Source organism: Triticum aestivum, chromosome 3D (assembly GCF_018294505.1).
Source record: "Triticum aestivum cultivar Chinese Spring chromosome 3D, IWGSC CS RefSeq v2.1, whole genome shotgun sequence".
Lineage (NCBI taxonomy): Eukaryota > Viridiplantae > Streptophyta > Magnoliopsida > Poales > Poaceae > Triticum > Triticum aestivum.
This window is the reverse complement of record NC_057802.1, coordinates 407,004,178-407,075,718: the sequence shown is the minus strand read 5'-3', so window position 1 is coordinate 407,075,718 and position 71,541 is coordinate 407,004,178. Positions and strand designations below refer to the sequence as shown.

The 71,541-nt window shown below is 47.4% G+C and overlaps 3 protein-coding genes across 3 annotated transcripts; 2 read left to right on the top strand and 1 right to left on the bottom strand.

The window, feature by feature from the left end:
• The first annotated feature begins 25,727 nt into the window (after positions 1-25,727).
• LOC123079218 (interactor of constitutive active ROPs 1) lies at positions 25,728-27,508 on the top strand. The gene is made up of 3 exons (XM_044501931.1): positions 25,728-25,987; positions 26,080-26,236; positions 26,319-27,508. Exons 1-3 carry the CDS (start codon positions 25,974-25,976, stop codon positions 27,306-27,308), a joined length of 1,161 nt encoding a protein of 386 aa, XP_044357866.1. The 5' UTR covers positions 25,728-25,973; the 3' UTR covers positions 27,309-27,508.
• A 17,539-nt stretch (positions 27,509-45,047) lies between these two features.
• Positions 45,048-50,058, top strand: LOC123079217 (calcyclin-binding protein). Its single transcript, XM_044501930.1, has 5 exons — positions 45,048-45,293; positions 45,398-45,526; positions 46,550-46,789; positions 49,484-49,543; positions 49,633-50,058. The coding sequence occupies exons 1-5, from the start codon at positions 45,177-45,179 to the stop codon at positions 49,735-49,737; spliced, it is 651 nt and encodes a 216-aa protein (XP_044357865.1). The 5' UTR covers positions 45,048-45,176; the 3' UTR covers positions 49,738-50,058.
• Positions 50,059-50,891: 833 nt separating this feature from the next.
• Positions 50,892-57,831, bottom strand: LOC123079215 (katanin p60 ATPase-containing subunit A-like 2). The gene is made up of 12 exons (XM_044501929.1): positions 57,587-57,831; positions 57,338-57,469; positions 57,194-57,249; positions 56,312-56,377; positions 56,129-56,236; positions 55,387-55,453; positions 52,992-53,076; positions 52,652-52,812; positions 52,411-52,512; positions 51,617-51,839; positions 51,323-51,481; positions 50,892-51,217 (listed from the first exon to the last, which is right to left on the bottom strand). The coding sequence occupies exons 1-11, from the start codon at positions 57,782-57,784 to the stop codon at positions 51,348-51,350; spliced, it is 1,332 nt and encodes a 443-aa protein (XP_044357864.1). The 5' UTR covers positions 57,785-57,831; the 3' UTR covers positions 50,892-51,217; positions 51,323-51,347.
• Positions 57,832-71,541: the final 13,710 nt, after the last annotated feature.

Genomic DNA, 71,541 nt, shown 5'->3' with positions numbered 1-71,541 from the left:
CAATGCAGTAGCCCCCGAGACACTGGTCGGGTGGCAACACCAGGTCAGGGGATCAATGTGCCCCTTTAATATTTGTAAATAATGAGCGCAAAGCCCAGTAGTCCCCGAGCCTTAATGTGGGCACGGGTGGCCGAATTAAGGATCGATATCCAGAGTAAAATCACAGATTATGTGTAATGATTCTACATATCCAAGTACTTTACATCATTATTTTGACTCCATTGCGACCGTGTTATCAGTTGAAAGTGGCCCATCGTCGGCTTCTACCCCTTTGTAGATACTACGCAGGGTGTTTCTGCAATAACAACACAACCCTTAGCCGACGTCTCGGTACGCGAAGGCGGTTGTGTTAGCGGAAACGAGGCAATCAGATATGCGGGCTTTATAACTTTCGCTTAGTCATAGGAGCTTTATACTGGGGAAGCTAGCTATGAGCCCCCGGTTAGTGTTCGGCGACAGCCGAGGTCAAGCCGTAAACAGTTCAGCTAATGTTATGAACGGCCCGTCATTTAACATAGTCATCGGATCGCTGACCAGTTTACACTTATTGTGACAGTCAGTTTTTGGCTTTCTCCACTGAGGTGCTTAACCATACGAGCTGGAAGCACAATCGCAGTGGTTCTCCCTTTGCACACCTAGCCGAACAAAGTGGAACGTAGGAGGCAAGCACAGGAGCCGGGCAACCCAACTATTGACCGAAGACACAATTCGAAACCAATGCATATATAGTAGTGTCCGAGAATGTTTTTACCGAATCTCTAAAGGTGTCCGGCATTGCACTGCGAGACTTATGCTGGAAACGCACAAATAGTTTAAAAGTGCCATAGGCTTGGAAAACCAAAAAAAACTTCAGTAAAAACTGGACGTCCGAACTACAACAAGTGTTCGGTGCCAAATCGAAAATTGGTCTTAGAAAAAAAATGTGCTTCTGTCGTGCTTTAACATGACACATCCTATCTAAAGACTCCAAGCGGGTCAGCCTACGGCTTCAACCTCCTATCCCGAAGGCGGAGTACTTCTCATTAGGCCAGTTTAGTAAACTGATCTCTAGCGGTTTTGTGAGAGAAATTAGGCTCCCCGGCTAGTGACCACACACTCGTGTCGAAAAAGGGGGTGGTAAATAATAAAAAAACTTTGCAACGACTAAGAAGAAGAACACTTATTATAAAACGGCTCATATAAATTTAAGAGCCCCCAAGTGACTTGGGTAAAAGAATTTTATGTATAATGATTGTATGTACCGAAGTACTAATATCATATCTTTGTTCACCCAAACTTTGAACCCGTCTTAACCGACCGTCGGCTTCTCCCTCTTCGGTCAAGGACCGAAAAGTGTTATGTACTCCACCTGTCGAAAATATCGACGGTGTTTCCGATAACCAGGCAATCAGGCCATAAGGCTGTAACAGACAAAGCGCGCTCAGGGAACTTATGCTATATTACTGACAAAGTGTAAGAAGCATCTTCGAAGAAAATAGTACCCCCACCGATACCTTTCTTCGGTTGCTCATTGCTACTATGAGACTTGTGCAATAGATTTTTTGTACTCATGAGTTCCGTTGTGTGCCGACCATAATTGAAAACAATAAGAGCGCTAGCTTTCGGCTTCACCCAGTCTGAGGTCCGGCTCGGATGACCCGATCGTGACAATCGCAGAGGTGCTCCCTTTACTCCCTAGCCGAACAATCGGGAACGTAGGGGTAAACACAGGAGCGAGGCAACCCAGCTTGCAAATCGCTTAAGTCAACATGGTGCATATTGTGGCGTAATACACGAACAAGGAACGAAGCCGTACAAGTGTAATCATTTGCAAGAGGAAATGCTTCATAAAGGAAGCCCCCAAGTAAACGGGGTATTTGAATTTGTGTGTCACAAACAAAGTTTTGACAAGGAGATTTTTTACAAGAAACTTTTTTCCAAAAAAGTATAATGCTTGGTCGAACCGAACACAAGTTAAAAATTTAAAACTTTGAGCATGAAGGCAACTTAGCTGGTTAATGTGTTCGGTATTGATGACGCGGTCCGAGCTTGATGCGGGACAAGGTTCCATCCCCTAAGCCGGTCTCGAGGTGGCGGAGCAAAGAGCTCGGCACTCCGAAGTGGTGACATAGCACGGTCAATGCAGGCCGGCAGAGTGATGCCGAAGTCCCCGGCATGGGGTAATGAAGTGTTGATGAAGCCCCCCGTCCAGCCGAGGTGACGTGGTATGTCAGTACGCCGAGTTGACGATACTGCCCAACCCGGATCATTTTCATGTGCACAAAAAATAGTGCAAACCGGAGATAATAGTAATAATAATAAAAATCGTTGCATAATAAATAATTTATGCAAAGTGAGTAATAAAAGAAATATGGCCTGGCGCCGAAGTCAATGTCGATGCAGGGCGTCGGCGTGATGCGGTAAAGGCGTGGCAAAGCCTAAATTCACAGGTCGGTCCGAGTTCCGGATGCGGCGTTCGCCGGACTATGTACGGAAACTGACCGAACCACCATGCGACCATCGTTAATGCGGCCACCATTTGATAGACCTAGTTTATTTGTTGTAGCAATCCGAAGAAAGGTGATTCCTAAAAGTGGGACTCGATCCGCACACCCATTGCCTGATGGGCGATAAAGCGACGGCATGGCGATGCTGGCAAAGGTTGGCTCGCTGAGGCAAAGCCCTCGGTCCAGCTAACGTGATGGAGCTGGTCGGCTAGTGACGCCGAAGTCTCCGGAGTAGGTTGATGAAGAGATGGCAAAGCCCCCGGTCCAGCCAAGATGTCAAAGCCTCGATGTCAGCCGATGAGTCGAAGTAGGTCGGCGTGATGGACACCGGCTTGAAGGAGCAATAGTGGGGCCCTGCCGATGAAGGCCGTGACGTGGTTAATGCCGGCTTGATGAAGTGATCGTGCGGCGATGCCGGTGTGCCCGCTCCGTGTAATCCGTGGGGCGGCGATGTTGGTGATGATTTACCTTCGCGATGCCGAACTCTTGTTCGTCTTGCCGAGATGATGATCCGAAGAAGTTGAGCTTGGCTCAGCAAAGCGACGACGTGTCTAGCGCAGGTCGGCAGCCTTGGAGCAATATTGCCGGACTGGTTTGACACCAGCATGATGGTGAAGATCATGTTCAAAAGATTTTAAAGTTAGTGGGATGTGTTCGGGAACAAAACACAATACCCCATACAAAACTTCCTTCAAAAAGGATGTCCGAAATCCCGTTCATAAAAAAGACGAACTCGGGTCGGATTCGTTTTCGCGCAGAAAACAGATCCGAAAAGTGATGCACTAATCGGAAGGTTCCCGAAGTTTGGACGGTCGGATCGAGCTGAAATTTTGAGGGGTGGTAGATATAGGAATTCCGCAGCCGATCAACGGTTGGATCTTCCAAAGGACGTCCGAGCTAGAAGCTGGACACCACGCCCTAAACTCGTCCAGATTCCCGTCCAGATTTGACAGGGCTCCGGTATATCGCGGATTGCCAGAGATTCCTCCATCGGAACTCGACGAAATTTTCCAGGGTTGTTGTAGACTCAATTCCGCACAATTCCACCGAAGCAATCGTTAAAACGACACTTGAGGAGGCGGTGGCGGCGGATACAAGTTCGTTGTCCAGAAAAACAGCACGGTCGCCCGAGGGCAATGTTGACGTTGAGCCCCCGGGCTCCCTGGATGATTCCTCCATGATCTTGATAGAGATCGGAGTTGATGTTGATGAAGGCCCTCATCCGAACATGACGATCGGAGGTAGGGCGCAGTCCTCGGTCCAGCCAAGGTGACCAGCCGAGCCGGTGACGAAGAAGCCGACGTCGCAGTTGATCTGCAGTCGAGCCATTGATCCTTTTGCCTATCACACAGTGGAACTCTCAATGAAAGCACCAATGTCGGTGTCAAACCCGGCGGATCTCGGGTAGGTGGTCCCGAACTATGCGTCTAGGATCGATGGTAACAGGAGGCGGGGGACACAATGTTTACCCAGGTTCGGGCCCTCTCGATGGAGGTAATACCCTACTTCCTGCTTGATTGATCTTGATGATATGAGTATTACAAGAGTTGATCTACCACGAGATCGTAGAGGCTAAACCCTAAAAGCTAGCCTATGATTATGATTGTTGTATATATCTATCGACTAACCTGGCCTCGGTTTATATAATGCACCAAAGGCCTAGGATAACAAGAGTCCTAGCCGAATACGCCGGTGGGGAGGAGTCCTTGTCTTGATCGCCAAGTCTTGTGGAATCTTCCTTGTATGCGGCAGCTGTCCGAACTGGCCCATGAGTACACGGCCATGGGGGTCCTCGACCCAATCTAACAGATCAGGAGATGACGTGGTGAGTACCCCCTAGTCCAGGACACCGTCACCTGTCGATGCAGATAGAACCACGATTGTACTTGCCCAAGAACCAGCCCCACCACACATAACCCAGACTCACGCAGATTGTACCCCTACCCAGTTGGACAGAGAACCGTCTACACCCCTTCTAACCCCAACCCCAGCAGATAGTAACCCAGTTCCAGTTGGCACAACACCGTCTCCACCACAGAGCACCCAGACACGAGCAGTTAGTAAGGCAACTACAGTGCCCAAAGCACGAGGACCACCGCTCCGAACCCCAAGTCAACACTTAAAGCAGAAGAAGAATTGTTCTCAGGTCAGGTTCCGTAGCTATGGTTCATACTACTTTGCTCTTGCATCACTGTATTTACTCATACCAACTAATTTCAAATTTGAAGGATGCAATTGAAACTCCAATGGCGCAATAGGTATGTTTTAAACCTGTTTCTTTAACGTGTTTGATGTTGTAACTTGCTCTATGTTGATTTCAGTTTCAATTGAATAAATAGTTATGTTCTCATGCCATGCACATTACAAGTGTTGTTATTGTTGTGTAGTTTCCCACACTTATATTCTGTCTATGCTGCTTTGTCTTAAATAGATATGATTCGAACTGTATCTATCTTGATTTGGCAACATAAACTAGAATGATATAGACCATACAGTGACCATACTACATAGATATATGTTTGTTTCATGTTGTTATCCTGTCCACCTTACTACTGTACTGGTTTACCAAAATGAGTTTCATATACTAAATTGTAAACCTGTGATGTGTTTGTTTGTTTCTCTTTTAGAACGCGGATAAAATATTGTAGAAGAGTACCCCGTTATGCAATGGTAAAGGAAGTAATGCAGATAAGGTTCAAGATAGTGAGACATCCCTGTTGGTCTCCAAGAAAGCTGATAAAAACTATATTGAAGACACTGAGACAACCCCAAAGTCCTGTCTTGATGTAGTGTTCGAGTTACTGGCTACTACTGCTGGCACCAGCTCTTCGAACCTGCTGTCTGAATCAGTTCGGCTTCTTGAGTCTCAACTTCAAGTTGAAAGACATCGATAAGATGTTATGCGACAGGAAGCCGAAGGACTGAGGAAGTCCCTGCAGAATTCAGATGCATACTTTCTGGTGCAACAGCAAGTGCTGGAGGATTTAAGCGCCAAACAAGAGAAAGTTAATAAGCTTGCTAAGCATCTTGCCAGCATTATGGGTACCCAGGATATTGTTTCTTGAGCTCTTCTGAAGTGGTTTCAGTTCTGGACTTGTTTTGTTGCGGCGTTTATTTGCACTGGTCGCCAACTTTGACAACCAGTGTATATGATATGCTGCTTTGTTCCCTATATTTGCACTGGTGGCGAACTTTGATGCCCAGTGGATGTAATATGTGTAATAGCCATGATAGCCTAGCGTAAGTTGCTTGCTTATTTATTTCCTTGTTGTCTTGTTTATTTGTTTGCTTGTAGTCAGTGCAGTTCTTTTTCCGCGGTTTGCTAGTGGCCGCAATAACCTATTTTTTAAAACTAGGCCACAATAACCATGGGCTACATATTTACTGTAGTTACCACGGGCCTCCTACGGGCCGTAGAAACAATGGGCCTTCTAAGGGCCGTAGAAACAATGGGCCTTCTATGGGCCGTAGCATCAATGGGCCTTCTACGTGCCGTATGATCGATAGGCCAAACATGGGCCAATAACAGACCGCATTATGAGCCGTAAACGGGCTAGATTTGGAATCGTCCGTTCATTGGCCGACAATAACGGGACGTCATTAATCGGCCGTATTTGATGACGCTATGAAAATGACCCAACGGATTAACGGGTCGATTGTAACCGCGGGCTGAATTTGGCTCACAAGCAGAAAAGGCCAGTAACGGGCCGTAAGTAATCGAATGCTAGAAATGAGCCCAAGAATAAATGGGCCCTGAGAAGGCCGGAAGATAACACGGGTTGGAAACGACCCAATGGAATAATGGGTCGTTAATGGGTATAAAGGGGTACACTGTTCATTGTGGGCCAGATTCACCACGTGCCGTTAATGGGCCAAGAGTTACAAATGGCCTCGTATGGGCCGAAAGACATCATGGGCCATACATGGGCCGGAAGTTACAACGGGCTGGAATCATATTGGACGGCCTAGATGAAGCTACTGGGCTTAATTCCGATAGGCCATAACGGGTCGTGAGTTAGCGGGCCGTAAATGGGCTATATACGAACAGGCCGTTAACAGACTTTCCGTGGGCCGGCCTGTTACCTTTTGACCAAGTCAAACGGGCCGGCCTTTTCACCGGAATGGGCCTCTGTTGGGTCGTACCATGTGTCGACGTATCATAGGCGCCTCCTCTCCAATGAATGGATGACATCTATCCCAACGGTGAGCCAACACGTGTTTCCTCCGGCCAATGAGAATTTTACACGTGGAAAATCCTCATTGGTCCAGGCTGTTAGCGGGTTACCAGATCCAAAATCGGACCCGATAGCTTAAGGGCGACACGTTCTGGTGGATGCCACGTGTCGGTCACCCTTGGCGAAAGCACTTCCATGACGCGCGATTTATCGTCATGGAAGTGGACACTTTCATGATGATAATTTTGGTAATGTCATGGAACACTTCTAAGACAGCACGGGTATGACTATCTTGATTATGTCATAAAATTGTCATGGATGTACATGCATGACAGAAAACGTGACCTACCGTGACAAACACGTATCATCACGGAAGTGTATTTTTTTGTAGTGATCGTGACGGCGATCTGCACCAACAATCTTGCTACCGTCAACACCAACTTTCTCCCCTCTATGCAGTGGTGTAACACCTCTTCCCCCGGCTGTAATGTCTACTTAAACATGGTGCTCAACTCCATATATTATTTCCCAATGATCTATGGTTATCCTATGATGTTTGAGTAGATCCGTTTTGTCCTATGGGTTAATCATGATCTTGGTTGGTATGATTGTATATTTTATTTATGGTGTTGTCCTACGGTGCCCTCCATCTTGCGCAAACGTGAGGGGCCCCCGTTGTAGGGTGTTTCAATATGTTCATGGTTTACTTATTGTCAGTGTTGCGGGGGATGACAGCAGCCCAAACGCGGATAAGTGGGTTATGGCGTATGGGAGTAAAGAGGACTTGATACTTAATGCTATGGTTGGATTTCATGACCTTAATGATCTTTAGTAGTTGCAGATGCTTGCTAGGGGTCCAATCATAAGTGCATATGATCCAAGTAGAGAAAGTATGTTAGCTCATGCCTCTCCCTCATATAAAATTGCAAGAATGATTACCGGTACTTGTTATCGATTGCCTAGGGACAAATAACTTTCTTGTTGACAAAAACTCTCTACTAAAACTAACTTAGTTGTGTCTTTATCAAAACAGCCCCTAGATTTTATTTACGTGCTCTTTATTATCTTGCAAACCTATCCTATCACACCTACAAAGTACTTCTAGTCTCATACTTGTTCTAGGTAAAGCGAACATCAAGCTTGCGTAGAGTTGTACCGGTGGTTGATAAAACTTGAGGGAATATTTGTTCTACCTTTAGCTCCTCGTTGGGTTCGACACTCTTACTTATCGAAAGAGGCTACAATTGCTCCCCTATACTTGTGGGTTATCAAGCTCTACAAGAAAAGCACTACTGGAGTCCTTCAAAGATGTATCTCCGGAGAGGAGGGGCGGCAACTCTTGGCCGAAATACATGTTGGCCTCGGCGGCCATCACGCCGCAGCTCGGGCCCTCGTAAGCAAGGCCTTCCGTACAGGTTTTTCTGGCCCACGGCTCGAGCAGATGCATAGGCCCTTGTGCAGTGTTGTGTCGGGTGCCAGCTCTTTGCCAATCAAAGACATATGCCTCCCACATCCCTAAGAACAATCCCCATTACCTGGCCTTTTGCGGTCTGGGGGCTAGACATGGTCAGACCCCTTAAGGGCCTGTTCGGTTGACAGGGAAAATGGAGGGGTTTGGCAGGGATTGGAAGGGATTACACCCTCTACAAGTCAAAACCTCCTCAAATCCACCCCAATCCCCCTGTGAGGAGGTGTAACCGAACAAAGCCTAAAGGGGGAAGTCATAAGAAGAAATATTTACTGGTTATGGTTGATAAATTCACTAAGTGGATAGAGGCCAAACCAGTAAAAATGGCTGAAGCCGGACCGGTGATAGATTTTATCTCCGGTGTCATACACCGTTACGGTGTCCCACATAGCATTATTACTGACAATGGCTCTAATTTCACAGCCGATGAGTTGAAAAATTGGTGTTCTAATCTAGGTATTAAACTCGATTATGCCTCCATGTATCACCCCCAAACAAACGGTCAAGTTGAACGGGCCAATGGCCTGATAATGAGTGGCATCAAACCCAGACTAGTGTGATCCTTAAAAGAGTCGGATAAACACTGGGAGGAGCTCGACTCCGTACTCTGGGGCTGCGGACCACACCCAATCGCACGACCAGATACACACCGTTCTTCATGGTGTACGGCGCAGAGGCTGTCCTGCCCTGCGATATTATTCATGACTCACCTCGAGTGTGCATGTATGAGGAGAGAGAGGCCGAGCTCGATCGGCAAGATGACTTAGATGGCCTGGAGGAGGAGCGCGATGTCGCGAGAGCCCGTTCCGCATTCTACCAACAACAAGCTCAAAGATACCAAAGCAGAGAAGTGCGGGCAAAGACTTATAATGTCGGTGAACTCATTCTACGCCTACCAGAGAAGAAAAAGGACAAGCTCAAGCCCAAATGGGAGGGTCCCTTCATTATCGCCTTTGCAATGCATCGGACAACCGCTTAGAGCCGAACCCATGAAACGCCGCCAGACTCCGAAGATTCTACGCCTAAGTCCGGTCACATTGTTCGTACCTTTTATCCTTTTTCCTTTTCTTTCTTTCTTTTGTTTCTTTTACGACTTCTAGCATGTGATCGGGTAAGCCGCACACTTGAGAGGTATACATCCTTAAATGTACACACCCCACCATAACTGGGGGCTTCTTTCAATAAAAGCTTATTATTATTTCGAGCATAAAGCTCACCATATATATGTTGTTTGCTCATATACGTCATGTCTTCACCATCATATGCACCTCTATGACTTAAGTTTTTGCCAAGCTGGGTTGCCTGGCTCCTGTGCTTATGCCCTACGTTCCCGCTTGTTCGGCTAGGGCATAAAGGGAGCAACTCTGCGATTGTTACAACCGGGTTATCTGGACGTGTACCTCAGACGGGTGAAGTCAAAAGCTAGCGTTCTTAAGAGAATAATAGGTCGGCGGACATATGACGAATTACCTTCATGGCTATATATATATGAAGTCTCATAATATAAAACCTCTGGTGATTTTTAGCATCACAGTATTGGCATGCATAAACAGCGCATGCTTACCCGGGGAGAGGAACCCTTAACGGAACTATTCTCTATGGAAGATTTTCTTACGTTAAAAAGTGATATAACATAACTCCCCGAACACAGTTTGTCTATTCAAGGACTATGACCGGATTGCCTGGTTTCCGCACATACTTGGTGTTTACCACATGTATAGTATTCAGAAACACTCCAACCCTTGGGTTTCGGAGGTCGAAGCGGAAGGTCTGCCATGACAATATTTTAAAATTCGGCCAGAGATAAATTCTATAATAAAGTGTATTGTTACATAAAATCACACGTCTACTCTTTATCTATGCCATCTATCAGGTTGTCTAACTTACAGTCCTGTTGCAAAAATTTGGCGGCGGTCTTCACTTGGGCGTATACCAACCTAACCGAAATTTCTTGTCCGTCTTGTCCCGAGGTCTGACCCGGGCCATATGATTCGGATCAAGTACAGTATACCATGTTTTCACCATTGCCCAGGCTTCTCGTGCACCTTCTCGACATGCAGATGCCTTCCATAGCTCAAACGAAGACGAGCTCCCTTGAATAAATCCGCGAGCTCTCCCATCATTCCTGGAGGGGACTCGGACGGCCATAAATCTTTAGCCATGTTCCTCATTGCTTTCCGAGCTCGCTCGTGCACTTTGGATAGCTCCTGCAGTAAGTCGCCTTGAAATCCGGACACTTCTCCCTCAGGCCGCCCAGTTAACACACCTACGGGAACAGTCTCATAAAAAATTCCATGTACGGGACCATATGAAAGTTAGGTTCAAGGACATTCTAAATATGCCGCCTTTCAGCTTTCTGTTCTCCTTCAAGGCATCCGACAGCTGGGCTCTTACGTCCTTTAGCTCTTCGGCTTGCTTGATGTTTGCATGCTGTAGCTTGTTCTTCTCATTAATGGTCCATGTTAATACACGTTGACCAGCGGCTTCTTGCCCTTCGGCATGTTGTTTGTCCGCCTGAGCAGCCTTCAGCATCTCCTGCAACTGCTCTGCCGATCCTGCAGCCGTAAATAAAGCAATGTATATTTAAAAAATCATTGTTGGCGCAAAATCATCTTTTCCAGACATTGTTGTACTTACCATCAGGTGCCTTCCTGGATTTCTTCACATTTTCCAGTTTGGCGGTAGCAGCAGTTAGCTTGGTTCGGCATTCTTCCAGCTCCTTGGACAGTGTGTCATTTTTCGCCGCGAGTACCTGGTGATATAACGACACTTGAATCAGTTGGGTCAACTACTTCAAGTCTCGGGGGCTACTGGCACATGCTTATTGAATCTACCCAAAGTTTTTTACCCGCATATCCTTTGAAAGCTGGTGAGTGGCTCCGGCAAGTCCATCCCAGGCAGCTCGGATATATGCGTCCACAGAGCTGAGGGCGTTGAACGCTTCTTCGGTGAAACTTGGGTCGCGCATGGCTTCTTTCCACCGTCGATGATTCATTGTGCTCTCCACTTCGGAATTGGTGACGGATACATCATCCAAATCCTCTTGAAGATGAAAATCTGGCGTTGCGCCCATATCAACCCTAGTCCTTAGGGCAGGGTCCGGAATCGGATTAGTCGACGCATGGCCGGCGAGGTCCCCGGATATAGTCCGGCGTATACTCTTCCTAAAATATGACACAGCAGGAAACGTCACAATCCAGCCTATCCACAAGATGCATGTTAAAAACTGTACCTCTTTGGTGAAGGTGGGGGCCTGGTGGTATCTCCGTTTGCTTTTCTTTTCAAAGACTCGCCCTGCGCAGGCGTCGCCTTCTTGGAGGACGCCTCTGATATAGCTCGGCGAGACGAGCGTCGCCCCTTCGGAGCATGAGATAGTGCGGTGGGTGAGGCGAGATGGGAAAACTATTTTGGAGGAGATGTCTCCTGGGTACTTACATGGGAGGAGGGGAGGAGGCCGGGGTAATCGGATATAATGGCCACTTCCATGCCGTCATAGCTCGCCTGATAAAAGATTCCCTCCTTGAGTTCTATAAATATATTCGGATCTTCTTCATATCCAGGATCCAGATCTCAAATATGGTCCTCTGGCTGCGGAGCGGGGCTATAAACCCCCTCAACGACCTTTCTCCACTCCTGTTAAAAATAGCCGGATTAAATTCGGTTAGCATAACTCTAGAAAGAGATTGAGTAAAGTCAATAATCGAAGAAAAAACTCACCCAGGTAATGGGGTTGTACATGGAAAAGCCTTCCCGACATGTCAGACGAGCGAAGTCTTCCTTCTCCCCTTTGTAAAGGTCAGCTAAGATGGTGGCCAGGGCGGTAAAATTGTCTGGACCCTTGCGCAGACAACCGGACGCATCGTCCTCCCCATTATAATTCCACATGGGAAGACCTCTAGATTGGAGCGGCTGAATGCTGGCGTCCCCGAAGTCTCGAAACCTCGGCACTGTCTTCTTCTTCGAGGCTTCGGGGACGCCAGCTAGCGCGCTTCTTTAAAGGAGCACTGGAGAATTCGGGAATGCCACGCCAGATTGGGTCCGGAAGAACGACGTCTTCTATATAAAACCACTCTGAGGGCCACTCTTCGGATGCCTTCTTTCGAGTGCCGGACAGGTATCCAGTCCCGGCTATGCGCCATACTTCGGCGCCGCCCACCTCGAATATAGATCCCTTCTGGGAGCGGGGGACGAGGCAGAAAAATTTCCGCCATAGCTCAAAATGAGCCTCGCAGCCTGGAAACAGCTTGCAAAGAGCAATGAAGCCCGCGATATGCAGGATGGAGCCTGGCTTCAGATTGTGCAGCTGGAGGCCGTAATACTCCAGTAGACCTCTGAGGAAAGGGTGGATAGGAAATCCTACGCCTCTCAAAAGGAAGGAAACGAAGAACACCCACTCCTCTTTAGAAGGATTGGGGAAATTCTTCGCGAGGGCTTCGCCGACGATGGAAGTTAATCCGGCCCGAACGGAGATTAGATCTGTGGGAGGAAGGTATCCCTGCATATGAAGCTTGTTCAGATGGGCGTGGGATACCGAACAGCTTTCCCAGTCGCCTTTTTGAGGGTCGTTGGGGCGCGAGGAAGAGCTAGGAGCGTTGGCCATGTTTGGGCGATTTCCTATGGCGAGTTCTAAGGATTTCCGAGTGGTGTGGAATGGTATCTGAGATCTAATATCTTTAAATAGGCGTCGTTCCCTCATGGTCAAGGGGTTATTTGTAAAAAGCACCTAGACTGTTCACATTCGTTTGACACGTGGAAGCCGAGGCGACGGCAGCGAAGAATCAATTGAAAATGGTATTTAATGTGCAGCCGGACTATCGTCAATCCGAAGTACAACGGAGAACCCGCCTTGCAAAGCCGAAGACATAAAGTCGGATACTACATCGTCATTGAAAGCAAGTTCGGGGGCTACTAGGGGAGTCCTAGATTAAGGGGTCCTCGGATGGTCGGGCTATGTGACATGGGCCGGACTAATGGGCTGTGAAGATACAAGATAGAAGGCCTTTCCCCGTGTCTGGATGGGACTCTCCTTGGAGTGGATAGCAAGCTTAGCGGCTAGTCGTGTAGTTTCCTTTCTCTGTAGACCGACTTTGTAGAACCCTGGCCCCTTCCGGTGTCTATATAAACTGGAGGGGTTAGTCCGTAGAGATCATCACAATCATACAGGCTAGACATCTAGGGTTTAGCCATTACGATCTCGAGGTAGATCGACTCTTGTAACCCATATACTCATCATAGTCAATCAAGCAGGAAGTAGGGTATTACCCCCATTAAGAGGGCCCGAACCTGGGTAAACATCATGTCCCCCGTCTCCTGTTGCCCTCGACCCTCAGACGCACAGTTTGGGACCCCCTACCCGAGATCTGCCAGTTTTGACACCGATAGCCTCCTAGTGCGTCGTTGGAGCCATGCCAGCACCTGGGGTAGTAGCAGCGGGTGCCACGTCGGCGACCGCATTGCCCCCCATATCCTTTCCGCCAGCACCGCCGCCGCACAACCACCTTCACTCTGCTCTCGCGCAACTCCTCTTCGTGGCGTCCTCGTGCATCGTTGGAGCCACGCCAACAGTCGGGATAGTAGCACGGGTGCCCTGTTGCTGACTGCATTGCTCCCCATCTCCTTCACGCCGCTTCTCTCCTTCAGCACCACCGCGGCACACCCCCCTGCACAACCGCCTTTACTCTGTGCTCGTGTAGCTCCTCGTGCGTCGTCGGGGCCGCCCGAGCACAAGCGCTTGAGAGCGCCGCCCTCGCGCTCCAGGAGCAACTCCTCCGTCATGGTCTTTGCGTACACCGCGGGCGGCCGCCCGCACGAGCTCCTCCGTCGCGGTCTCCTAGTATGCCACCGGGGCAACCACCCGCATGAGCTCCTCCGCCGCGGTCTTGGAGTACGCCGCCGGGGCAGCCACCCGCACGAGCTTATGGTGTAGGGGAGAAAAAGTGAGCGACGGAGGGGAGGGGGCGTGGTGGATAAGCTGAGAGACACGTTCGCTGGCGCGTCCGTTGCAACAAACGCTCACAAAAACATGATGCGGCACTGTTTTTGCATCAAGATCAGTGCAGCTCATCCGAATAGGCGTTTGCGTCAGGATCCTGGAAATCTGACGTCAGATTTTTAGGCCCCTCCCAATGCTCCACCTTGTACAGGTGGTAAGGCTGCCATGTAGGCAAAAAATCTGATGTGGCAAGGTAATTAAGATGAAAGAGATGAGTGTGGTGACCCAGGAAGAAACAAATGCCTAGCGCGAGAACCTAGGCAAAACACTTAAATGGAAGAATCCCACCAATGCATGAAGAATTTTAGTTGCAAAATCATTAAATGAAGTATGCTTAGCACCAACAAGTTAAGCACATATACATTGAGGGTTTTAGTTGCTAAAAAAATTAGTGTGCTTAGCATCTCATGTAAGCACTAATGCATTGGAAGTAGCCTTACTGATTTCGTAATCATAGGAGGTGTTCTTACGTTACCAAGCACGACCGACATGTATGGGCCACCTTCGCTTAACGAGTCTGATCAGGTAAAGCACGCACGGAAGAAGAAGACCACTAGACATCGGTAAGCATAATTTCGTCCCTTTGTGAAGTGCAATCAACGCAACATCCAAAAAATTAACCCGCAACGATGTCACGTGTGGGTGCGTGCGTTGCGAGGTGTTTTTCATGGGCGTACGCTAGTGTCCGTCACTCTAGCTAGCTAGCAGTGCGCGCAGCCTTCCACAACCCGCAACCACCAGCTTTCGACGTTTGCGCCGCTCATTGGGCCATCCGCGGTGAAAGTCCATTCCATTGCGTACTTCCTCGCTGACGGTTTTACAAAGTAAACTAAACTAGATTAATTTCCTCGGGAAGAAAGAGAAGTCTAGACCACAAGTGACAAGAAAGGAACCAAACCACGCACATGTGCACTAGGGCCCAAGCAAGCATTTGTTGGGCACGTTCGTTAATCTCCTCCTCCCTCTTCTCCTTTGTCCTCTCCTGCCGCTACCCTACCTCCCACGGCCTACAGGCAGCATCTTGCTCATCTCAGAAAGCTTCCAAAGTTGCAACTTCCGAGGCGAGGGAGGGAGCCCTACGCTTCGTGACCCGTTGCATCACACATACGGCTCAGGTGTACACTATGCTCTTGGACGTTGCACCTGTCCCGGTCGACCGTTCGTTCGTGTGCAGTGCGTATCCACTATTTTCCTCTGTGATCTCATCTCATTACTCGTGTCGCCCGTATGTATAGTACCATGTTGGATGGAGCAGGTGTATGTGTCACAATCACCCCTTGGACGCATGCAGGCGAGCAGGTGATCATGTCTCGGAAACTGCAGGATATGGGTCGATATTGACTTCACCCCACTAGATTATGCTCCTGTCAATCTGGTCTTGTTAATACTACCTCCAGAATGTGATCATACAGTATCTTTGCAAGATTCGAAAAACATGTCTGGCCGTGCAGGTGAATGTGTCACGATCGATTGCTTTGCTATATGCGTGGTACTACTTCTCGGCCCGTCATGTGGGGGCAAAAATAATCTTTTCATCTCAAACCATGCTTTGCACCAGAACACTCGTGACTTTGTGAGGCAAAGCCGATGCTAACTGGACAGCAGTACCACTCGGTGCGGGTGCTTAGGTGAGCGATACACATCCCACGCTAACTAGTTCTAGTTGGGCTACAGGTGATTATTAGGCACAACGTCTTTGTTGCACGAACTGACAATGACCATGGCATGGGTTCTCTGCTGCAAGAGCTACTCCACCCGTGCACCTGATCTCCGACGATCTTGTGTGTGCTTTACATTTTTTGACTTGCGGATCCAGCTTCCCTCGCAGCCTGCTTAAAAACGAGCACTCCTATGTGCCGTACGTATACTTGATTGCTAATGGGGTCAGGGCGATTGTACATTGATTTCCCACCCATCTGCCGTGCTTAAGCGCCTTCCCTTCCAAAAATCCAACACTTGCCTCCATAAGTTGCTGTCCTGCGAGGCTGCGATCCTTGTCCTGCTACCGTATTTGGATTCTCTATACTTGGTACTGCCACCTCCTCTTTATCCTGCCGGTTTGCCAAGCTTCAAATGTGTAGCGGTACACCTCAATGCAAGGTCGGTACTACTGTTCTAGCAGATAGCAAGAGCATTTCAAGAGTAAAATGGATCAAAAGGCTAGTAGTACTACTACCTCGCAGATAAACATTGGTATGGGAAACATTCTTCAGAACCACATACTCTAATCTGAATCTGGTTGCTTCAAAAGGCGAGGAGTACGAACTGCTCGCTGCAAAAGCGAGTAAAGTAGGCGTGGCTGGACCCTGAAGCATGTGCAGCTTAATGTTACACAGTTGGTGTAAACTAAGTCAAATGCCAATGGAATGCCGCCTGATTGCCTCAAAACTCTCTTTTTTTTGCCTCAAAAGCGGCGTGAGCATCACCCTGTCTGATATTACTCGCTCGCTCGCTCGTCCGTCCGTCCGTCCGTCCCGAATTCGTCACGTCAAAATCCCGACGCGCTGGTACGAGAGCTCTATTGCTCACCAGATGCGTGTCCGTGATGCGCGGTGCTGTTTCTCCGTCGGCAAGTTCCTCCCAAGCAGCCAAACAGTCACGGAGGAAGCCATCTCCGTGCCACCGTACTACAAGCAAGGAGCAGCAAGCAGTGAGTGATCACCGACGGTCACAGATCGTGGGACGAGCGGTGGCTCATCAGTCCCGCCCGAGACACGTTCGCAGGCCTCCTTTTTGTGCAAGTGGCCACACGGTGTGGGGGCGATGGCACGGCAGCGGCTCACCCTCCCCAAGTTGGTCCTCTCGCCCTCGGCTCGGCGCCATGGCACGTCTCTGAACACACGCACGCACATCCTGCCACATGAACCCAGAACCCAGCACAACAGAGTAAATTGCACAGAAGTACCACAATTAGGGCATTGAAAGCAGATTGGTATCAAGATTGGTAATTTTTACGTGTCAGTACCAAGATTGGTAATTTTTACGTGTCAGTACCAAGATTGGGGCTAGCCGTTGCAAAAAAGACTAAAAGCTCGTTTTGTACGTATTGACACTAAAGCTGACCGATTGGGCCCGCCCGTCAGGCGCCACGCTGGCCAGTGCGCGCGTTGCCTGCGCTGGCTGCGCGCTGACTCGGACGAGGCCGGCTCGGCCCGTTGGTGCGACCGAGCCAGACCCCGACCCCGCTCTGCCCTGTCCTTTTCCTCGCACCTCGCCGGCGGCTGCCTCCCCGCCCGCCCCGCCGCCGCCGCACCACGCCGCCGTAGCCATCGATCGAACAGCTCAGGCGCTGTCACCTCCCTCCTCTCCCCCGCGGCTGCTGTGCCCTAGGCGACGATGGCCTCGGCGACTCCGGCAGGCGGCGATGGCCTGGGCGATGCGAGCGGCGGCGACCTCCCCCGCTTCGATGGCAGTGGCGGCTACTCCAGCTCGAAGTACAGTAGCGCGGAGGAAGATTTTGCGGAGCCGGCGTTGTCGATGGAGCAGAGGCTGCGGATGGCGCGAATTTGGGTGGACAACCCTAGCACCGCCCATCACTGGACTCATGGCTTCGGTGGTGTTCTGTAAGTGCTCCACTGTTCCATTCTTGCTCACTGAAATTGGGGATTAGGGTTAGAGTGTACTGCCTGCATGTTTAGCACTCTAATTGCTAGGCCTAACTAGAGCAGAGTAGTATAGTGGATTACATGAGTCCTAACTAGAGCAGCATTAGGTGTTACCTAGCTAGGATAAATAAAAGTTTTGCTTATATGTTAACTTAAACAAAACTCTGTTTACATGTTAACTTGTGTATGTGTTAACTTAAAAAAAACTCTGTTTATATGTTAACTTGTTTATATGTTAACTGAAACAAATCTTTGTTTATATGTTAGACAATATGTTAAGTAAAATTGTTTATTAACCAATTTTGTCTGTTATTTCATTTTGCAGTTTGTATGATGACATTTTGGATGTTAGGTTCTTTTTTGATGCTTCAGAAATGTTAGAGCTGAAGCTCTGCAGTTCAGATGTAACATACCTGAATATGATTGCAGTGATGGAAACCCAAGGATTTAGTGAATATGATCTGCTGTTTCACATTGAGAATCCAGATTTAGGGGAGAAAGGATTGGAGATGGTAGAGAGTAATGCTGAGTTGCAACTAGTAAAGAGGCAGGTTGAGGAGTGTAAGGTTTTAAATTTGCTAGTGAGGGCATGTCCACCTCCTTGCAGCAAGTTTCAGAGGCAAGAATTATCCACTGTTGTGTATGAAGAGCCTGTGTTATATGATCTCAGTGAGCCACCCATCTATGCTGTTGATGAAGAAGGAGTTGCCTTTGAAAGTCAGAGTAGCAGCTGCAGTTTAGTAGCTCATGGTACTGGTGTTTGCACACAAGAGAGCAAGAATGTAAAAGGAAAACTGAAAGCTGTTTTGGAAATAGAAGAAGAAGAGGGATATGATGGCAGTGGTGGTTCTGATTGTGAAGGTGAAGATGACAGTGATGTAAACCCTTTTTATATGGGTGATGCTGATGACATAGAGATGGATGAGGGAAAGAAACAGAGAGAGTATGATGAAGTAGAAGAGGAAGAAACAGATGATGAAGAATCTGAGGAGGAAGAAATGGTGCATTACTCTGGTGACACGGAGGTTGAGGAACCTTTTGAAATGGATGAAGATGACAAGGTTGTTTCACAGGATGAAGAAACTGTAATTGTACATGAAGAGAAGAAGAAGAAGAAACAGAAGCTTCCAGTTAGGAAAGGGCCTACAACAAGGACACATTCAAGTGTAGTTCAAGAGGAGGAACCTGATTTCCAACCTTCATCTGATGAAGAACAGAAAGGATTGTTGAAGGAGGCTGATGATGATGGTTATGAGCCATTGGCATTTGTGCTGCCAAAGAAAAGGAAGAGCAGGGCAAAGCAGAGGCCTCCTAGAAAATGGTACAATGAGAAAATGGAGGCACCACATGAGCAATTATGTCTACAGATGTGTTTCAAGGATCAACATCAATTCAGAGAGGCTTTGTTGAACTTACACATTACTCAAGGCAGAAACTTCAAATATCATAGGAACTCATATCAAAGAATAATTGTAGAATGCAACCAAAAACATTGCAACTTCTTTATGGTGGCGGCAGTTATAAAAGGTGAAACTACTTTTGTAATTAAGAAGATGAGAATTAAGCACACTTGCCCTATTAGTACAGAGACAACAAGGGTAAGTGCCAAGTGGCTTGCACAGAAGTATGAGTCACTATTCAGATCTGATCTAACAACTGGCATTCAGACTTTGATTGATGCCTGCATGGAGAAGTATGGTGTGGATGTGCCCAAGTCAATGGCATATAGGGCAAAGAACCTAGCTATTGATGTTGTGCTAGGAGACCACAAGAAGCAATACCCTAGGTTGAAAGACTATGCTCAGACAGTGATGGATACAAACCCTGGGAGTAGAGTAGTAGTCACTACTGTAACTCCAACACCCACTGAAAAAATCCCCCATCCAGGTCCAAGATTCCATGCTATGTTCTATTGCATCAATGGAGCAAGGGAGGGGTTTCTCAAGGGGTGCAGACCATTCATTGGTTAGTTTGTTCACCTTGTGCATTAGTTACATATTGTTTCATCTTGAAATGCATTTGAATGTTTTTAATACTGAATTTGCTTGCTCAGGTGTTGATGGGTGCTTCATTAAGTTAACTACTGGTGCTCAACTACTTGCTGCCACTGGTAGAGATGGCAACAACAATATATACCCACTAGCATTTGGTATTGTTGGGCAAGAGGACACACCTAACTGGTGTTGGTTTCTACACCAACTTAAAATCTGCCTAGGAGGAGAAGTGGGAAGGTTTGGTCCATATACAATAATGTCAGATAGACAAAAGGTATGTGCTTGCATCTTATGTCATTGTTCCTATATGGTTGTTTTGTGCTAGATAGTAGCTTAGCTAGTTTAATTGTGTGTCCCAGGGCCTACTAAATGCAGTGAATGCTGTCTTTCCTAAGTGCAACCAAAGGTTCTGCCTTAGGCATATCTATGCAAACTTCCAAAATGCTGGGTTTAGGGGGGAAGATCTGAAAAAGTGTATGGATAATGCTGCCTATGCATATAGTGAACACAAATTTAACATTGCAATGAATGACCTTAGAGCTGAGTGTGAGCAAGCTTGGGAGTGGCTTTGTCAAATACCCAAGAAAACATGGGCAAGGCATGCATTTGACACAAACTGCAAGACTGACCTTGTAGTTAACAATTTATCTGAGGTGTTCAACAAGTATGTCCTAGATGTTAGGAAGAAACCAATTAGGACAATGTGTGATGGAATAAAGGATAAGCAGATGGTGAGGTGGCATAGGAATAGGGAGAGTGGAAAGAAAGCTAGATGGGACATAACACCCCATTATAGTGAGAAGCTAGAGGTTGAGAAGGAGAGGGCCAAATATTGCAAACCAATTCAAGCTGTTGTGGACTTGTGGCAAGTTACAAGTGGGCAGCAAACCCATGCTGTTAACTTGCAAATGCACACATGTGGGTGCAGAAAATGGGACCTAAGTGGCATCCCATGTAACCATGCCATCTCAGCAATAAACAAGGCCAAAAGAAAACCAGAGGATTATGTCAGCAAGTTCTTCAAGAAAGAAATTTATCTGGCAGCTTATGAACCAATGATCTATCCAGTTCCTAGTGAGCATGACTGGACAAGGACCCCTGGTCCAGACATTGACCCACCTGCATTTAAAGTGAAGAGAGGAAGAAAGAAAGAGAAGAGGATCAAGGGGAAATTTGAAGTCCCAAAGCCTAAGGAGACATCAAGAATGGGGACTATAACATGTGGCAATTGTGGACTGCAAGGACATAGGTACACAAGCTGCAACAAGCAGTTGAAGCCTGAGCTGGCTTTGAGGAAGAACAAACATGTGGTAATCCTCTAATAAGTAGTAACAGGTTTTCCTTCTTGTACATTCTATTTTTTAAGTACTAACTCATTTTCCTTCTTTGTTTATGCAAGCCTCTTGCAAGGAATTCCAATGCTGGTGCTGCTGCTACTACACAAGCATCAACAACTTCTCATCCAACTCCTACAACAACACCAACAGCTGGAACAGGAGCTGGGAGAGGAGCTATGAGAGGAGCTGGGAGAGGGGCTGCAGCTGCAGCTGCTGGGACTGGTGCTGCTAGAGGTGCTGGTAGAGGTGCTGGTAGAGGTGCTGCACCAGGTGCTGGGAGAGGTGCTGGGAGAGGGAGAGGTACATTCTCTGCCCCAAGGCAATCTGGTCCCTCCACATCTACTGCTCCCTCTACATCTACTGCTACTCCACCTTCTGGTGGTAGAAACAGAGGATGGAGAGCCTACTTCTATGCAAGTGGTAACCACTAAATGGCACATGTGCCATGTAATGTTCAAAACTAGATACTTCATGTGTGTTCTTGCATCCTATGGTACAATGTGATCTTGCTGGTGCTCTGGAGCTGGCTTTTGTTCATGTGGATGGATGTGATCTTGCTATTTATTAGTTAATCAATGCCTGGAATGGACTATGTTCATGTGGATGGTTCTTTTTATATCTTTTTATGATTGATATGTTCATGACAATGGTGCATACTATTGGATAGAGTAACTCTGTTGCTGGATATATTGTTGTATACATTGTTGGATATGTTGTTAAGGTCTAGGCTAAAAAAGAAGCACTTTGGGTTTTGGTCGCTCGGGGTCAACGAAAACACCTAAACCTATCAATTAGGGTTTTGGTGGCTCGGGGTCGACAAAAACACCTAAAGGCATCAACTAGGGTCTAGGGTGGCTCGGGGACGACGGAACCACCTAAAGGCATCATTTAGGGTCTAGGGTGGCTCGGGGTCGACGGAACCACCTAAACCTATCATCTAGGCTCTAGGGTGGCTCGGGGTCGACGGAACCACCTAAAGGCATCAACTAGGGTTTTGTTGGCTCGGGGTCGACGGAACCACCTAAAGCATCAACTAGGGTCTAGGGTGGCTCGGGGTCGACGGAACCACCTAAAGGCATCAACTAGGGTCTAGGGTGGCTCGGGGACGACGGAAACACCTAAAGGCATCAACTAGGGTCTAGGGTGGCTCGGGGTCGACGAAAACACCTAAAGGCATCAACTAGGGTTTTGGTGGCTCAGGGTCGACGAAAACACCTAAACCTATCATCTAGGCTCTAGGGTGGCTCGGGGTCGACGGAACCACCTAAAGGCATCATTTAGGGTCTAGGGTGGCTCGGGGTCGACGGAACCACCTAAAGGCATCATTTAGGGTCTAGGGTGGCTCGGGGTCGACGGAACCACCTAAAGGCATCAACTAGGGTTTTGGTGGCTCGGGGTCGACGGAACCACCTAAACCTATCATCTAGGGTCTAGGGTGGCTCGGGGTCGACGGAACCACCTAAAGGCATCAACTAGGGTCTAGGGTGGCTCGGGGTCGACGGAACCACCTAAAGGCATCAACTAGGGTTTTGGTGGCTCGGGGTGGACGAAAACACCTAAACCTATCATCTAGGCTCTAGGGTGGCTCGGGGTCGACGAAAACACCTAAACCTATCATCTAGGCTCTAGGGTGGCTCGGGGTCGACGGAACCACCTAAACCTATCATCTAGGCTCTAGGGTGGCTCGGGGTGGACGAAAACACCTAAACCTATCATCTAGGCTCTAGGGTGGCTCGGGGTCGACGGAACCACCTTAACCTATCAATTAGGGTTTTGGTGGCTCGGGGTCGACGAAAACACCTAAACCTATCATCTAGGCTCTAGGGTGGCTCGGGGTCGACGGAACCACCTAAACCTATCATCTAGGCTCTAGGGTGGCTCGGGGTGGACGAAAGCACCTAAACCTATCATCTAGGCTCTAGGGTGGCTCGGGGTCGACGGAACCACCTAAACCTATCAATTAGGGTTTTGGTGGCTCGGGGTCGACGAAAACACCTAAAGGCATCACTCTAACATAAGCATTACTTTTGCAAATGCATTTAAGCATTTAAGCATCACTATAACATAAGTAACACTGGAGTTCAACACATTATAGAATACACATCCATTGTTCACATTGATCACATTACATAGTGGAGTTCAAATGCACAATCCATCCTTTTCTCACAAAAGGATGAATAGCATAACTACTAGAGTTACAACCAGAGTTCACAATTAGTACTAGAACCATACATTACATAACCATAATTCTAAGTTACTAGGTCATTGCACAACCATCATTCCCAAAAGGTCTGCAATGCCCACTAATCTCAAGTCATCTTGTTCAGTTCTGCAAGATGGCCTGGATCCCCTTGGTCTTCTCCTTCAGCTTCTCCTCTGCCTTGATGAGCTCAGTAATCTTAAACTCTTGCATCTGCTTCTCTTCATTATGGTTTTCCTTGAGCTTCAGCAAATCAGCAACCTGGAGCTTCAACTCTAGCTTCTCTTGGGTGAGCTTCTCCTCAAACTTTGTGAACTCTGCATTCTTCAACTCCAAATTCATCCTACCCTCACTCAACAATTCCTTCTCTTTCATATTCTTCAACTTTAAGTTTTGGATGACAGTTGCTTGAGCACTTGTCAGGTTGCACAGGAGTTCATACTTTTGTTGAAGCTTTTGTGCAGCTGCATCTTTCTTTGCCATTTCTGCATTCATACCAGCCACCAATTCAGCTCTGCATTGGTGCTGATATGTGACAGCAGACTGCAGATAACTGAAATCCACAACCCTATCCTGCTGAAAGTCCACAAGTTGATGCACATCTTTCACTAACTTGTCATAGTCTGCATCCAGCTTGTTCTTTTCTTCTGTCAACTGATGAATAGTTAGAGCACTTTGAAGATTATCATTCACCCTAGCAGACTTGCTCTCTTCAACCATTGACCAAAGCTTCAGCAATGCATTCTCCATTGTTGGGGGCCACTGCTCATCAACCCACTGAACAAACCCACAATTCCGACCTTCCTGGAAAAATTAGAAGGGCAAAATTTAGTACAATACAACTACTAAGAGTACTAAGCAACAGTTAGTTCATGGCAGTACCTAATGTTGGCACTGGCATTAACTGGATTTGCACAGCCATTTGCTAAGCAACAGGACCACATTGTAAAATAGATTAATGTAATCCTACAATGGATGATCAACTCATATATTTACCAGGCACCAGAGTAACACTCCATTCAACTTAGAAGTTGCTAAGCAGCCATGTGCTAAGCAACAGCAGTTGCTAAGAATTGACCATTAATATAATGAAATCCTAACAGTAATAAGCAACACAATGTGAACTACTTTGCCCACCTAAATACACTACACTAGCCTGCAGCAACAAACTAGCTAATGAGACTACCTACTGTCAGCAGTAAGCAATTGTTACTAACTGGCTCCACTGAACTTAATATTGAGCAACACTGCATTTGGAAAGAAGTGTAAATAAATAGCATGTGCACACAACAGGAGCATATATTTTAGCAGAAATGCATTCCACTGAACTTAATAATGATCATTCCTAACAAATTTAGCATGCACATAACTGAATCACAGGTGGCAAACAAGACTCTGCCACTTTCAATGAACACATCCAGTGCTTAATCACCAAGGCAAGAAAATTACCGGCTCTGCACATGCTAAGAACCTTCTCCCAGTCATTGTTCCTTCAAACGCAACAAGCCTCTCTGATGGCTTCCCATGCTTTTCGCACAACACTATCAGATCTAGCTCAAGACCCTTGTAATCCGGGTCCTCAAGAGAGAAAGGCACCTGCCCAAGCAAAATCCAAGTTACCATCATGTGCAGAGGACGAGGACAAATCAAATCAAACGAAATCCTAACAATAAAGACCACCTACACACAAAAATCCCCAAATTTCCTAACCCTAACCCTAACCCTTGCTCCAATGGAGTAACTTACCTGGTTCAGCCCATCGGTGGAGGTTTTGGAGTGCATGTACGGGAGGCTTGAGTTGTCGTCGCTGCTCTCGTCCTCCAGAACCATGGCTGCGGCGGCGTGCTGTGGCGGGCGCAGGCGATGGCGAGGCAGGAAGAAAGAAAGAAGAAGCGAGCGCGGTCGGGGTCGGGGTCTGACTCGGTCGCACATAAACGGGCCGAGCCGGCCTCGTCCGAGTCAGCGCGCAGCCAGCGCAGGCGACGCGCGCATTGGCCAGCGTGGCGCCTGACGGGCGGGCCCAATCGGTCAGCTTTAGTGTCAATACGTACAAAACGAGCTTTTAGTCTTTTTTGCAACGGCTAGCCCCAATCTTGGTACTGACACGTAAAAATTACCAATCTTGATATCAATCTGCTTCCAATGCCCCAATTGTGGTACTTCTGTGCAATTTACTCAGCACAACAGGCCGCCTTTTGTTTTTACCCGGTTCTAGTAACGTTCTAATCCATCCGCGCGCGCCCGCATTAACGCTGGGCTGAGGGTGCGCCACCAACCAGTCGAGGTCGGGGCCTGCGCTGCGTGCGTCGCGTGGCACCGGCGCTCGCGCTCGGGTCGGCCGCGTCCCGTTGCTTGCTCCAGCGATTTTGATTTCTCCCGTTCAAATTTGAATCGCCACCGCACCGGCCCGGTCGCCTTTACGGAACCCGGTGCCCCTCTCACCATCTCGTAGCCGCAGCCCGCGGCCGCGCCTCCATTTATTAATCCCGTTTTCCACGAGAGCAGAGCAGAGAGAGTGGAGCGGTGGACTGACCCGGGGAGGAGACTCCTTTTCTCTTTCTCGCGCCGCTGTGCCGCGTGCTTCTTGCCTGCCCGCCTTTCCACCACACCCGTCCCTCTCCTTCGTGCTCCTCCCCTCTCCTCTCATCCATCCCAGGACGACGCGCTGCAGACGGCGAGGCCAGCCAGAGGCCGGGCGGGGCAACGGGCGCCGGCCATGCCGAGATCCAGGTGCGTGCGGTGCCCACTTCCTTCCCTCCAATGTCCGGTGTCGGTTTCGCTCCTTGCTGAGCCATGCCGTTGGTGCGCATTCAATCTCCCAGGGGGTCCGAGCTGCCGCAGCGGCCGTCGCCGCGCGCGCCGCTGCACCTCAAGACCACGGCCTCCTCCGAGGCCAATGGCGCGCACCACCGCCTCCTCGTCGACCGGAGCAGCCCCAAGGTCGCCGACCGGCACTCGCCGCGCAGCCCGCTGCCCGAGGTACGCTGCTGTTTCTGAGTTGTTTACGCTCTGCTCTGGCTATGCTCGCCATTTGATCTGACGACGGCGGCGCCATTTGCAGAAGAAGCGCGCGGGGACCCGGGTGGCGGAGCTGGAGACCAAGCTGGGGAAGGTGCAGGACGAGCTCAAGAAGCTGCGGGAGCAGCTCGTCTCCGCGGAGGCCGCCAAGAAGGACGCGCAGGTCGCGCTCGAGGAAGCCAAGAAGCATGTCGGCACCAAGGGGAGCCCCAAGCCGGCGGCGTCTCCTCCCTCCCCCGCTCCTCTACCGGTCGAAGACGAGAAGAAAACTGAGGAGGTGAAGGTCGTTGAAGAACCGGCGGCCGAGGAGGAGGAGGAGGACAGCAGCATAAACTCCCCGGCGACCGATGTGTTTGAGGTCGTCCGGACCGAGTCGGGCGACAAGGAGAACCAGAGCGCGCTCGTCGCCGAGGACAGCGAGGAGGTGAGCTGCGGAGACAAGGCGGCGCTGGCCGAGGAGGATGTGGAGGTGGAGGAGACCAAGACCATGATTGAGGAGGATAGCAAGGACTCCGCGGCCGCCATTGGCGCCGGTGAAAAGGAGAACCCGGAGGTCGTGGAGCTCAAGGCCCAGCTGATGGCCAAGGAGATGGAAGTCGCCGTCCTCACGGCCGACAATGCGGAGCTCAAGAAGCAGGCCGACGAGGCCGCGGCGGCGGTCAAGAGGGCCGACGAGGAGGCTGTGGCCAAGGCTTTCCTCATCGAACAGGAGCTCAAGGAGAACGCGGCGCGGGAGGCCCGGATGGGCGAGCAGCTGAGGGCATCCGAGGCCGCGCGCGAGGCGCTGGACGCCGAGATGCGGCGCCTGCGCGTGCAGACCGAGCAGTGGCGCAAGGCGGCCGAGGCAGCCGCCGCGGTGATCGGCGGGGACGCCCATCTCGTCGGTCACCACGGCCTTGCCGGCAATGGCAACGGGTGGGGGTCCCCGGCGACGATGCCGGACGACGGCGACGACGAGGGGTTCGGCAGCAAGCGGAAGGGCGCCGGCATCCGGATGCTCGGCGACCTGTGGAAGAAGAAGGGCAACAAGTGAAGTGAAGGTGACAACCAGAGTGGCATATCTATATATGCCCAATGCTCGTCTCTCTCGGGTCACAGATCCACAGTTCGCGACTGCGAGCTAGCTCAGCTCGCGCTCTAGCTCATGCTTGGATCATGCACTGATGTTTACTGCATTTTGGTTCGGATTTCACTTATGTTTGTATGATGATGAGATGATGTTCGTGAGATTAATCTGTGTTTGGTGCCTGCGTCGTGAACTGTGTTGAACTGCATGATGGTGATCGATGGCTCGATGCTGCATGGCTGGACTGTTCGCTGCGGCTGCCCATTGTAAGATACAGTTCGGCGTTATCTTGGATTCTGTTGAAGCTACTGGACTGTTCGCTGTTCTAGGGAGTATTTTGGTAATCTTTTGGTCATGATTTGATGCGTGGAACAGGAACTGAAATTTCCTGCTGAGCTATTCTAATACTAACGAGATTCTTGCAAATATTCTGAAGGATCTGTTATGATTTTCGAAGTAGCCGTACAAATTCTCAATCAGCAGCAGCTCGAACATGATAAGATGCTGAACACTTGACGATTGTTGATGATTATAGCGGCTGCTTACTTCACGGTTGTTGATGATGGCTTTGGATTTTTGGATTCAGTTGGTGATGAGAGGATTTTTGGATTCAGTTGTTGATGATGGCTTTGGAGTTTTGGATTGAGTTGATGATGAGAGGATTTTTGGGAGATGCGGCCAAAGATTTGAGCAGCACTCCCAGTCGCAGGTAATAATTTTTGAAATGGCCCGGCGTCAAAGGTCTCCTCCTGGACCACACGCTGAGGCTGAAAACCGTGGAGTTAGAAACCAAAAATAACCCTTCGCACTTTTGCAGTGCCACACTGCAAAAGGTGTGAGGCGCTGGGGCACGCACGAAATCTGCGAAAGACGTCAGCGTGGGGTACGTGAATGATCGAGTTGTTCATAGCAAGTGTCCATTAGGGCAACTCCAAGTCATATGACCCCAAATCGTCTGCCCACACTTGTTTGGGGTAAACGGACAAAAACTGCGGCGGAAGCAAACGGATAAATGTCCATTTTCGGTCCGCTTTCGAACCATTTCCGGCTAAAATTTGGGCCGCGTTTGCGTCAAACGGTCAGCGCGCGGACGGGCGGGACGCGCGCCCTTGTCCTCCCTTGGCCCGCCCGTCGGAGACACAACCCCATTTCTTCCTCCCTTTCGTCGCTCTGCCCTCGGCCCCTCGCCAGCGCCGCCGCCACGCCCGTCATCCACCTTGCTTTGCCCGTCGATGGAGCAGCCCCTTTTCTTCCTCCCCTGTCGTTGCTCTGCCCTCCGTCCGCGGTTGTCCACCTTGTTGCGAACCAACAGCCTCAACGTGCCCTTTCCGGCCGCGTCTCCACCACGACCGCAAGGTGTTCGACGCTTTGCTCGCAAGGTACCATGGATAGCGGAGATGAGTACTTCTTTCACAATTTCATTTGTTCATCGGATGATTCATCCCTCGGACGATGAGGACATAGTGGTGGCAACATTGGTCGTCCATGACCACATTAGTAGGATGTGGCCTCGGTTCAGGGGATCAATCCCTGGCCATGCCCCGGCCTTAAACCGCAATAGGGAGAAAGGACACCACCTCCTCTATTCCGATTACTCTGCGAGAACCACAGTGTACAAACCGCATAAATTTCGTCGCCGCTTTCGAATGAGGAGGCATGTCTTCAATCGTATTCGGGAAGGAGTGGTTGCATATGACCCGTACTTTGAATGCAAAGAGGACGCCCTTTGCAAACTTGGCTTCTCTTCTTACCAGAAATGCGATGCGGCTATTCGCATGCTTGCATATGAAATTCCTAGTGATCTTGTGGATGAGTATGTGCGTATGAGTGAGTCCACATGTCTCTTCTCAATATATAGTTTCTGCAAGGCCGTGGTGGCAGTGTTCGGTCCTGAATACCTGAGAGAACCAAATGCCGCCGGTACAGAGAAGTTGTTGACGATTAATGCCGAGAGGGGCTTTTCGGGCATGCTTGGTAGTATCGATTGTATGCATTGGAAGTGGGAGAACCGTCCATTTGCTTGGCAGGGGTAGTACAAGGGACATGTGAAAGGTGCCACTGTCATACTTGAACCTGTGGCTTTACAAGATCTATGGATATGGCATTCTTTCTTCGGCATGGCTAGTACTCACAATGATATTAGCGTTCTTCAGCATTCTCCAGTGTTTGCAAGGCTTGTAGAAGGCCACTGCCCGGATGTCAACTTTGAGATCAATGACCACCATTACAACAAGGGAAATTATCTAGCAGATGGTATCTATCCCCAGTGGTCCACTTTTGTGAAGACCATACCCAATCCGCAAGGAGAGAAGAGACAAAGGTTCGCCCAAATGCAGAAGAGTGCTAGGAAAGATGTGAAGCGTGCATTTGGTGTGCCTCAGTCTCGATGGGGTATTGTTCGAAACCCTGCATGGACATGAAGCACTCAGAAGCTTTTGGGAGATGATGGTTGCTTGTGTGATCACGCACAACATGATCGTTGAGGATGAGCGTGATGGCGGCATCTATGATCAAGGGTTTGATTTTCAGGGTGAGAATGTTGAGTCTGAGCACCCACCTCCTGTAGACTTTGAACAGTTTGTTCAATTTCATCGTGAGTAGCGTGATCGAAACAATCATACGCAACTGCAAAATGACTTGGTTGAGCACACGTGGAATCACATTGGCAGTCAGTAGATCTATCGGTTTAATCACATTAGCAATACGGAAAAAAAATACCAGAAAAAAAAAGCAATATCGAAAAAAGGTCTATGATCTGGTGAACAAAGAGAAAGCTGGGAGGGGGAAACCGAGCTAAGCATAGAAGATTAGAAGTCAAGGATGGTGGCCCGAGCTCTGGGCTGGGCTGGGCTGCCTTTGGGTTTGGGACGATAAGCTTCAGCGGTGCAGTGCACAGAGCATCGATTTCAAAACTGTGGAAGCTCGCCTCGCTGCTGCGACGCGGCAGAGGCAGACACTGCGTGCTCACAGTCATAGCCTCATAGGACCGGGCAGTGCGAAAGGCTGAAAGGCTGGTGCAATGCGATGGCAGCCATGGCACAGGGGCGCGAGAGGCGGAGGAGGAGGCACGCAGTCGCAGGGCAGCGAGCGCTTCGCTTGGCTTTGCCCGTCGCGCGCACGCAGACGCAGGAACGCAGGACATGAGTGGCATGTCGCTAGCTGTTGGAGCTCTGCTGCCGCCTGGCCCATGGGCCATGGCCATGGGCTCCGCAGCGCAGGCTGTTCCAGTCCACAGTCCACACACGCGCATACGTGTCTGTCTGCGTGGAGTGGCCCGACCCCCCGTCGTCGCTCGCTGCCATTGATGAGGACAGCCTGCGCTGCGCTGCGCTGCTCCGGCCCGGTGGCAGGTCTCATGCATCATGGACATCATGGACTTGCACGGCGTCGGGAGTTCAGACCTGGCCGGCTCCTCGGCTTGCTAGTGGCGCATGCATGCATACCAGTATGTATGGTCCAGTGGCTGTGCCGATCTGGTGAGACGCCGCGCCGTCCGTCCGTCGAGACCGGAGGTGGGTCTGGATCGTGAACTGGATTCGACCGGCTTTATTGTCATGCGTGTTGGTGCCCGTGGCCGCTGGCCTGGTCGCCGGAGTGGTTGCGCCGGTTTATTGGCGTCTGTCTCTGTCTGTACGACGCAGGAAATGTGCGCTCGCCGCATGTGATGTGCCCAAAACGAGCTAGCTAGGACGAGAGATACATGCAGGGTACCGCTTGAAAGCTCTGCTCTTGTTATGACCATGCACGTGCTGGTTGGCGACCGTGTACCGCGCCGTTTCTCTGCACCGTTGCGTCTGAGCGTGAAAACATGCATGACAAGCATGCTGCGATGGCATGGCAGCAGGCCTCCATGGCTCGTTCAGATATAGACGGAGAAAATCTATCATGATGTAAATGTCGCTGGTTTTTACTTGGAGTGGACGGTTTCAGAAGTTTTGTGATGCTGGGGATCGGGAGACATGCCAAGGTGTTTGGTTGATTCCTGGTAGAGGGGCCTTGTGGTAATGCGCGCGCTGTAAACGTCTGTAGCACGCACAGTGTCCACGCTCGCGACTGTACCGGCCATGGCCCATGGGGATGGGGGGCACACATTTTCTGGTTCGTGGAACAGTGTGGCTCCGTATTAATGTTGTGGCCTTTGCTCTGCTCTGCGTGGTGTAGGCCACAGCCACCAGGCGCAGCTAGTCTCGGTACACAGCACGCAAGGTTCCCACGTTCAAGTGTGTGGATCGGATGGCATCTTTCTCTTCTCTTTACATTTCTCAAATGAGAGATGATTCCTCAATGCTTCTCTACTTTTTTGAGTTGAATCCTTCTATACTCAGGGTTTTTAGGTTCGTGGCTCCATGGCGGCCGTCGATTCCTCGGTTGCAGGTGGCGGACAGATTGCTCGGCCCAAAGATCATTTCTATAGCGAGAAGGAGGAACTTCCATATTAAGGCAACTCGTATAATTCTATAAGCTTATCACAAAGAACTTTTTTTTTGAAAAGGATGATTACCCCCGGCCTCTGCATCTGAGTGATGCATGCAGCCATTTTATTAATTATTCACAAAGACCTTACGAAGTAGTACATCAAGTAGTCTGAAGCCACCATCCTAGCAACAACTGTCACTATTCTTATCCAATTGATGAAGGGGTGCCGATGTTGGAAATATGCCCTAGAGGCAATAATAAAATGGTTATTATTATATTTCCTTGTTCATGATAATTGTTTATTGTTCATGCTATAATTGTGTTATCCGGAAATCGTAATACATGTGTGAATACATAGACCACAATATGTCCCTAGTGAGCCTCTAGTTGACTAGCTCGTTGATCAACAGATAGTCATGGTTTCCTGACTATGGACATTGGATGTCATTGATAACGGGATCACATCATTAGGAGAATGATGTGATGGACAAGACCCAATCCTAAGCATAGCACAAAAGATCGTGTAGTTCGTTTGCTAGAGCTTTTCCAAATGTCAAGTATCATTTCCTTAGACCATGAGATTGTGCAACTCCCGGATACCGTAGGAGTGCTTTGGGTGTGCCAAACGTCACAACGTAACTGGGTGACTATAAAGGCGCACTACGGGTATCTCCGAAAGTGTCTGTTGGGTTGGCACGAATCAAGACTGGGATTTGTCACTCCGTATGACGGAGAGGTATCTCTGGGCCCACTCGGTAATGCATCATCATAATGAGCTCAATGTGACTAAGGAGTTAGCCACAGGATCATGCATTACGGTACGAGTAAAGAGACTTGCCGGTAACGAGATTGAACAAGGTATTGGGATACCGACGATCGAATCTCGGGCAAGTAACATACCGATTGACAAAGGGAATTGTGTACGGGATTGATTGAATCCTCGACATCGTAGTTCATCCGATGAGATCACCGTGGAACATGTGGGAGCCAACATGGGTATCCAGATCCCGTTGTTGGTTATTGACCGGAGAGTCGTCTCGGTCATGTCTGCATGTCTCCCGAACTCGTAGGGTCTACACACTTAAGGTTCGGTGACGCTAGGGTTGTACAGATATTAGTATGCGGTAACCTGAAAGTTGTTCGGAGTCCCGGATGAGATCCTGGACGTCACGAGGAGTTCCGGAATGGTCCGGAGGTAAAGAATTGTATATAGGAAGTCCAGTTTCGGCCACCGAGAAAGTTTCGGGGGTCACCGGTATTGTACCGGGACCACCGGAAGGGTCCCGGGGGTCCACCGGGTGGGGCCACCTATCCCGGAGGGCCCCATGGGCTGAAGTGGGAAGGGAACCAGCCCCTAGTGGGCTGGGGCGCCCCCCTTGGGCCTCCCCCTGCGCCTAGGGTTGGAAACCCTAGGGGTGGGGGGCGCCCCACTTGGCTTGGGGGGCAAGCCACCCCCCTTGGCCGCCGCCCCCCTGGAGATTGGATCTCCCAGGGGCCGGCGCCCCCCCAGGGCCCCTATATATAGTGGGGGGAGGGAGGGCTGCAGCACCCTAGCCCCTGGCGCCTCCCTCCCCCTCCCGTGACACTTCTCCCTCCCGCTTGCGCTTGGCGAAGCCCTGCCGGGATCCCGCTACTTCCACCACCACGCCGTCGTGCTGCTGGATCTCCATCAACCTCTCCTTCCCCCTTGCTGGATCAAGAAGGAGGAGACATCGCTGCTCCGTACGTGTGTTGAACGCGGAGGTGCCGTCCGTTCGGCGCTCGGTCATCGGTGATTTGGACCACGACGAGTACGACTACATCAACCCCGTTCACTTGAACGCTTCCGCTCGCGATCTACAAGGGTATGTACATGCACTCCTCTCTCTCATTGCTAGATGACTCCATAGATTGATCTTGTGATGCGTAGAAAATTTTTAATTTCTGCTACGATCCCCAACAGTGGCATCATGAGCTAGGTCTATGCGTAGTTTCTATGCACGAGTAGAACACAAACTTGTTGTGGGCGTAGATGCTGTCAATTTTTCTTGCCACTACTAGTCTTATCTTGTTTCGGCGGCATCGTGGGATGAAGCGGCCCGGACCGACCTTACACGTACGCTTACGTGAGACAGGTTCCACCGACTGACATGCACTAGTTGCATAAGGTGACTAGCGGGTGTCTGTCTCTCCCACTTTAGTCGGAACGGATTCGATGAAAAGGGTCCTTATGAAGGGTAAATAGAAATTGGCATATCACGTTGTGGTTTTACGTAGGTAAGAAACGTTCTTGCTAGTAACCTATAGAAGCCATGTAAAAACATGCAACAACAATTAGAGGACGTCTAACTTGTTTTTGCAGCATATGCCTTATGATGTGATATGGCCAAAAGGATGTGATGAATGAAATATATGTGATGTATGAGATTGATCATGTTCTTGTAATAGGAATCACGACTTGCATGTCGATGAGTATGACATCCGGCATGAGCCATAGGAGTTGTCTTTATTTTTGTATGACCTGCGTGTCATTGAATAACGCCATGTAAATTACTTTACTTTATTGCTAAACGCATTAGCCATAGAAGTAGAAGTAATCGTTGGCGTGACAACTTCATGAAGACACGATGATGGAGATCATGATGATGGATATCATGGTGTCATGCCGGTGACGAAAATGATCATGGCGCCCCGAAGATGGAGATCAAAAGGAGCAAAATGATATTGGCCATATCATGTCACTATTTCATTGCATGTGATGTTTATCATGTTTTACATCTTATTTGCTTAGAACGATGGTAGCTTAAATAAGATGATCCCTCGCAATAATTTCAAAAAAGTGTTCCCCCTAACTGTGCACCGTTGCGAAGGTTCGTTGTTTCGAAGCACCACATGATGATCGGGTGTGATAGATTCTAACGTTCGCATACAACGGGTGTTGACGAGCCTAGCATGTACAGACATGGCCTCGGAACACACGCAATACACTTAGGTTGACTTGACGAGCCTAGCATGTACAGACATGGCCTCGGAACACGGAAGACCGAAAGGTCGAGCATGAGTCGTATAGAAGATACGATCAACATGAAGATGTTCACCGATGTTGACTAGTCCGTCTCACGTGATGATCGGACACAGCCTAGTTGACTCGGATCATGTTTCACTTAGATGACTAGAGGGATGTCTATCTGAGTGGGAGTTCATTGAATAATTTGATTAGATGAACTTAATTATCATGAACTTAGTCTAAAATCTTTACAATATGTCTTGTAGATCAAATGGCCCACGCTAATGTTGGCCTCAACTTCAACGCGTTCCTAGAGAAAACCAAGCTGAAAGATGATGGCAGCAACTATACGGACTGGGTCCGGAACCTGAGGATCATCCTCATAGCTGCCAAGAAAGATTATGTCCTAGAAGCACCGCTAGGTGACGCACCCATCCCAGAGAACCAAGACGTTATGAACGCTTGGCAGCAGCGTGCTGATGATTACTCCCTCGTTCAGTGCGGCATGCTTTACAGCTTAGAACCGAGGCTCCAAAAGTGTTTTGAGCAACACGGAGCATATGAGATGTTCGAAGAGCTGAAAATGGTTTTCCAAGCTCATGCCCGGGTCGAGAGATATGAAGTCTCCGACAAGTTCTTCAGTTGTAAGATGGAGGAAAATAGTTCTTTCAGTGAGCACATACTCAAAATGTCTGGGTTACACAACCGCTTGACTCAGCTGGGAGTTAATCTCCCGGATGACGCGGTCATTGACAGAATCCTTCAGTCGCTTCCACCGAGCTACAAGAGCTTTGTGATGAACTTCAATATGCAGGGGATGGAAAAGACCATTCCTGAGGTATATTCAATGCTGAAATCAGCGGAGGTGGAGATAAAAAAGGAACATCAAGTGTTGATGGTGAATAAAACCACTAAGTTCAAGAAAGGCAAGGGTAAGAAAACCTTCAAGAAAGACGGCAAGGGAGTTGCCGCGCCCGGTAAGCCAGTTGCCGGGAAGAAGCCAAGGAATGGACCCAAGCCTGAGACTGAGTGCTTTTATTGCAAGGGAAGTGGTCACTGGAAGCGGAACTGCCCCAAATACTTAGCGGACAAGAAACTGGCAACACTAAAGGTATATGTGATATACATGTAATTGATGTGTACCTTACCAGTACTCGTAGTAGCTCCTGGGTATTTGATACCGGTGCGGTTGCTCATATTTGTAACTCAAAACAGGAGCTGCGGAATAAGCGGAGACTGGCGAAGGACGAGGTGACGATGCGCGTCGGGAATGGTTCCAAGGTCGATGTGATCGCCGTCGGCACGCTACCTCTACATTTACCTACGGGATTAGTTTTAAACCTCAATAATTGTTATTTAGTGCCAGCTTTGAGCATGAACATTGTATCTGGATCTCGTTTAATGCGAGATGGCTACTCATTTAAATCCGAGAATAATGGTTGTTCTATTTATATGAGAGATATGTTTTATGGTCATGCCCGCTGGTCAATGGTTTATTCTTAATGAATCTCGAACGTGATGTTACACATATTCATAGTGTGAATACCAAAAGATGTAAAGTTGATAACGATAGTCCCACATACTTGTGGCATTGCCGCCTTGGTCACATTGGTGTCAAGCGCATGAAGAAGCTCCATGCTGATGGACTTTTAGGGTCTCTCAATTACGAATCATTTGACACATGCAAACCATGCCTCATGGGCAAGATGACCAAGACTCCGTTCTCCGGAACAATGGAACGAGCAACCAACTTATTGGAAATCATACATACTGATGTGTGCGGTCCAATGAGTGTTGAGGCTCGCGGTGGCTATCGTTATGTTCTCACTCTCACTGATGACTTGAGTAGATATGAGTATGTCTACCTAATGAAACACAAGTCTGAGACCTTTCAAAAGTTCAGGGAATTTCAGAATGAGGTGGAGAATCAACGTGACCGAAAGATAAAGTTCTTACGATCAGATCGTGGGAGGGAATATTTAAGTCACGAATTTGGTACGCACTTAAGGAAATGTGGAATCGTTTCACAACTCACGCCGCCTGGAACACCTCAGCGAAATGGTGTGTCCGAACGTCGTAATCGCACTCTATTGGATATGGTGCGATCTATGATGTCTCTTACCGATCTAACGCTCTCATTTTGGGGCTATGCTTTAGAGACTGCCGCATTCACTTTAAATAGGGCTCCGTCGAAATCCATTGAGACGACACCGTATGAATTATGGTTTGGGAAGAAACCTAAGCTGTCGTTTCTAAAAGTTTGGGGATGCGATGCTTATGTCAAGAAACTTCAACCTGAAAAGCTCGAACCCAAATCGGAAAAATGCGTCTTCATAGGATACCCTAAGGAAACTATTGGGTATACCTTCTACCTCAGATCCGAAGGCAAGATCTTCGTTGCCAAGAACGGGTCCTTTCTGGAGAAAGAGTTTCTCTCGAAAGAAATAAGTGGGAGGAAAGTGGAACTTGATGAGGTGATAGTCACCCCTTCCGAACCGGAAAGTAGCGCAGCACGGGAAGATGTTCCTGTGGTGCCTACACCGACTGGGGAGGAAGTTAATGCTGATGATCATGAAGCTTCGGATCAAGTTACTGCTGAACTTCGTAGGTCCACAAGGACACGTTCCGCACCAGAGTGGTACGGCAACCCTGTCCTGGAAATCATGTTGTTAGACAACGGTGAACCTTCGAACTATGAAGAAGCAATGGCGGGCCCAGATTTCGACAAATGGCTTGAAGCCATGCAATCCGAGATAGGATCCATGTATGAAAACGAAGTATGGACTTTGACTGACTTGCCCGATGATCGGCGAGCCATAGAAAATAAATGGATCTTTAAGAAGAAGACAGACGCGGATGGTAATGTGACCATCTATAAAGCTCGACTTGTCGCTAAGGGTTATCGACAAGTTCAAGGGGTTGACTACGATGAGACTTTCTCACCTGTAGCGAAGCTGAAGTCCGTCCGAATCATGTTAGCAATTGCCGCATTCTATGATTATGAGATATGGCAAATGGACGTCCAAACGGAATTCCTTAATGGTTTCCTTAAGGAAGAATTGTATATGATGCAACCGGAAGGTTTTGTCGATCCTAAGAATGCTGACAAAGTATGCAAGCTCCAGCGCTCAATCTATGGGCTGGTGCAAGCATCTCGGAGTTGGAACATTCGCTTTGATGAGATGATCAAAGCGTTTGGGTTTACACAGACTTATGGAGAAGCCTGTGTTTACAAGAAAGTGAGTGGGAGCTCTGTAGCATTTCTCATATTATATGTGGATGACATACTATTGATGGAAAATGATATAGAATTCTTGGAAAGTATGAAGGCCTATTTGAATAAGTGTTTTTAAATGAAGGACCTTGGAGAAGCTGCTTATATATTAGGCATCAAGATCTATAGAGATAGATCAAGACGCCTCATTGGTCTTTCACAGAGTACGTACCTTGACAAGATATTGAAGAAGTTCAATATGGATCAGTCCAAGAAGGGGTTATTGCCTGTATTGCAAGGTGTGCAATTGAGCACGGCTCAATGCCCGACCACGGCAGAAGATAGAGAAAAGATGAGTGTCGTCCCCTATGCCTCGGCCATAGGGTCTATTATGTATGCCATGCTGTGTACCAGACCTGATGTAAACCTTGCCGTAAGTTTGGTAGGAAGGTACCAAAGTAATCCCGGCATGGAACACTGGACAACGGTCAAGAATATCCTGAAGTACCTGAAGAGGACTAAGGATATGTTTCTCGTTTATGGAGGTGACGAAGAGCTCGTCGTAAAGGGTTACGTCGATGCTAGCTTCGACACAGATCTGGATGACTCTAAGTCACAAACCGGATACGTGTATATTTTGAATGGAGGGGCAGTAAGTTGGTGCAGTTGCAAGCAAAGAGTCGTGGCGGGATCTACATGTGAAGCGGAGTACATGGCGGCCTCAGAGGCAGCGCAAGAAACAACTGTCACTATTCTTATCCAATTGATGAAGGGGTGCCGATGTTGGAAATATGCCCTAGAGGCAATAATAAAATGGTTATTATTATATTTCCTTGTTCATGATAATTGTTTATTGTTCATGCTATAATTGTGTTATCCGGAAATCGTAATACATGTGTGAATACATAGACCACAATATGTCCCTAGTGAGCCTCTAGTTGACTAGCTCGTTGATCAACATATAGTCATGGTTTCCTGACTATGGACATTGGATGTCATTGATAACGGGATCACATCATTAGGAGAATGATCTGATGGACAAGACCCAATCCTAAGCATAGCACAAAAGATCGTGCAGTTCGTTTGCTAGAGCTTTTCCAAATGTCAAGTATCATTTCCTTAGACCATGAGATTGTGCAACTCCCGAATACCGTAGGAGTGCTTTGGGTGTGCCAAACGTCACAACGTAACTGGGTGACTATAAAGGCGCACTACGGGTATCTCCGAAAGTGTCTGTTGGGTTGGCACGAATCGAGACTGGGATTTGTCACTCCGTATGACGGAGAGGTATCTCTGGGCCCACTCGGTAATGCATCATCATAATGAGCTCAATGTGACTAAGGAGTTAGCCACGGGATCATGCATTACGGTATGAGTAAAGAGACTTGCCGGTAACGAGATTGAACAAGGTATTGGGATACCGACGATCGAATCTCGGGCAAGTAACATACCGATTGACAAAGGGAATTGTGTACGGGATTGATTGAATCCTCGACATCGTAGTTCATCCGATGAGATCATCGTGGAACATGTGGGAGCCAACATGGGTATCCAGATCCCGCTGTTGGTTATTGACCGGAGAGTCGTCTCGGTCATGTCTGCATGTCTCCCGAACCCGTAGGGTCTACACACTTGAGGTTCGGTGACGCTAGGGTTGTAGAGATATTAGTATGCGGTAACCCGAAAGTTGTTCGGAGTCCCGTATGAGATCCCGGACGTCACGAGGAGTTCCGGAATGGTCCGGAGGTAAAGAATTGTATATAGGAAGTCCAGTTTCGGCCACCGGGAAAGTTTCGGGGGTCACCGGTATTGTACCGGGACCACCGGAAGGGTCCCGGGGGTCCACCGGGTGGGGCCACCTATCCCGGAGGGCCCCATGGGCTGAAGTGGGAAGGGAACCAGCCCCTAGTGGGCTGGGGCGCCCCCCTTGGGCCTCCCCCTGCGCCTAGGGTTGGAAACCCTAGGGGTGGGGGGCGCCCCACTTGGCTTGGGGGGCAAGCCACCCCCCTTGGCCGCCGCCCCCCTGGAGATTGGATCTCCCAGGGGCCGGCGCCCCCCCAGGGCCCCTATATATAGTGGGGGGAGGGAGGGCTGCAGCACCCTAGCCCCTGGCGCCTCCCTCTCCCTCCCGTGACACTTCTCCCTCCCGCTTGCGCTTGGCGAAGCCCTGCCGGGATCCCGCTACTTCCACCACCACGCCGTCGTGCTGCTGGATCTCCATCAACCTCTCCTTCCCCCTTGCTGGATCAAGAAGGAGGAGACGTCGCTGCTCCGTACGTGTGTTGAATGCGGAGGTGCCGTCCGTTCGGCGCTCGGTCATCGGTGATTTGGATCACGACGTGTATGACTCCATCAACCCCGTTCACTTGAACGCTTCCGCTCGCGATCTACAAGGATATTTAGATGCACTCCTCTCTCTCATTACTAGATGACTCCATAGATTGATCTTGGTGATGCGTAGAATTTTTTTAATTTCTGCTACGATCCCCAACAGCCGATGGTTCGAGCCTAATACCAAACAGACATCACACCAAGCCTAACATCTAAAGCCGGAGACCCCAACCAAGCCACATACTGGGTTTGGGGTACAAACCGGTCCAACGCACTCTCATGTGTCGTCGCCGCCGTCTTCCACCAATCGATCTTCAGAGCAGAAACTAACGCACCGAGCTTGCCAGGCCTCTCTACCGTCGACGCCACCATAACGCCAGACAACATCCTCCTCCTGCGTGAGTCCATCTCCGTGCATCGGACACCGAGTCTCCACTGTGCCATACTGCCGAGATCCGCCGCCATCAATGTGTAAGATGAAGCACCGCTCCACCAAAGAGGCCGTCCACCGGTCCCTCGAGCCCGTATACACCTCCAAAAATGACGCCCCCAAGGGGGAAACGACACTAGAGCGTCGTCGTTATCCGATCTACTGATCTAGGGTTTCCCCTGGAGATAGCGGATAGAGATATGGAGCTTCTCCACAGCGATGCTTTCAAGAAGGTAACGACACAAAAGAGTACCGCCATCGCCGGTCTCGGCAAAGCCGAGAACGAGGTTTTCACCCGGATCCGCTCAACAAACCTCCATCAAGCATCATGTGCACGGCTCACCACCGATCTGAGCTGCCGCACAACGAGCAGGCCGCACCGGCCAGATCAGATCCGTCCGAAGGCCAGACCATACATGGTCATCGCCGCAGATCTGATCGCCGCCGCCGAACGCAGCCAACGCTGCTGCATGGCCGGCCGTCGCACCCGCAGCCATCGTCGGCCGTCGCGCCGCCGCCGGTCAAGGTAGGGCCCGCGCCCGCCACGCCGCCAAGTCAGATCGGCCACGCCCCGCCTAGTATTCCCATGATTCATGCCGTCGAGCGGAGGACGAAAGCCCCGCCGCCTCCGTCCTTGGGAGCCTCGAGGGCTTGCCCTGCGGCTCACTTTGGCGGTGGCGAGGAGGGGATGGGAGGAGGAGAAGGGTGTCGGCGGCGCTCGGTTGGTTGCCGCCCGGGTCGCTCGTCACGAGCGACGCGGGGGCGTCCTGATTTTTCCTACCACAAAGAACCTAACCGTCCTCTCTGATTGACTTCATCATAAGATCCCTATGGTCTGCTTTACCTTTCTTCTTCCCTTGCAACCTTGGATCGATATGGTTCATTCCTGGGCTATGCTCTTTCAACGGTTGAAAGAAGAGGGGGACGGGCAAGGATGATCAGGCTGCTTGGTTCGGTTCGTCATAGGTATTAAAAAAACCTTATTTTTTGGTATTTTCTTTCTTGCCACCACTTTAACAGGTGCCACTGCAATGAGAGCGTAAGTTGCAGAGTTTTTTCTTAAGTCTTTTTTGTGTGCCCTCTTCCGAATCTGACTTCCTTGTGCCGACGACTATGGCGGCAAGACGCATGGATCAACGGCGAGATGTCGGTCTCCCTAACAGTGCTAACGCCAGGTCTGCGAGGGAGATGTGCACACTAGCGAGAGTGCGTGTTGGCGGTTGTCCGATAGTGTGGGGGATGACTAGTCGGTAGTGCTGTAGGAGAAAGCTCCGCTTGGCAGCTACTGCGCCGACGATATCAACGCCCTTTCAGGTTCGTTTCCTTCTTGTTGGCATCGTCGTGGCATCCAACTTCCTTGAACCGGGTGCCTGGACTTCCGGTGAAAGCCTTGGATCCAGCTTGTCGGTTCAGATGACAACGTCGTGTCTAATGTTGCCACACCATTAGAGGGGCGTCTTTGAAGACCTTCATCTCTTTGCTCAATGCGTTTAGGCTAGACGCAGGCGACATCACAGTTGGCACGAGGCAGGTGCATGATGCGGGGCGATGGTGTGATGGCTTGTGTACCTGTGCGACAAAACAATGATGGCATCATTAAGAGATTGACATTTGCCAAGGCGATGGACGTCGACAGAGCTCAGTGACACCGCACCCGTTGGTCCTTGGTAGGGGGGCACTCTTCTCTGCCACCGAAGACCCACAATGGCAGCTCTTGCCCGCTTGGTTCGCCATTGGTGGTGTGCGGCGGTTGACGTCATCTTTTTAAGTGGAATGGACGTTGGTGCATGAAGGTTTTCGATGCAGCAAAGTACCGCTACATGGGGATGCAGACTGATGCCTGATCCATCCTGTTTTATAGTTAAAATAGATTATTTTTTTAAACCTAAAAGTTGATCAAGTTAGTTGTAATAGCTCCGCTCAAATTTTGTTCAGTTTGAACTTTTTTTTGACTTGTAGTTCGGTTTGAACTAACATCTTGCAGAATGCCCGATTGCTCTTACGACTACACCAAATGCTCTTCGGGAGCTCCTAACCGGCGCTCGTCGTAGGTGATATCATTACTAGGCCGGCCCAACAAAGCTTCAATTGATTGCGCGCGAAGATCGCTCGCAGTGGCTAGCGCGAAAAACCATACAAAAGTGGTTCTATACAAGGATCGAACTCGCGCCACAACAATCAGGTGCGAGCATGTTTAACCACCAAACCTACGACAGGCTAGTGATGAATTACAGGTCGAACTATTTAAGAACATCTGTAGCTACACACATTTATTGCACAAGTACCATTTACCGAACTGTTTTGATTTTTGAATTATATGAAAATATTTTGAAAAAAGTTCATCCATTTTGAAAGAAAGCATCAATTTTTCAAAAAGTTCATTGATTTGAAATAAGTTCATCGATTTTGAAAAAGAAGGTTCATTGATTTTAAAAAAATCTCGAATTTGAAAAAAAGTTCATTGATTTTTTTTTAAAAGTTCATTGATTTGAAAAATGTTTATCGACTTTGAAAAAAAGTTCATCGATTTTGGAAAAAGTTCATCGATTTTTTAAAAAACTGTTCATCAATTTTTGAAAAAGTTCACAAATTTTAAAAAATTCACGAGTTTGGAAAAAAGCTCATTGATTTTGAAAAAAATCACGAGTTGTAAAAAGTTCACACATTTACTAAAAGAAAAAGGAAACAAAAAATGGAAAAAGTAAAAAGAAAAGGAAAGTAAAATAATAATAGAAAACCGTTCCAAAAAAAGAAACCGGTCTCCCAAAACTGGGGGATTCTGTGACCTTGACAAAGAATAAATAAAGCAAAAGAGATATGTAGGCACATCCGTGTGCTTGTCTCAATGGTTGGTGCGCTGCTCTCTGAACCTGGAGATCCTGAGTTTGAACCCTCCCTCGCACACCATTTGATGCTTTGCTTCAGTTTGAACAAAAGAAAAAAAGGGACAACGGGCCGGCCCAGCACAGCAGGTGGGGTGTGCGCCCGTTTGCAAAAATTGAAGAAGCGGGCGCATAAGGCGCTTTTCCTATTTAATCGCATCCAGATTAAGGAACATTCTAGAAAGTTTGTGAACCTTTTTTTTTTCAGTTTCTCGCTGTCTTATGGTAATTTTTCGTCTTTTCCTTTCCTTTCCATTATGCTGTTGTTCAAAAAATTCACCACTTTTTCAGAAAATTTGGGGATTTCAATAAATAATTCCGTTTGAAAACTTGCAAAGAATGTTCATGTTTCCAAATTTTGTTTGAAAGATTCAAGAAATGTTCTCGTTTAAAAAAGTGTTCACAGATTTCTTAAATTGTTGATCTTTTAAAATTGTGTTTGGGAGTTTCAAAAAATGTTGCCATTTCAATAATTGTTTGCATATTTCAAATAAAATTCATGTTTTCCAATTTTGTTCCGGAGTTTCAAAAAAAGTTCTTGTTTTCATAATATGTTCGTGTTCTCAATTTTGTTTGGAATTTCCAAAAATGTTCCTGTTTTGGAAAAAAAAATGTTTGTGTTTGCAATTTTTTTCTGGAGTTTCCAAAAAAAGTTCAGGCTTTCCTTTTTTTTGTAATTTCTAAAAATATTACTGTTTCGAAAAAATGTGAGGGTTTTCAATTTTTTATCCACAGTTTTTAAAAAATCGTGTTTTGAAAAAATGTTCGTGTATTCATTTTTTTCCAGAGTTTCGAAAAACTGTTCAGTATTTTCAAAAAATGTTCTTGTTTTCGAAAATCTTTGAGGTTTTTAAAATTTTGTTCATTGATTTTTTTTTCGTGTTTAACGTTCCCCTTTGTTTTAAACAAATGTTTTGCATTCGAAATTTATTAAAAAAAACTTGGATCTGCGATGGTTTTGGTTCTTAAATGTTTCACAGCCCTATATTCATGTATGCTCGTTAGCTCAAGTGGTAAGAGCAGGTCTTCGGGAACTGGAGCTTTTGTGTTTGATCCTTACAGAATGCGACTTTTTTCTGTCGCTATCTTGGGCCATCGCTGTCGGATATTCGCCTGTGCGTGCGGCCGACAATTTGCCGCAAAGAGCGGCAGATAGGAGCTCCGTGCATAAGGCGCCGTTTGGGGTTTGCCATGCTCTTCACCCTCTTTTTTCTGGAATGGACCAAGTGTTCTACTCCACTGCCGCTCTAGCCCACGGGTCCACAAATATGAACACGAGAGCTAACACGAAATACTGGGCCAACCCATTTCGGCCTAAAACAAGCCAGTAGCAAGTACTGGGCCAAAATTCAGGCACGAAAGCTTTGGGCCCGGTCCATCGTTCTCCGCGGAAGTGAACCGTCCATTCCTCCACCCTACTGGTCTCCTCTGGAACCTTCCCCTTCCTTCCGCCCCAACCGAAACCCCCCTACAAACCTCCTCGCAGGGGCCAAACTCAGCCTCCCCCCACCCCAAGCCACGAGAAAACAGAGAGAGAGAGAGAGAGAGAGAGAGAGAGAGAGCGAGAGCTCCGGAGATGTCGGCGGACGAGTTGCGGCTGGACCTGGAGGAGCTGCGGCGGCTGGAGGGCCTCGCCAAGCGCCCCCGCGTCGTCTCCCTCCTCTCCAACGAGATCCGCAGCGTCGACGCCAAGGTTTGCCTTTCCTTCTCCCGCCATCCTTGCGCTTTCCGCCGATCGATTCGTTCCGGTGGACTCGGATTCTCGTATTGAGCTGATGTTTCTCTGTTTGCTGGCAGTTGGCCTCGCGGGCTGCGCCTGTGCCGACGCCGGCGCCGCGGGCGGTCGCCGCGGCGGCGGCCCCTGCCGGTCTGAGCTATGTCACGCTGGGGTCCTTCAGCTGGGACCAGGACAATGAGAAGATCAGGGTACGTTGCTGCGAGAAAGGGATCATTTTTTTACTATTCTAGTCCGTTGGCAATACTAATGTGCTGATTAGTTGATCTTATCTCGTTGTGCTTTAGACCTCACACCGTCTGGGCTCAGTGTCCAATGCTGGTTGGTAAAACAATCGCACTGTCAAAACAAAATGTTTGGCTGCTGCCATCTTAATCAATTATTGCACGTTCGATTGACTGATAAACTAATGAAACAGTAATGATTAAGGATGCAATATATCTTCATCAGGAGTTGTTGACTCGACGGGGGTTCCAGAATATTATTACACACCTATTTTTCCTCAAGAACACTTCGATAGTGCTACCTCTGTAACTAAATATTGCAGTTTAATTTGAACTGCAAAAACGTCTTATATTAAGTTAGGGAGGTACTAGTACATTTATTAAGCCATTTCTTGTATAGCCACTGAACTAAATTTGTCATGTTATAATGCCCCTTTCCTTCTTACTACCACACGGGTTCTTGACAGTAATTGCAAACACAAGAACAGCTTATGACATTTTGCTTGGTATTAAGCTAGAACCCAAAATTTGTTGCCTCTCGGTAATTTTTTATGATAGGTTAGTACTCCCTCCGTTTTTATATACTCCGCATATTAGTTTTTTTCCTTGAAGTCGTACTTTATAAACTTTCAACAAATTTATAGAATAATATATTAAGATATACACTACCAAATCAATACCATTGGATTCATCGTTGAATATATTTTCACATCATATAGATTTGTTAATGTTCATATTGTTTTCTACAAACTTGGTCAAACTTTATAAAGGTTGACTTCAGTCAAAGCTAATATGCGAAGTAAATAAAAACGGTGGGAGTATCAGTTCTGTTATTCGTAGGGCTGACTAGTTGACCGGCGAAAAGTTTGCTTGGCATTAAGCTACAACCCAACTTGTATCAGTGAACTTTAATTCCCATGACATTTGAATTTGAGGATTTCCCATGATGGCATTTAGATAACAGTTTTACTTTGTGTTCTGCCTGTTCAGGTCTATGTATTCCTTGAGAATGTCGACCAAGAGAAGGTGGAGACTACATTCAAGCCAATGTCAGTGGATATCAAGTTTCATGATGTTAAAGGCAAGAACTATAGGTGTGCCATCCCAAAACTGAACAAAGAAATAGTTCCTGAGAAATGCAAAATTGTGGTCAAGCCTACGAAGATTGTCATCACCCTGTGGAAAGCTTCTACCGGCAATTGGTTGGACCTACACTACAAGGAAGACAAGGTAATTTCTGTGCCCAGCTATTCATTGCTTTCTCCTCTCGACTTCCCTGGAAAAAAATTAGGACTTAATTTCCCACAAACAAATAATATTAACCATAGTTTCCATGGTAAAGCTGCTGCTGCCTTGTGACCATGAGGTCACGGGTAAGTCCTGGAAACAGCCTCTTACAGAAATGTAGGGAAAGGCTGCGTACTATAGACCCAAAGTGGTCGGATCCTTCCCCGGACCCTGCGCAAGCGGGAGCTACATGCACCGGGCTGCCCTTCTATAGTTTCCATGGGCGCTGGATTCTCCTGGGTGAATAATTTTTTGGGATGAATAATTTGTGGTAGTGATAATCTCTCAACTCTCAAGTGATCACCAGAAAATATATTGGAAGCATTCAGTTATGTAGGAACCTGATGCAATGGTAATCCAAGATTTGTTGTCTCCTGTATGTTAATACATTATACTGCTGTTGTGAGTGTTAGCATCCTGAAGAGAGGTCGGGCAACAAAGACTTGTGAATTACAACAGCGCTAGATGGGGGGGGCAAACCAGCTGGGAGAGAAATATTTGTAGTGTAGTAGGATTTCAGAGTGATCAGAGCTGGAATTTAGGAACTGAGAGCGTTGTTTAGTCGTTGCTTGATCAAAAGATTACATGGTCACCTGGCCAGACCTTTGGGCATCACTGTGCTCTACTGATTCATCAGAAGCACCAATCTGCTGGCATGCTTTTGCTGCCTGGAGAGCAATGATATGGTTAGTTGATTCAAAATACAGCTAACGTGTTCAACTACGCCACTACTATTCCTGGCCTTCCAGGTTATGAGAGCATCTCCAGCCGTTGAGCCCCCCAGGAGGCATTTTTTTCGCCTCTTGGGGGGCTGGCGGCGAAATTTTTTGTCTGGGATTGAGAAAATATCCACTCGTTGCCCTCCCACGCACCTATCCCCGCCACGACCACCACGCGAACCGCAGAACCGGCTGGCGCTCCGCGGCGGCGGGCTACCTCTGCTTCCTCCTCTTCCTCGAGCTCCCCTCCATCTCCGTCGCGCCCGTCCCCACCGCCGACCGCCCGCGCCGCCGCGAGCTCGAGGCCCTTCCCCCTCCCCGTCCGCCCCGGATTCCTGCCCCGCCCGGTCGCGAACCAGCCGGAGAGCATCATCGACCCGGCCGCCTCCGTCGTGGCCAGGAAGGACGGCCGGCACCAGCAGCAGCCGCAGCAATGCGTCGTCATCGTCGGCACCATCTTCGGGAGCCGCAGCGGCCGCGTGACCTTCTGCGTGCAGCGCGACCCCGCCGTGCCGCCCCCGTTCCTCTTCGAGCTCTCCGTGCCCGTGCAGTCCCTCGCCGCCGAGATGGCGTCCGGCCTACTCCGCATCGCGCTCGCCTTCGCCGCGCCTGCGTGCTTGCGCGGCCGCCCCACCAACCTCCGTTCGGGCGGGCCCGTGCTTGTGCCGCGCCTGCGCACCGCGTGCTCGCCCGTGAGCGGCAGCGGCGAGCAGGAAGAGCAGGGCGCGGGCGGCCTGCGCCCCGCCCGCGCCCGCACACCGCGAGCTCGCCCTCAGCGGCAGCGGCCTGGAACCGGCGTGGCAGGAGCGGTCGAGGCCAGCTGGGCGACGGCGTACGCGGGCAGCGGCGTGTGGATTGCGGACGGGCGCGACTGCGAACGGGGAGGCGTGGCAGCCTCGGCGACGGAATCGAGTGCCGCCGGTTCCAGGCCGAGTGCACCGGGCAGGAGAAGGGCGACCGGTGGCGCCTCTAGACGAAGCAGTCCGGCGGCGGGAGCGCGCGCCACCGCCCGTCCCGCGGACGAGAAGGCGAGCGCCACAGCGGCCACGCCGGGGAGCGAGACGACGGCGGCGAGGTGGCTGAGGCAGAGCTTGTAGCAGTTGGTGTGGAGCAGCACACGTGGATCAAGAGGGGAGCAGGGAGGCGTGGGGTAGGTGGTAAAAGGGGAGGGAGAGTGGGAAAAGGGGCTGACTGTGGGTCAGTTGCGGCCAAAAAATAGCGCCGGTGCCCCCAGCTCGCCCCCAGGTAGCTGGGTTCGGGTTAGGAGCGCCGGCCGTAACTTTCGTCAAATCCGGCGAAAAAGGAGGTCTTGGGTGCATGGCTGGGGCGATTTTTTACAACCGGCGCAAAAAAAGTGGTCCTGGGGAGGCTGTTGGGGAGCCTAGTGGAGATGCTCTGAAATACTATGGTTTGTTTTGTGCTGTTCCTGGCCCATTTCCTCTCAGCTTTCATAATTGAATAAAAGGCATTGTATAGCTTTCCTCCAATCCTGCTACATGCATCTGTCACCATGGCATAACTGCCAACATCTGGGTGCAGAAAGGAATCTGTTTAGAAGGCTTTCGAGTCGGAAGCAAGGAAGTCACAGGCCTGCTTTCCTGGTTAAGGAAAACTGTCTGGAAAAGAAAATAGTTGTTGCCCCAAAATTTGTTAGAGGAAACAGGTTGGGGAAACAGGGCAAGCAAATACTAGGAAGCAAGTCGGTCTGAAAACCAGGAAGAAGGGCTGCTGAGGAGGTTATAGAGTTGAAGAGTGATCCATATGTCTGTTTGGCAACTTTGCTAGCCAGTGAAAGTAAAATTACTCAAAGAGTCTTGTGAAAGCGGGATTTGCTCGTCTCAGTGAAAATTGTAAAACATGCTTTTGATGTTACTGCTACTGCTCATAAATGGACTAACTAGTTTTATTTTGGTGACAGTTTAAGCCAAGCATGGACAAAGAGAAGGATCCCATGTCAGGAATTATGGATTTAATGAAGGTAGACACTCGTTCGGCCTCATGACTCGAGCGATTTGTGCTGGCATTCACGATCTGGCTTACATGAGCTATTTCTTTTTCTGACTGCAGGGCATGTATGAGGAAGGTGATGAAGATATGAAGCGCACAATAGCCAAAGCGTGGTCTGACGCCAGATCTGGGAAGACGGCTGATCCAATGAAGGGATTGCCTTGAGCTGGTGGTAGTTTTGGTCCGAGAGCTGCTATATGTGCTGAGCTAGTCCGTGCATTCAGTGTGGTTTACTAGAGTAGTGTCATGAGTATCGGCATCGCATGTGTGGAATCGATGTCTGTCTGATGATGATGGAGTGCTCGTTTCCTCCGGTGTTTGATTGGCCTAATTTGCACATTCTCGCATTTGAACTGAGAAAAGATGAATGCATATGCTTGTGCTATGAGAAAGAGAATGTGTATTTGTGGGATTCACTCGTTCTTTTGTTGTAGTCGTTTGTGGCAGAACTTCTGTTGGCTAAAGATAATTATATTTGTGGCTTCATGCATTCGTTGACAGAAGTGCATCAGGTGCTGATCTGTGGTGCATTGAGTTGGAGTATCTAGCAATGGTTAACGGGTAGCGGGCTGCCAGCGTAGTTTGCGTGGTTCGGCCGCTTGCGCTTGGCCTGGGCGATGGAGCAAGACCCGACCAGCTGAGCGCACGCCCGATGTCACGCAAACGGAACGTGTCAATGACCAACTGGCCGCCGTTCAGCTGCTACGGCCGGCCGGTGTGTGTGACAGGGGCTGGGACTTGTAACGTGGCTGTGGACAGTGTCTGTGACTGGAGACACCAGCGGCAACAGCACGTCGTAGCAAACCTTTTCTTTGAGGTACACGTCGTGCGAAACCTAGTGGAGTAAGTCGAATCGAATAAGAGCAGCATTTTCTTCCATTCGCCTTTACTCCCTCCATAAAGAAATATAATAGTGTTTAGATCATCACTACTTTGATACTTCCTCTATAAACTAATATAAAAGCGTTTAGACCACTAAAATAGTAATCTAAACACTTTTATATTAGTTTACGGAGGGAGTACTACATAGTGGTATAGGTAGACAAGAATTTCTTTGAAAGATTAAATGGTTCAATCACTATCGCAGAAACAAAGCAAATTTGTTTTTCATAAAATCATCTAAATGAATATTGTCCTTGTGAATTGCATGCAGAAGCAGTGCGCAGATTTATCGATTTTACTCAAGTTTTTAATCCTGCAAATCAGACAAGCCTTACGGAAAACATTCTTAAGAGAGGTATCCTCCAAAGTTTCCATGAGAACCCTTTGAAGCAAAGAAACCCTAAAATGTGTGACGCGCGAAGAACTGGACTGTAATGTTCCATTCAACATGCCTAATTTATTTCATCATAAATCCTACTCAATGAATCATTTGTTAATTATTTTGGAGTATGATCATTACAGGGTAATATTTCAGTCTAGTCAAGCAGAGCTGGCGCAGAAAAATCAGATGCCCAATGATTGCATCCCAACTTAAACCAGTCTAATGTATTTAGCAACAATTTTTGCATCCTGCTTGACGACTGTCAAAGGATAAATATAACGGTGCGACAAGGCCATTTTGATTGGTGTGGCCTTGTAGGGCAAGATAGCTTTGTACCAGTACATGTTCAAATAAACCACCACCGTGCTTCACTTGGCAAACCTGCAGACAACAACAAAAATAAATATTCTACATTCTTCAAGGAGGGAAATTTTAGTTTCTTTTTATTGACTACATGCTTGGCGAGGCATATTCTCGCGCACTGACCTGAGAAGCTGATCGTGGTTTGCTCTTAAGAAAGAATATGGCTCCCATAGTCCTGGTTAAACTTTTCATAACGATGTGCTTGGAGATGGGCTGACGGCCTTGTGTTGCTCAAAGCAAGTTCGACGTCTTCAGGTTTGAGAGGGCCAACCTCAGGCAGCTCTACACCACGAACGGTAATAACGAATATGTAATATGTTTGATCAGATCGGCAAGAACAAGTCTAACAACTTAGGCACTATTGTATTTCACAGGGAAGTACAAAGAGTTTTAGGAAATCAAGAAATCAAAACTAACCTTCCTCTGGCACCAGCTCATCACTGGCCTCAAGAACTGACATGAGACGTCGCAGTGGCTGCATGGCAGCTTCTTTGCACACGAGACGGATGTCTGAACCAGAGTACCCTTCAGTCTTTTCGACCAGGATATCATATGGGACCTCTAGATTTGAGGTCATTGCTGGCAGAAGTTCCTTAAACATGGCATGCCTTGCTTCAGCTTCAGGAAGTGGTACAAGAATCTGATGAACGATGCCCCAAAAAAATATTGTGCAGTTAATTTATCAAATATATGGCATGGATAGTTTCCTACGTTCACACCTTCTTCTTTTTTACAATAAAGGCCTCACTCATACAAGCATGTCTTCCTACTTTGATCTGTCCGTGATATGCAGTTGCAAACCAATGTTTTTTAGTAATGGTTTGGAAATAGATAAACCATAAATAAGAAAAATGTTGATTTTAGTCTTACTGCCCAGTAAAGAAACAATATTATATGTTAGCATGCTCTCTTCTAATATTTACTACTAATCGAATACTTTGGTTACATCTCAAGCATCCATTTCCATAACAGTAAGATGTGCTCGTCTTGAGACTGATTGGAATTCAAATAAAAGTTTCTTCAGGCCTGACATATAAGCCCCACAAAAGAATATTCAACCAAGGCATGACTGAAATTATGGATATTAACAAACATATATCTGTCGAGTTAAAAATTCAACTTGGTTTAAACAATTTTGGCAATGAGATTGGGAGCATGTCCTTCTTTGTTTGGAAAAACAACTTGGAATAAAAACACAGTACTAGCCATACCCGCTTCTCAAGCCGACGGAGCATAGCTGCATCTAATTCCCATGGTAGATTTGTTGCTGCAAGCACAAATACTAAGTCGTTCGTTTTTGTCAAGCCATCCATCTGCAGTAAAAAATGGTGTAAATATGACTAAACTGAAATCTGAAGCTCAGCACGCTTCAAGCTAGGGCTTAGGAGATCATGTAGTAGGAAACCATGCATTAGAAGACTAGCTTATTTATATTTGTGAAGAAGTAGACACCTGAATAAGTAGCTCAGTCTTCAAGCGTCGACTAGCTTCATGCTCACTACGAGCTTCACCACGCTGACTAATAATAGCATCAATCTCATCAAGAAATATTGTTGATGGTGCATGATGTCTTGCAAGCTCAAAAAGAACTTTGACTAGCTTCTCAGAATCTCCTGCACTTGCACAAAAGAACATTCCATTAGTTATTCCTTCATCAAACAATATAGATAAATGACCACCTGAACAAATTACCTAATTGTGCAAAGCATGCCTAAATTACCGGTTGTTATGCAATTTAAGTAATTTAATCAAATAACTGTATGTAGGACAGAGGGAAGTTAACAACACACACCACGCCATTTGCTGACAATTGATGAAGCTGAAATGTTGAAGAATGTAGTATTGCACTCAGTAGCAACTGCTTTTGCCAGCATTGTCTGAAAAAGGAAAAGAGCTACTACTTTAAATAGGCAACACAAAGGAATTCTTAATAGCCAAAGAATGGTTGAAAAGAAAAGGAAAACTATAGAACTCTAAAATGTATACAAAAGCCCCCCCTCCCCTCCCCCCAAAGAAAAAAAAGCATTTATCTATAATGCCAAATGGCACTCAGAAGCACTTTTTTTCGAAAAGGAGGATGACCCCCGGCCTTAGGACGATGCATGAAGCCATTTTACTAATTATTCACCAAGACCTTACAAAGTAATACATCAATAAGTCTGAAGCCACCATCTCGGCAACATCTGTCAGATTGTCTGAGCCGCATACCCAGACCTCACACCAAAGCCCAACATCTAAAGCCGGAGGCCCCAACCAAGCCGCATTGCCGGGTCTGGGGCACACACTGGTCCGGCGCACTCTCAATGGTCACCGCATGCGCACACTGCAGAGGCCGCCGCGACCGTCTTCCACCGATCCATTTTCAGAGCAGGTACTGACGCATCGACCTTGCCAGGCCTGCTGTCGACGCCACCATGGCGCCAGACAATGCCACTTCCGTCCGCGCGTCCATCATCACACATCCGTCACCGAGACCCTGCTGCGACACGCCGCCGAGACTCCACATCGTCGATGCGTCACATGAAATGCCGCTCCACCGCTGAAACTGTCCACTGGTCCCTCGAGCCAATGCACACTTCCAAGAATGACGCCCCCAAGGGGGGAATGACACAAGAGCGCCGCTGTCGTCCGATCGACTGATCTAGGGTTTCCCCCGAAGGTAGCGGCTAGAGGTCTGTAGCTTCTCCACGGTGATGCCTTCAAGAAGGGGGCGATGCAGAAGGACGCCACCATCACTGGCCTTGGCAACTAGCCGAAAGCAAGGTTTTCACCCGGATCTGCTTGACGAACCTCCATCCAGCATCGTGTGCACCGGATCGCCACCTTCAGAGATCTCGACTACGGCCAAAGCGAGCCAGACCCATCAGACGGACGCTGACCCCAACTGGATGAACGAAGCCTGCGGCCATGGCGCACGTGGCGGTCGACACTACCAAAACGAGCACCACGAGGGGATGAACAACCGTCTGAACAGGGCTAGCAGGAGCGCACAGATCCCCACCGCCGCACCGCGCTTGAAGACTGACCCACACTGTAGGACGTGTTGATCTGCCTTGCGCTGATCCGCGCCGCCGAAGCCGCGCCGATCAACCTGGTGCTGATCCGCATCGCCAGAGCCGCGTTGATCCGCCTCCATGTTCCGCGCCGCCGGTGCCGCGCCAGCCTGCCGAAGAGCGTGGTCGGGTAAGGGCCCGCCGCCACCGACCACCGCGAGGGCTTTGCCCATGCGTTTCCGGCCGGCGACGACGGGAGAGAGAAGGGGAGGGGGCCGATAGTGGGGCGGCGGCGTCGCCACCCGTGTCGCCCGCGCGGTGGGCGATGCGGGGGCGATCCACTTTTTTCGGTCCGTACATGCAAGCTGTAAATTGGGGGGAGAATTTCACTTCCCGGGCTCTACACCAACTAGGGATGCACACGGCCTTTTAAGCATGAGTACCAGGATTTTTAATCTTGGTTATGCACCAAGCCTAGTCCTCAAGGATAAATGCGTGAGTACCAGGAAAGCCTGGTCATCAAGAATAAATAGGAACCTAAATTCGCCTCCATGAGGATTTGAACCCAAGTGTTGGGTTTGTACATCCACTTCCCCAACCAGTTGAGCTAGGCACTCGGAAGCACTTGCTCCCTTTTATAAAAAATCATTCTTCCAATATTCTCACATGTAGATGATTCTTGATTATGTTCAGATATCAAGTTTCATGAAAATCATGATATTATTATTGTGGACTGGAAAATAAACAAACCCCAAAAAAATTCACAACCTAAAAATGTTTTTAGCTCCTCATTTTTTTATGCAGACTACAAATCAACAAAAATAATCACAAAATACTTGACGGTACGTGATTCCATCTCAGTTTTTTTTTTGGATTTTCTAAACTGATCCTCTGAAAAGTAAATTAAATGACCATGTGAGCTTGGGTGCAGTAAACCTACAAGTATCCCTTACAATATTAATTTTTGTACCACATGACTATTGCTAAACTTAGAATGAACTATGATCAGAATGTTATCTCTACTATGATATATCTTGCTACAAAATACAGTGAAGTAGTGATTTATAATGTCCCAGGGTGTAGATATAAGAATGCGTGGAAAATAAAAGGTATGTAAAGGAAAATATGGAAATATATTTTTTGTGTACTAAGTGCACTAAGATGCAGAAGTAACATCTGGAACAAGTTTACAACCTTCCCTGTTCCAGGAGGACCAAAAAGTAAGATGCCTTTCCACGGTGATAGTAGACCAGTGAAGTATCTGAATATTGTAAAAAATAAGATTAGGAATAATTGTCAAATCAATCATATGCAGTACGCCTTTAAAAGGTTTAGCATCGAGGTAGACAACTGGAGCGGGACCATTCCAAAAACTTCCAAACCCACACCTCAGAGCCCCCAGACCATTCCGAAAAAAGATCAGTGACTATTTTACATAAAATGAGTAAACTAATGCAACTACCATTTTCCAATCTGTTCCAATTATGTATTAGACAAAAAGTGATGGGTACAATCTGATAGAAGTATTTTTTTTTCTAAAATACATTAAGAGTTCAACTATAATATGCTCTTCTCAAGCGTGCTTAGCAAAGCCGTTATTTTGCCATTCTTCGTTAATTCAATTAAATACGTAGGATAATTCAATGTGGTTGGTTGCTCTGCTCCCTATAAGCTAAAGAATCAAAAGAAAGGTGAACAAGAATATATAACAATTTATATGATATTAGGCATCAATTTTTTCTGCTACAAAAAGACCTTCACTGCCTTCCTTCTCTGAATTTATTTCTTATTTATAAAAGAGAAGACCATCACACAAAGAAGCAGAGAATCTGAAATACCACTAGGGAAGGGCACAATGATGGTACAGTTGAACACACTATGAGGTAATGTCGAAAGATTAACTTTAACCTTACGAATCATAAAGTAGCAATCTTACTTTGGGTACTTTATGGGCATGACGACTGCTTCTTTTAGGAGACGTTTTGCAGTCTCTAGTCCCTTGATGCTTTCCCATTGCACATCAGGGCTCCCACGGATAATATCCCTGAAAGGAGGAGAATAAGTCGATAGCTAGACAATGTCATCCCTAATTCTATGTGAAGCTTAGATTACTCCTTACCGCAACAATGTCTCTGCTAAGTTACGCATTTCAGCTGACTCAAACTGAGGTAGGAGAGGCTTCTGGCTGCAAAAGTAACCTCCATAATTGTAATGTTCAAGAAGAGTAGATATTCTGAATAACTAAGATTTGAACATGCAAAATCATTTCTCAGGGAGAGCAAATGTTGAAATTGAAGTGAAACATAGTGGCAACTTAGGACTTTCCATAACTCCTTCCGTGGACAATTACAATACGGAAGATAGCACAAAGATATGAAATGAACTGGACCAATTTGTTGGTCCTTTTTAGACAGCAAATGAGAAACTGTTAATAATTCAAGTTATACTACAGCTAAAACCCGAAAATTGTGACCTTAAAGACATCCCCAGTAGCACCAATCCTAGATGGTTTCAAAATTCTCTTGCAAGACACATTCTAAAGTGGAGTACTTTCACAACTCTATAAGTAAGATGTCCAGCGCAACATGGCCGGTTAGTAAGGTTTGGCACCGAAAATCTTAATCTCCAGTTGAACTAGGGATGCACCTGATGCAGCCGAGCCCCTTCAGAGGAACTGCATTGTGCACTCATGCATTCAACAAACTAGTCGAAATAACATGAATCAGCATCCCACATTTATTTATTTTTTGAAATGAAAGGTAGATGACGCTCTCCCACATTAATGGCCATACTTCCAAGCCAACTAGACCTCTCTACCCATTCCACAACAAACGCATTCCGACAAATCAATAGCTTTCACTCAGTCAACCCCTTCTATTTCGCACCAAAACTAATGCCCAAACCTACAGCTCAAGATCTGATAAGCAAACCCACCACTGCATGCTGCATCGAGCACCTAAACAGTGGATCGAATTAAGACAAAAACGAAGAAGTATCTCACATCACATCAGCATTCCCATCGCGAATAGCTGCGGCGCGCATCTCCGGCTGCCTGGCCTGAAACAGCAAAAACGGGATCGGGGTCAAGGGAACAGGACCAGCCAAGAACACCCGCATGCACGTAATCGATAAACAGCACGCGGACCTGCTGCTCGTACTGCTCGTAGATGGCCAAATCGGCGGTCCTCTTCTTGACGCCCCCGTTGGGCGCCGCCCCGTTGGCGTGCCCGTTCTGCTCCGGCTCCTGCTTCTTGCCCCCGAAGAACGCCCTCAAATCCTGAAAAGAAGGCGGAGAAAAAGAGGTGATGACTGGGAGAGCCAAGGCGCGGGATCACGAGATGCAAAGGAAGAGCAAGCGAGCGAGGCCAGAGAGGTGTGTCTCAGTGACGCGCACCATTGCTTGGATCTGCCGGCTGCGTCTACGGGCGCCGGAGGGGAGAGTGAGAGCGAGCGAGTCGACTGGCGTGCTGTTCGTGAGCTCGCTCGGACTCCCCGGAGAATCGGGAGGGGGCGGGACAGAGACTAGTACCAGCGGTTGGTTGCCGGAGATCGGCGGGTGGGTCCCGCCTCGATTTGTCAAGATGCCACCCATGCCCGGGGAGGATCTGGATCCACGCGGATACTATTTCGGCACATGCGCTCGCCACATGTGCGCATGGGTTCCTCACGTGGACTCACCAACCACACCAGCAAGAATCTCTCATGTAACTGAGTTTTTTCTTCTTCAAAAAAGACAAGATCGGTTATATAAAAGTTCATCAGAAATACTAAGCACCCTAAATATAATAAAAATTACATCAAGGTTCCTAAACCATCGAACAACCGCTACCGTCGTCAGAACGAGCCGCTTCCCTACCTTTGCCGGTCTATCTTGTCGAGAACGGCTGGGAAGTCTTCGTGCACATATCCCAAAGAGCCAACCCCTTGGAGCCGATATTGAACCCTTGAACAGATCTAAAGTGTCTGAGATCTCACCGTCACGCACATATGGCAAGAAACTCTAACCTTGCCTCCCCAAGGAGACAAGAAAAATTTATGTCAAAGCTACTTCAACTCCGTCGTGGCGGACGAAGTCAATTAGAGCCCGAAATACCAGCTCGAAGGCGAGGTGCCGCCATCCGTCCAAGCGCCAACTCTATGAGGGCTAAAAATCCCTAACCTAAATTACTAGTTGGGGCCCAGGCATCGGGGTTCCATGCCCCTTCATTGACCGTGGAGCGATAGGCAGAGGGCAAGGAAATCCACGGCTCGTTGACAGAGCCTCAAGGGGATGGATTCTTCATCCTAGCCACCACTTTCATGAGAAAGGAAGGGAAAGAGAAGATTGGGTTTTGATTCAGATATTTTAAAAAAATATCTCTTTAATATTAAAATAGAAGTCTTCTTAAACCACAAAATTAACGAAACTGCCATGCATACGACATAGTCTGGCCGATATGCGCACAACACTGAAATCAAACGGGATAGGAGTGTTGGCCAGCCGCATTCGATGGTGGATGCAACGTATCGGCCGTCAATCGGCCAGAGAACGTCGGTCGCCTAGCAGGGCTCCAAAACCAACTCCTTTTGACCCAACGCAAGGGATCTTTGGTGCACCTTCTCCGACATACCTTAAAACAACACCCCCTGCCCAATTATATTTTTCTTTGTTTCTCTCCCTCTTGTGCATACGCAAACAATTTGAACTCATATTCGGCATGAAAACAATTCAAACTTGTATGATCCCACCGCATAGAGTTCAATAACATTTTTAATCCATATTTAAAAAATTATAATCAAATTTAAATTTAAACATGACATGCAAAGCAAAGTGATGATCATAAACATAGAACAAAAGTTTATCCAAAATTATCACACATGGAGCATCAAATGCGACCATTGCTGCCCTTAAACCTACCCATCTTTGATGCCAAGACATGTCCATGAGTGCCTCCATGTGTGATCTTTGTTGTCTAATAAGGCCACTATTGTCCATAAACATAATCTTTTTACCCTTGATCCATTTTATGGGTCATCACCTCATCTATAGTGATCATCAACTTCTCCTGCTCAATGGCAACCATGTGTTCTCCGGTGCCTTGAGCTCTATCCATCTCGCTGCTTTTTCTTCGTTGGGGTTGGAGTAGCAACCTCAAAAATGTTCTCATTGGCCACCTTAAATGGCTTTGAGATTTGGATATAATCAATCCCGATGGCATCATTCATCATGTCTGTAGTCACAACACTATGACGAGTATTATTCGGCTTTCTCTTGATGCAGTGTGTGTGGGAAAAAGAATATTAATGAATGCGCCCGAAAGAGACAAATCGTGGTTCATAGTATTCAATTTAAGGCACAACAAAAAACCATTTGCATGTATCATTTCTTTGGCATGATCTTGTCACCGTAAAATGAAAGTTTCAACAAGCAACGATGGAAGGAGTGCTTGCGAGCCTTGATAAGGCGATACTCGTGGGTGTTAGTGAGTTACTCTAGCAACATGTTGTCTTCTACATACCTTTCAGTCCCTTTTCGTTGCAAAGTTCTTCTTGGCAAGCAAGTGTAAGCTAAATGAAGTAGAATAATTGTGAGTTGATTACTTTGTCTAAACTAATGAAAACTTTATGTTAATTATCTTGAGCTAACCTGCTTGCATAATAACCATTGTCATCGCTACAATTATGCTAAGTTTTCAGATGAAGAAAGTGTTGGGATATCTAGGTGTACCCATCGTAAGTGAACCAAAACCTTCATCTTATTTCGATTTAAACAACTGAGTTCCTTATGGTTTTGTTCTTGCCCGAGGACGATCAAGGTTTAAGCTTGGGGAGGTTGATGAGTGTACTCATCCTTCCAGTGTTTAAACCGAATAATCCTGGATATTCCAAGAAAACCACTCTAATCTTATCACTAATGACTAATAAATGCAAATTACAAATATCTTTGCTCAATTTGTTTTTACAGGAAATGGACCATTAAACGGAAGGAAATGAAGCTATACACAGAAATATGAAGTGTGGAGATCAAGCCAAAAAAATGGGAGGCGCCACAGAAGCAACAGAGGAGAAGACGATATCTGGTATGAGCACGAGCGCCCGTACCACCCTCCACTAGCTCCGTGACGTCAGCCATGACACACTTTATAAAAGGCTCATGGCCCCATTCGCAATAGAGCAATCCCGCAGAGAGCAGAAGAGTCGCCAGGATCACTATCACCACCAACCACCATTGCTTGGAGAAACCCTAGCCATCGCCATCTCCATCTCCATAGTCATTCTCCCCATAATTTGCCTTCTTGTAATCGATCCATCACATAAGACGACATTGTAAGACTATACAATCATTCATCTATCAATGTCGTCTACAATGTTTCTCATCCTTGATCTGATTGTGATGTTTGAGTAATTCCCTCCGGCAATGGGCCGAGGCATAGCCTTGCAGCCCTATGTATTTGTGCACATGATCATTGGCATTGACTTTACTTAATTGAACGTCATCTGTATGTGTTATTCGCAACACATTTGTCTCTTATCTCTTTCTCATTCTAAGGCTCCGCATGTACCCGGAATCTCATAGATCTATCAAGGAGGAGGTAAAGTACAGGGACACATGGAAGGCTATACCAAAAGTTTGTGACAATAAGGATTAGTACGGTAGCCCAAAGCAACTCGACCATGAGGTGCAGTCATTAAACATCCAATGCATTGGTCTGTAGAAATCCTTAATAAGGGCATCTCCAACAGCAACCCGCAAATTTCCTCCCGCATCCATCCACGGACATGGATGCGGGAGGCCGCTATCCAACCATATATGCATACATTTCAAACTCTTTTTCAACAAACCGGATGAAATTCGTGCAAACAAGGTCAGATTTCTTATAAACATCACAGATTTCATACAAACCGAACGAAAATGGTTACGTTTTGGATATATTTTCAAGTAAAAAGGTAAAACTACGTGCACGTACGGTTGCGCGGAGCTCCACTCCCACGACATGGATACACTAGTCTATGGCCAACCGTCGCGGATCCCTTTGTCTTCCCCATGTCCGGCAGCTCGCTAAGCAGACTGTCTGGAGTCCCAGAGACAATCCTTCCCTCGTATCTTCCCTATGTCCGGTTGTTGGGAAACGTAGTAGAAAATAAAAAAAATCACACCGACGATCACCAAGATCAATATGAAGATGCATAACGGGTTGTGATCAACGATCGTTACCAACTCCGAAGTGCAGCGGAAGAAGAAGAGTCGGTGTCGATCGTGTTCAAGGTCCCTCGAACGTTGATGACGATCCCGCGAACCACCCTCGAACCGAAGGAGAAAAGCAAAGCACGACCTCTCTACTTGGTTGCAAGCGTACGGTCTTCACGATCCGGCAGCGCTTCGCCGTCCAGAGCTAATCGTCATCGGAGAATTAGATGGAGGAGATTAGAACCACACTGGACTTCTAATTATGAGGATTAGAGGTGGCTAGGGCTAGCTCTAATTAGTCTAGGACCAACTAGAACTACAACTAGAAGAGGCACCCAAAACTTGTTATTCAAAAGGGTGGAAAACATCTAGTATATATAGGTTTAGGGGGGAGGAGAGGGCAGCCACCAATGGAGGGAAACCATCCCTTGGTGTGCCGGCCTAGGGGGAGAGTCCAACTCCCACCCCTAGTAGGATTCGGCGCCCCCACAAGGAAAGGGGGGCGCCACCTCCACTTGGGCCTTTATGGCCCAAGTCTCCTATCCCCTCTTGGCCTTTTAAGGTACGTTGATATTTAATTAATATATAAAATACCTTAAACATTTTCAAAGCATTATATATATAATTTAAAATCTCCGAAAACATTTTCCACCTATATATAATTAATAGGTAATACTCGGTATTACTCGATATTCACCGAAACCCTACCGGTGACCCCGAAACGCTTGTGGAACCTCTCGGAGCTATTCCGGATATTAATGAAAATATTTCATAAATATATTCTCATCACTCCCATTCCACTAACACTCAGCAGATCATGATTACCTTAAGCTTGTGACCCCGTAGGTTCGGTAAAGCATAGACATGAATGAAACTCCTTCGTTCAATGACAGATAGCGGAACCATGGCCATCCATATCGGTCCCTATGATTACATGAATGATATTCGAGTGAACCTTTGGTTATCATGTGACGTTACCTTCGCTTCGCGATACTTTACAAAACTCGTTGTGCATCGGTATCCTCGTGGGTCATCACCATGCCCACTATACCGTTGCTCCCGTTACAGGAATTGTTCTTCTTTCTCGTTGACGTGTTAAGGCATCCCCTGACGTAGTCACCTGTGTCTGGCCAGACGATGATGGATGCCGTCACACCGAGAGGGCCCTAAGAATATCTCTCCATCGTCGGAGGAGCAAATCCCACTCTTTAGCTGTTCGTTCACTTGTCAAACTATTCGCTGAACCTGAAAGTTGTCATTATGATCACCTTGTTACAGATGACGTTTGAGCAACCCCAAAGTCCACCGTCTGGTAGGAAGTAACCGAGACACTCTCATGGTCTGAGGAACTAAAGTACACATGCTAACATTCCGTGTTATAACAGATGATTTCAAACGATATGATCACAAAGTATAACATACAAGATTGGGTCGATTCAATATGATCGTTCTTCTAACGTCATACCCTCAATGTTGTTTTAGGACTATCATTGCACCTAATGATATCATAAGATCCGGAAAACGTGATCACCAACAACACTTGAGCCAGTCCTAGAGGCTGGACCAGGAACCTATTGTTTGACCGTTTATCATTCCACACGTGCATATGAGTTTTCCATTGAATCGCATATTCCAGGATCGTAGCAGTTATAGCATGAAATATAAACTCTTAATTACGAATAATGGAAATATAATAATACAATATTATTGCCTCTAGGGCATATTTCCAACAGTCTCCCACTTGCATTAGAGTCAATAATCTAGTTGCATAACACTTAACAACTTATCTTGTGTTATTAATGCATTGCTTGTGGTAGAGCCTTCATCATTAGTTTGACACACTCAAAAACTTTGTGATATTTCAGATTCATAATACTCAATCCGAAACAAAGAACCTCAAAGAGTGCCCCAAGATTTCTACCAGAGAAACAAAGACAAGAATGTGCATCAACCCCTATGCGTAGATTACGCCAATGTCACCTCGGGAATCCGCGAGTTGAGTGCCAAAACATATATCAAGTGAATCAAAATAATACCCCACTGGCACCACGGGTATTCATATGCAAGACATATATCAAGTGCTCTCAAATCCATGAAAGTATTCAATCTGATAAAATGAAATCTCAAAGGGAAAACTCAATTCATCACAACAAGATAGAGAGGGGAAAACACCATATGATCCGACTATATTAACAAAGCCCACGATACATCAAGATCGTGACATCTCAAGAACACGAGAAAGAGAGAGAGAGAGAGAGAGAGAGATTAAACACATAGCTACTGGTACAAACCCTCAGCCCCGAGGGTGGACTACTCCGTCCTCACCATGGTGGCCGCCGGGATGATGAAGATGGCCACCGGTGATGATTCCCCCTCCGACAGAGTGCCGGAACGGGGTCTAGATTGGTTTCTCGTGGCTACAGAGGCTTGCGGCGGCAGAACTTCTGATCTAGGGTTACCCCGAGGGTTCTTGGAATATTTGGTGATTTATAGGGCAAAGAGGGGGTGCGGGAGGCCACCGAGGTGGGAACAACCCACCTGGGCGCGCCTGGGCCCCAGGCGCGCCCTGGTGGGTTGTGCCTGTTGGGGAACGTAGTAATTTCAAAAAAATCCCTACGCACACGCAAGATCATGGTGATGCACAACAACGAGAGGGGAGAGTATTGTCCACGTACCCTCGTAGACCATAAGCGGAAGCGTTATGAGAACGCGGTTGATGTAGTTGTACGTCTTCATGATCGACCGATCCTAGCACCGAAGGTATGGCACCTCCGCGATCTGCACACGTTCGGCTCGGTGACGTCTCACAAACTCACGATCCAACAGAGTGTCGGGGAAGAGCTTCGTCAGCACGACGGCGTGATGACGGTGATGATGAAGCTACCGGCGCAGGGCTTCGCCTAAGCACTACGAAGATATGACCGAGGTGGATTATGGTGGAGGGGGGCACCGCACACGGCTAAAAGATCAATGATCAACTTGTGTGTCTATGGGGTGCCCCCCTCCCCTATATATAAAGGAGTGGAGGAGGGGGAGGGGGCGGCCTCCTAGGCGCGCCCCAAGGGGAGTCCTACTCCCACCAGGAGTAGGATTCCCCCTTCCCTAGTTGGACTAGGAGAGAAGGAAGGGGAAGGAAGGAGGAAGGAAAGGGGGAGCCGCCCCCCTCCCAATTCGGATTGGGTTTGGGGGGGGGCCTCCTTTGCTCCCTTCTCCTCTCTCCCACTATGGCCCAATAAGGCCCATATACCTCCCAGGGGTTCCGTTAACCTCCCGGTACACCGGTAAATGCCCGATCTCACCCGGAACCATTCCGATGTCCAAATATAGTCGTCCAATATATCGATCTTTATGTCTCGACCATTTCGAGACTCCTCGTCATGTCCGTGATCATATCCTGGACTCTGAACTACTTTCGGTACATCAAAACACATAAACTCATAATATGATCGTCACCGAACGTTAAGCGTGCGGACCCTACGGGTTCGAGAACTATGTAGACATGATCGAGACACATCTCCGATCAATAACCAATAGCGGAACCTGGATGCTCATATTGGTCCTACATATTCTACGAAGATCTTTATCGGTCAAACCGCATAACAACATACGTTGTTCCCTTTGTCATCGGTATGTTACTTGCCCGAGATTCGATCGTCGGTATCTCAATACCTAGTTCAATCTAATTACCAGCAAGTCTCTTTACTCGTTCCGTAATGCATCATCCCGCAACTAACTCATTAGTCACATTGCTTGCAAGGCTTATAGTGATGTGCATTACCGAGAGGGCCCAGAGATACCTCTCCGACAATCAGAGTGACAAATCCTAATCTTGATCTATGCCAACTCAACAAGTACCATCGGAGACACCTGTAGAGCACCTTTATAATCACCTAGTTACGTTGTGACGTTTGGTAGCACACAAAGTGTTCCTCCGGTATTCGGGAGTTGCATAATCTCATAGTCATAGGAACATGTATAAGTCATGAAGAAAGCAGTAGCAATGAAACTGTAACGATCATAATGCTAAGTTAACGAATGGGTCTTGTCCATCACATCCTCCTCCTAATGATGTGATCCCGTTCATCAAATGAAAACACATGTCTATGGTTAGGAAACATAACCATCTTTGATAAACGAGCTAGTCAAGTAGAGGCATACTAGGGACACTTTGTTTTGTCTATGTATTCACACATGTACTAATTTTCCGGTTAATACAATTCTAGCATGAATAATAAACATTTATCATGAAATAAGGAAATAAATAATAACTTTATTATTGCCTCTAGGGCATATTTCCTTCAGTCTCCCACTTGCACTAGAGTCAATAATCTAGTTCACATCGCCATGTGATTTAACACTAATAGTTCACATCACCATGTGATTAACACCCATAGTTCACATCGCCATGTGACAAACACTCAAAGGGTTTACTAGAGTCAGTAATTTTAGTTCACATCGCCATGTGATTAACACCCAAAGAGTACTAAGGTGTGATCATGTTTTTCTTGTGAGAAAAGTTTAGTCAACGGGTCTGCCATATTCAGATTTGTATGTATTTTGCAAATTTCTGTGTCAACAATGCTCTGCATGGAGCTACTCTAGCTAATTGCTCCCACTTTCAATATGTATCCAGATTGAGACTTAGAGTCATCTGGATCAGTGTCAAAACTTGCATCGACGTAACCCTTTACACCGAACCTTTTGTCACGTCCATAATCGAGAAACATATCCATATTCCACTAAGGATAATTTTGACCACTGTCCAGTGATCTACTTCTAGATCACTATTGTACTCCCTTGCCAAACTCAGTGTAGGGTATACAATAAATTTGGTACACAACATGGCATACTTTATAGAACCTATGGCTGAGGCATGTGGAATGACTTTCATTCTCTTTCTATCTTCTGCCGTGGTCGGGCTTTGAGTCTTACTCAATTTCACACCTTGCAACACAGGCAAAAACTCTTTCTTTGATTGTTCCATTTTTAACTACTTCAAAATCTTGTCAAGGTATGTACTCATTGAAAAACTTATCAAGCGTTTTGATCTATCTCTATAGATCTTGATGCTCAATATGTAAGCAGCTTTACCGAGGTCTTTCTTTGAAAAACTCCTTTCAAACACTCCTTTATGCTTTCCAGAAAATTCTACATCATTTCCGATCAACAATATGTCTTTCACATATACTTATCAGAAAACTGTAGTGCTCCCACTCACTTTCTTGTAAATACAGGATTCACCGCAAGTCTGTATAAATCTATATGCTTTGATCAACTCATCAAAGCATATATTCCAACTCCGAGATGCTTGCACCAGTCCATAGATGGATCGCTGGAACTTTGCACACTTTGTTAGCATCTTTAGGATCGACAAAACCTTCTGGTTGCATCACATACAACTCTTCTTTAAGAAATCCATTAAGGAATGCAGGTTTGACATCCATTTGCCAAATTTCATAAAATGGGGCAATTGCTAACATGATTCGGACAGACTTTTAAGCATCGATACAAGTGAGAAAATCTCATCGTAGTCAACACCTTGAATTTATCGAATTTTTTTTGCGACAATTCGAGCTTTGTAGATAATCAACGTCCGTCTTCCTCTTGAAGATCCATTTATTCTCTATTGCTTGCCGATCATCGGGCAAGTCAATCAATGTCCATACTTTGTTCTCATACATGGATCCCATCTCAGATTTCATGGCCTCTAGTCATTTTGCGAAAATCTAGGCTCATCATCGCTTCCTCATAGTTCGAAGGTTCGTCACGGTCAACTAACATGACCTCCAGAACAGGATTACCATACCACTCTAGTGCGGATCTTACTCTGGTTGACCTACGAGGTTCGGTAGTAACTTGATTTGAAGTTTCATGATCACTATCATTAACTTCCTCACTAATTGGTGTAGGAATCACTGGAACTGATTTCTGTGATGAACTACTTTCCAATTAAGGAGCAGGTACAATTATCCCATCAAGTTCTACTTTCCTCCCACTCACTTCTTTCGAGAGAAACTCCTTCTCTAGAAAGGATTCATTCTTAGCAACGAATGTCTTGCCTTCGGATCTGTGATAGAAGGTGTACCCAACAGTCTCCTTTGGGTATCCTATGAAGACGCATTTGTCCGATTTGGGTTCGAGCTTATCAGGTTGAAGCTTTTTCAAGCATCGCAGCCCCAAACTTTAAAAAACTACAACTTTGGTTTCTTGCCAAACCACAGTTCATAAGGTGTCATGTCAACGGATTTAGATGGTGCCCTATTTAACGTGAATATAACTGTCTCTAATGCATAACCCCAAAAATGATAGTGGTAAATCGGTAAGAGACATCATAGATTGCACTATATCCAATAAAGTACGGTTATGATGTTTGGACACACCATTATGTTGTGGTGTTCCAGGTGGCATGAGTTTGTGAAACTATTCCACATTGTTTTAATTGAAGGCCAAACTTGTAACTCAAATATTTGCCTCTGTGATCAGATCGTAGAAATTTTATTTTCTTATTACGATGATTCTCTACTTCACTCTGAAAATCTTTAAACTTTTCAAGTGTTTCAGACTTGTGTTTGATCAAGTAGATATACCCATATCTGCTCAAATCATCTGCGAAGGTGAGAAAATAATGATACCCGCCGCGAGCCTCAACATTCATCGGACCACATACATCAGTATGTATGATTTCCAACAAATCTTTTGCTCGCTCCATTGTTCCGGAGAACGGCGTTTTAGTCATCTTGCCCATGAGGCATGGTTTGCAAGCATCAAGTGATTCATAATCAAGTGATTACAAAAGCCCATCAGCATGGAGTTTCTTCATGCGCTTTATACAATACTCCCTCCATTCCACAGTGTAGTGCTTCCTCTATCTCCGTGCTTCAACTTTGACCGTAAATTTAACTACCAAGACCGATTGCGGCGGGAGCAAAAATTATATCAGTGAATTCGTATTCGAAAGAAGTTTTTAATTATGTAATTTTTTCACCCGCCGCAGTCGGTCTCGTTCGTTAAATTTATGGTCAAAGTTCGACCTCGGGAAGCGCGGGCGCACTATATTTTGGAATGGATGGAGTATGACCTAAACGGAAGTGCCACAAATATGTTGCACTATCATTATCAACTTTGCATCTTTTGGCATCAATATTATGAATATGTGTATCAACACGATCGAGATTCAATAAACCATTTATTTTTAGTGTATGACCATAGAAGGTTTTATTCATGTAAATAGAACAACAATTATTCTTTGACTTAAATGAATAACCGTATTGCACTAAACATGATCTAATCATATTCATGCTCAAAGCAAACACCAAATAACATTTATTTTAGGTTCAACACTAATCCCGAAGGTAAAGGGAGTGTGCGATGGTGATCTTATCATCCTTGGAATCATTTCCAACACACATCGTCACCTCGCCCTTAACTAGTCTCTGTTTATTTTGCAACTCTTGTTTCGAGTTACTACTCTTAGCAACTGAACTAGTATCAAATACCGAGGGGTTGCTATAAACACTAGTAAAGTACACATAAATAACATGTATATCAAATATAGCTTTGTTCACTTTGCCATCCTTCTTATCCGCCAAGTATCTAGGGTCAGTTCCACTTCCAGTGACCATTTCCTTTGTAGTAGAAGCACTCAGTTTCAGGCTTGGGTCTAGCTTTGGGCTTCTTCATGGGAGTGGAAACTTGCTTGCCATTCTTCTTGAAGTTCCCTTTCTTTCCCTTGCCCTTTTACTTGAAACTAGTGGTCTTTTCAACCATCAACATTTGATGCTTTTCTTGATTTCTACCTTCATCGATTTTAGCATCACGAAGAGCTCGGGAATCGTTTTCATTATCCCTTGCATATTATAGTTCATCACGAAGTTCTAGTAACTTGGTGATAGTGACTAGAGAATTCTTTCAATCACTATTTTATCTGGAAGATTAACTCCCACTTGATTCAAGCGATTGTAGTACTCAGACAATCTGATCACATGCTCACTGGTTGAGCTATTCTCCTCCATCTTGTAGGCAAAGTACCGTCAGAGGTCTCATACCTCTTGACACGGGCATGAGTATGAAATAATAATTTCAACTCTTGGAACATCTTATATGCTCCGTGGCGTTCAAAACATTTTTGAAGTCCCGGTTCTAAGCCGTAAAGCATGGTGCACTAAACTATCAAGTAGTCATCATACCGAGCTTGTCAAAACATTCATAACGTCTGCATCTGCTCCTGCAATAGTTCTGTCACCTAGCGGTGCATCAAGGACATAATTCTTTTGTGCAGTAATGAGGATAATCCTCAGATCACGGACCAAGTCCGCATCATTGCTACTATTATCTTTCAACTTATTTTTCTCTAGGAACATATCAAAAATAAACGGGGAGCTACATCGCGAGCTATTGATCTACACCATAGTTATGCAAATACTATCAGGACTAAGTTCATGATAAATTAAAGTTCAATTAATCATATTACTTAAGAACTCCCACTTAGATAGACATCCCTATAGTCATCTAAGTGATCATGTGATCCAAATCAACTAAACCATGTCCGATCATCACGTGAGATGGATGTAACGCCCCAAGACCGACGCTTCAGAAGACTTCCATAATTTTGTTGTGATCGCTGTGTGTTTCATTTGTGCTTGCTCTTTTATTTTTGCATTGCATCATGTCATCATGCCATCATGTCATTTAATTTTTAAAACTCAACTAAGTAAATTGCATGGATCTTCGATCCATTTAAATCAAGGGAAATGCACATGTTGACTTCTCTTTATAACATATCCTCCCAATATTAGGGAGCTATATTAAATATTTCTTAATTTGGAAATCTCCATAACACACTTGCAAATAATCCCAATGCCTTTGTTATCTTAATTCTTGGTCTCCAATCTTGCCATATATTCTTTCATCATATTCCGGAGCTCCACCAAAAATCCAAACATTTTTGGACCTTCCCAACCCTCACTTCCTATTCAAATCATTTGTATTTAAATCAAATGAGTTTGAATTCAAATCTTTCAATCATGGCCTTTTCTATTTTCTCGGAACAAGCACATTTTTGTGAGTCCGGAGAAATTATCCGCGTGTCCAACATCTTTCCCTAACCCCTCTCTTTCTTTTCTTCTCTCTATTTTCTTTTCTGTTAAAGAGAGTATGAGAGTGAGAGAGAGAGAAGAGAGCCCAGCTGGGCCTCCCAACTCCAGGCCGGCCCATCCCCGCGGCCCACCTAAGCCCAACCGCGCCCCTATCTAACCCTAACCCTCTCGATCTCTCCCTCTCCCCTCGTTCAATCTCTCCCTCCAGCGCCGCCAGAGAGAGAGAGAGAGAGAGAGAACCACAGCGCCTCGCTCGATCCCCTCTCTCCCCTTCGTCCTCCTCCTGCGCCGCACCCATAGACAGAGAGGAGCGAGAGCTCCTCGCGCTCGATCCCCATGGCCGCCTCGTGCAACTACTGGCCGCGCTAACCACCTACCGCGACGAGTTCCGTGCCCTTCTCCTTCTGACACGCCACCTCCTTCTCCCTCGCGCCCTCCTCCATCAGTAAGCCGTCACCGCCTCCCTGCCATGGTTGCGTGCTTCCTCGACCCGCGCCCCACCTCTACCTTCTCGGTTACCCTTCCCGACAACCATGCGCTGCTGCAAGCCTCCCCTTGCCTCGGCTCCTCTGCTCCGGCAACACCCTAGCACCTCGCTGCTGCTCCTGCTCGATGCTCCAGAGACGCCCGTGATCTTCTGCTCTGATGTGAGCGTGCCAGCGCCTCCGTTGCCTCTGCCGCCCCTTGCTGCCGGAGCCTTGCCCTGCTGCTCCTCGTGCCGGAGCTTTAGCAAGACCATGGTCGACCTCCTCCTTGACGACCCCCGCACCCTGCCTGCTCGTCCCTTTGCCGCTTGCGGTCCAACTCCGAGGTCATGGCCGTGTAGTCGAACTTGACAAAAACGGCAAGACCACACGGACGCTCGAACGACTACACACCGAAACGTCAAGTACCTCGTCAATGCGTGTACGACTACCGTCGCCGCGAAGACCGCGAGTTCAACTACTTCCACAATGCGTCGTGTACGACTACCGTCGCTTAGGTTCGACAAGACGTCGAGTACCACTACGTTTGCCATGTACAACTACACCAAGACCGGACCGACAAGTACCCGAGAACGTCTGTACCTCTACCGTCGCCGTGGAT

What these genes read in the sequence shown, in the direction of transcription:
- LOC123079218 (XM_044501931.1), top strand. An exon ending in CGCGCAGCCCGCTGCCCGAG is followed by an intron (nt 26,237 to 26,318) that starts GTACGCTGCTGT and finishes CGCCATTTGCAG; the next exon opens with AAGAAGCGCGCGGGGACCCG.
- LOC123079217 (XM_044501930.1), top strand. Translation starts at nt 45,177, where the DNA reads ATGTCGGCGGACGAGTTGCGGCTGGACCTGGAGGAGCTGCGGCGGCTG. An exon ending in TCCGCAGCGTCGACGCCAAG is followed by an intron (nt 45,294 to 45,397) that starts GTTTGCCTTTCC and finishes GTTTGCTGGCAG; the next exon opens with TTGGCCTCGCGGGCTGCGCC. An exon ending in TACACTACAAGGAAGACAAG is followed by an intron (nt 46,790 to 49,483) that starts GTAATTTCTGTG and finishes TTTTGGTGACAG; the next exon opens with TTTAAGCCAAGCATGGACAA.
- LOC123079215 (XM_044501929.1), bottom strand. Translation starts at nt 57,784, where the DNA reads ATGGGTGGCATCTTGACAAATCGAGGCGGGACCCACCCGCCGATCTCC. An exon ending in GATGGGAATGCTGATGTGAT is followed by an intron (nt 56,378 to 57,193) that starts GTGAGATACTTC and finishes TTACTTTTGCAG; the next exon opens with CCAGAAGCCTCTCCTACCTC. An exon ending in TGAGCTGGTGCCAGAGGAAG is followed by an intron (nt 51,482 to 51,616) that starts GTTAGTTTTGAT and finishes TTCGTGGTGTAG; the next exon opens with AGCTGCCTGAGGTTGGCCCT.